The 72,089-nt window shown below is 37.4% G+C and overlaps 3 protein-coding genes and 1 pseudogene across 3 annotated transcripts; 2 read left to right on the forward strand and 2 right to left on the reverse strand.

The window, feature by feature from the left end:
* Nucleotides 1–38,855: 38,855 nt before the first annotated feature.
* Nucleotides 38,856–40,771, reverse strand: LOC149672383 (SCAN domain-containing protein 3 pseudogene; annotated as a pseudogene).
* A 150-nt stretch (nt 40,772–40,921) lies between these two features.
* LOC149672384 (uncharacterized) lies at nt 40,922–42,928 on the reverse strand. Its single transcript, XM_089840176.1, has 3 exons — nt 41,981–42,928; nt 41,235–41,902; nt 40,922–41,084 (listed from the first exon to the last, which is right to left on the reverse strand). The coding sequence occupies exons 1-3, from the start codon at nt 42,062–42,064 to the stop codon at nt 40,922–40,924; spliced, it is 915 nt and encodes a 304-aa protein (XP_089696302.1). The 5' UTR covers nt 42,065–42,928.
* Nucleotides 42,929–51,715: 8,787 nt separating this feature from the next.
* LOC149672385 (uncharacterized) lies at nt 51,716–52,668 on the forward strand. The gene is made up of 2 exons (XM_089840178.1): nt 51,716–52,018; nt 52,144–52,668. The coding sequence occupies exons 1-2, from the start codon at nt 51,716–51,718 to the stop codon at nt 52,666–52,668; spliced, it is 828 nt and encodes a 275-aa protein (XP_089696304.1).
* Nucleotides 52,669–52,746: 78 nt separating this feature from the next.
* LOC149672386 (uncharacterized) lies at nt 52,747–53,451 on the forward strand. Its single transcript, XM_089840179.1, has one exon. It carries the CDS (start codon nt 52,747–52,749, stop codon nt 53,449–53,451), a length of 705 nt encoding a protein of 234 aa, XP_089696305.1.
* Nucleotides 53,452–72,089: the final 18,638 nt, after the last annotated feature.

The raw sequence follows: 72,089 nt of genomic DNA on the forward strand, positions 1-72,089 counted from the left end.
ATATTTGCCTTTAACCTTCAATTAAATGTTGTTTCTGACAATCACGTTATCAAAATGACGTCCAAGTTATACCATGGAAGAAGAGATCACCGGGTCTTTTTGTCTTTTATATGCAGGGTGTGTTTGTTGGTTATATCATGGTACGTCTGGTCTGATCTTAAAAAAAAGCAAACCTCTTTCTGTTAGTTCGAAGCAACCTTATCAAAGACCATTTCCGAAACGTTTGCTCATTGGTGGAATACTCGGAATTTACGCGAAGTTGAACCAAAAAAATTGAAGACACGTTCTATCCAAGGAAACTTTTCAGTTGTGATTTTTAAGAATGACTAATTGTAAGGCTTTAAGCAATCGAAACCCTTTTTACCGATATGACAGATAATTTTTCAAAAATATAGAACCATTTTTGGATTGAAACTCAAATAAATTTTAAAAATACTATACTTGGTTGAGATTAAATCTACCCATGTAGCGAGATTAGTTAGGCGTTTAGCGTTTGGGGACGTTTAAGCCTAGCGCTTACAAAATAACTATTTTCTTTAGATAACATTAAAGAAAATAATAAAGTTTTATTTAAAAGAGAAAAATAAATTACATGAAGCCGAACTTTTACGAGAACCTCTCATTTCGTTTTCTAAACAAAATCTACCCTTTCGAAGGACCTTTCTTTTGGGAGGTCCTCTTCAGGGTTTTCCCAAAGAGCGATCGTATCGCTCTTTGTAAGCCACGGGCTCGTCCCCTTACTTTCGTATGGAAAACTACCATGAGTCCTCTTCTTTTACAGTTTGAGTAGGAAAGTTTTCTTTGGGGTTTTTGGGCAATTCATGGCGTTACAATACCCCCGCCTAAGGGTGCCGATATTTAGTTAAAGACATCAAAGAGGTGAAATCGAATTGAATAATACAAAACCCAAAAAATATACAATACATATTCGTTACACGTAAGGCGGTATTACACAAATATGAATGCTTGAATCAGCGGAACTTAAAACTATACAAATGTTTCTAGAGTATACAATGAAAATTTAGAACGAGAAACCACACCTAAGCCGGATAACGAGCTATGGATTTTGGGTTACGTTTGGGTTTTGTCGTAGCGATTGACTCGGGAAGGTCATTATCGCTGTCTGAACAATGTGTGCCACAGGGTGTTGGATTAAAGGTTTCTTTAAGGAACCAGCGACAGAGTTGAAGTCCCGCGACAGATAGGGCTTAATGTTTTGCACGTGGTACGTGCACTTTGGTACGAGTTTGGAGCCTTTACGTTCAGCGAGAACGTAATTGACGTCAGAAAGTTGACTCTGAATTTCAAAAGGGCCATCATACCGTTCAGATAACTTTTTGGTTACGCGAGCGGCTTTGTTTGATAACGTATGCGTCTTGACTTGAACCTGTTGGCCAATGGTGTATTCAACGTGCCTGTGAGACATATCATAATTGGTCTTTTCTTAACATGTGCCTGTTCCCTTGCGGCTAGAACATTAGTTTTTATAATTTAATTTCGTTCCACTATTTTAGTGATATGAGCGGAAGGAGTGGGTTCTGCTGTCTGACCCACCCTAGATAATATCATCTGTAACGGTAACTTCATTTCACGACCCGTGAGCATATAATAGGGGCTGTATCCGGTTGAGGACGCAGCGCCAGTGCTAATTTTGAGAGGCTCTCGTCCCATTTCTGGTGTGGACCTTCTACATAGGCTGCAATCATGGGTTTAATCGTGCGATTTTCCCGTTCTGTGGGGTTAGCTTGGGGGTGGTACGTAGTGGTGTTGCGTACTTTTACCCCCCAGTCATAGCAAACCTCTAGGAAGTAATTAGAGTCGAATTGGCTACCGTTATCAACTATTAGGTAACGAGGGACGCTATATCGAGGAGAGACTTCTTCCGTAAGACGTTTCGCGATGGAGGTCCCTGCGCGCAAAGCCAATAGTTCGACATATTTCGAGAAATTGTCGACAATGACGAGCTAAAACGTATTCCGTTTAGAACTAACGAGAAACGGTCCCATCAGGTCGCCAAAAATTACCTCCCAAGTTTCCGTAGGCTTGATTGTTTGTAGGAGGCCTGCGGGTTTCTGATTGTCGTATTTGAACTTTTGACAAATATCGCAGGAACCGACACAACGCGCGCAATCCGAGCCCATGGTATCCCAGTAAACAGTTTTGCGAAATCGCCATAGGGTACGTTGAACACCGAGGTGCCCTGCTGTGGGGTCATCATGAAGTTCACGAAGGACGCTTAAACGCAGAGAGGGAGGAATGATGGGTCGCCACGCGATTGGTTGAGCGAGTTTAGCGTCGTGTCTGCAAGGACGAGTTTCAATTAGCCTGTAAAGTATGACATCGGACACGCAATAACTGGGTGCCTTACTTTTGACTTTTCGCCCTAATTTTTAAACCGTGGGTAGGGCGCCTCTCAAGATATAGGTTTTAAACGCCAAAATGGAGGGATCCTTATCTTGGGCCTGAGCCAAGGTACGCAATTCCCTAATTGGGGAACAAAAGTCGTCTTCGGCGGATATGGCACTAACGCCAGGAGAGGATAACGCGGGTCTATCAATATGACTGCAAATTTCTTTAAAACGCATAGATTCGGTTAAGAAGTGGTCATTGGTATCAATAGGGCTGCGGGATAATGCATCCGCTACGACGTTATCCTTCCCTTTCCGATGTTCGACTTTAAAGTTGAACTTTTGCAGTTCATTAGCCATCTGGTGAGTTAAGATGAGGCGTTTTTCAATTTAGCAAGCCATTGCAGCGCGCTATTATCAGTGATTAAAGTAAAGGCAACGCAATCTAAATAATGGCGGAATTTGTTAGCGCTCCACACTACAGCCAGCAACACCCGTTCAGTCGCGTGACAGCGGGTTTCTGCATCTTTTAATTTTTGCTAGCGAACGATATTACGCGCTCTTTGTTATTCGAATCTACCTGATACAAGATGGCGCCTAAGCCTATTAGACTCGCATTCGTGCTTAAGAAAAACGGTAGTGAATAATCAGGGTAGCAAAGAATGGGCGGCTCTATCAATGTCTTTTAGACTATTGAAGCTCATCTCGCAATCTTCAGTCCATTGAAGCTTGGAGGATGTGCCGTTAAATTCGTCAGTGGTAGGGCTAAGTCGGAGAAATTTTGGATAAACTCCCGTTAACACCCAACCATGCCCAGGAATGATCTAACCTCTTTTATTATCTTAGGGCGAGGAAAGTGTTTAATCGCTTGGGTTTTGGTTTCATCGGTTTCAATACCTTTAGAACTAACTTTGAATCCTAGGTATAGCACCTGTAGCTGCATGAAAAGGCATTTTTCCTTTTCACAGGTTAAGCCCGTCTCCTTTAAGCGTGTGAGCACGTGTTCTACGTCTTTAATATGTGACGAAACGGTTACTAATCGAACCAAGAGATCATCGAGATAAATTTCGCTAGTTTTTGTAAGGGAAGCTTCAAAGATAAATTCCATGCATCTCTGAAATGTAGCTGGGGCATTAATTAACTCAAAGTGTAGGAAATTGAATTCGAAAAGGCCTTTATGCGTGACGAATGCAGTGTAGTGTTTCGCGTGTTCCTCCAGCTCAATTTGCCAAAAGCTATCCTTTAGATCTAAAACCGAAAAATATTTTGATCCCTAAAGTCGATCTAATTGCTGCCTTATAAGGGGTATTGGGTAAACATCTGGGATTGTTATTGAATTTAATTTCCGGAAGTCCCCGCAAAAGCGAAAATCTACCGGTGGTGATTCTAACCCTTCCCCTTTGTCTAATTCGGGTTCCGCTATGGAGTCGGACACTTCGCTATTTTCGACCTGTTTTGGTCTTTTCTTTTTTATTAAAAGATTTGGGGAGTAGTAAGGAGAATTGCTTTTTCTAATAATTCCCTCCACGAGCATTTTTTAAATTTGGGACTCAACTATAGCACGCTTAGGCGGGGATAAAGGTAAAGGGCGCGATTTGAATGGAACATTTGTTGTCAGTTTTATATCGTGACGAACCACGTTAGTGCGACCTGCCTTTCCAGTAAATACCTCTTCTTAATACTGCTTTCTCCTTCGATTTCTTCCTCTGTTAACGCTATCTCATTTAGCTGCGGAGGAGATGCGTCGATCAAAAGGGTTTCGTTTTGTGTAGTCAACGATCTCCTATCTGGCTTGGGGAATCGTCAACTACCCCGCAATATTTGGCGCCAAAGGTAGTTTGATACTCGACAAGGGGGAATTCCACCCCCTCATCTCTGAAAGTGAAGGTATGATTGTGGGGCCTAGCGTGTAATTAAGTATGGATGCTAAAACACAATCCCAAAAGGAGACCCGCCCCTAAGTTTTGAACAACAATAAACTTCCATTTCCAAGTTCTGTCTTGTATTTTAACAAAGAAGGTAGCTCTACCTAAGGCCTCGAACTGGGAAAGGTTACCGGCCATTAATTCTAATTCTGAAATGTGTTCGAGAACTAAATTTGGAGGCTTAATCTTTTTGAAAACGTCATTGGCCATGACCGTGACGTCCGAGCACGTGTCAATGTACGCGGTACCAGTCCAGGTGCCTAGCCTGATGGGCACCTTTGGTCGTGCGTGGCTTCGTTCATTGCATGGGACAATGGACGGCTTCCCGAGAGTTTCTAAACTCTTTTTACAAGGAGGAGTGGTTTCAGGCTCACTCGTAGTAAGCTCGCACCACGTGTTGGTTTCAGAAACATGAGTCTCTGGATTTTTCGGGTACGTAGAGGTAGGGGGATTGAAGTAATTATTGATACGTTTGGATTAGTTTTTGCATCCGTTCTTCCCTCACCCTTGGCTTCGCGGGCTTTCCGCTTCCGACATTGTTAGTAGTATAGGGCTACACTTCGTACCTCCGTAGGTGTAGAATGTAGGTGTAGAGTGTAGGTGTAGAATGTCAAGGTCACAGTGTCAATGCCCTCTCGCCACGCCCACTTGGAAAACTCGCGCGCGCCCCCTGGAAAACTCGCGCTTGCCCCCTGGAAAACTCGCGCGCGCCCCCTGGAAAACTCGCGCGCGCCCCCTCGCGGGAAAACTCGCGGGCCCCCGCGCGCCCCCTGGCGGCTGCGCCCCCTCGCGGGAAAACTCGCGCGCCCCCTGGCGGGAAAACATTGCGCGGGTATCTGGCAGTCCTGTCTACAACTGTATCTGTGACGTCATTGGCGGGAAAACACCTGTCAGTCTCTTCTACAATTGTATTTGTGACGTCATTGATAAGAGACGAGAATTTATTAAACGTACATGGCCAAGGGTTAATGATAGGCTGAAAGTTGCGCAATCCATTGTAATATTTAGTTTGACTCAAAATTTTAACCTTTTTTCAAGGAGTTTATTTGGATTATGGTATTGTTTTTAATGGTAATTAAAAGTCAGTCTCTTCTACAACTGTGACGTCATAGATAAGAGACGATAAAAACTTTAAACGTACATTGCCAAGGCTTAAATCTTCTACAATTGTAGTTGTGACGTCATTGATAAGAGACGAATGGAATCTTTGAACGTGCATTGCCAAGGGTTAAATCTTCTACAATTGTAGCTGTGACGACATTGATAAGAGATGATACGGGTGTAGAGTTACGCTTACAAAAGGAACAAAGATTTGTCAGCCCAAACGGAATCAAATACCAGTACTTAGTTTCAAAATACAATCACAGAAAAGTAAGCGTGTGTAAATACTCTCCTTTCAAATCTGGCGTATTCAAAGCAATTCACGTCTAATTTTCTATTAGAATGGTACTAAAGCCAAGGTGGAGGCCGAGGCTACCCCGTTTACAGGTCAACACCAAATGCCAGGACTCGTCCTAACGTGTCTAAACCTAACCGCTTAGATCCATTAACGGCTGAAGAAAGTCGCAGAGACCCTTGTAAATCTTTGATAGATAAACTACAGTCAGTCAGAGTTGCGGGTGAAAACTATAGCCATAAAGTGCCGTACCCCAACAACTTATTACGTAAGATGGCGAGAAGAAATTCCCCCCCACAGAATTTGACGTCATTTGAAGAATTGTATTTGTGACGTCATTGATAAGAGACGAATGGAAGCTTTAAACGTACATTGCCAAGGGTTAAATCTTCTACAATTGTGACGTCATTCAAAGAGTTGTTGAGGTAGAGTTTTATCATTGTTAAATGAAGATGTGTCAAGTTCATAGTATAACGGATAAAGTAGAGGTTTGGATCGGTAACGTCTTATCCCCGGATTTTTACTGGAAAAGGACTGATACGGGTGTAGAGTTACACTTACAAAAGGAACAAAGATTTGACAGCTCAAACGGAATCAAATACCAGTACTTAGTTTCAAAATACAATCACAGAAAAGTAAGCGTGTGTAAATACTCTCCTTTCAAATCTGGCGTATTCAAAGCAATTCACGTCTAATTTTCTATTAGAATGGTACTAAAGCCAAGGTGGAGGCCGAGGCTACCCCGTTTACAGGTCAACAGCAAATGCCAGGACTCGTCCTAACGTGTCTAAACCTAACCTACCTCCAAGTTATAACGTAGTTATCACTGATTCAAAATAAATCACCGATAGGTTAGTAGTGGTTTGAAAGCAATTACCTATACTAAACCAGACTATTTTGGTAAAGATGTCGTACTTGCAATGGTTTAATAGTAGCAAAATTTCTTCCAACATATAAATGTTTAAGGGATTTGTTTTTTCCAGCTAAATCGGCATCGAAATCTGAAAGGACTCGACTTTAATTTGAGCTGCTAGATTGTCATACCTTTTGAAATAACTAGTTTTTCAGGCATTTTCCTCCTGTCGTATGTTTATATTTATTACCAACGTTCCAATCAAGGTACTAGAACCTATTTTGTTATTCCCTATTGAAATTGAATTCATAGTTTGTTTATTTAAAAATGGATAGAGCACACATTCCACTATTTAGATATTGAGGGTGTAGAAAGTAAATTATTTTTAATTGATTTTAACATAAAGAACAAACTATTTAGCTGTGCCAAGTGATTGAAAATAGAGTCTTCAAGTTTAAAGCAATTAACAACGAGATTGAAGTTATTAATCATATGAGCATTCAGTTAGGAACTGCGCTCAAAACTATATTTCCTCGAATGTCTTTAGAGTATATATCAAAAGACCTGGTTTGTGGAGGTTTTTCAACGGTATACGCTTGTACGCGCGATTATCGTGAAGAAGTTGCGTGGGATGTTGACACCATCTACTATGAAAAACAAATTCTTAATGACAATCTCTTCTCAATTGTAAAGAAAAACAGAAAATAAATGTTTTATTGCACCTTAGTGTATTTTATTGTGGTGGGTTACGGTTAAGGTTTGAAGTGCTACTAGGATGATTATTAGAGTTAGGAGTTGTGGATGTAGAGGCCGCTTCAGATGGTAAGGGCAACCCCTGACTTCTATGTTGTGATCTTAGCCATTGACGTTGTTGCTCGTTCAAACGCAAAAGGAAGGGTATTTGTGAATCGGGGTCCTGTTGCACCTGCGCACCTTCACGCAACATCGGTCTGACCCGCGCTATCTGTAAATTTCTCCACGAGGGGTGTTTTTCGTATAATTTCTCATTTTCGGTTCTTATTATCTTATTACTTAATTTTTCTAAAATTTCCTAAAAAATATTTAATTATTAAATTCTAAGACCCAATTGGAAATCATAATATCTTTATTTCGTGCAATTTAGGAAACTATCGAAAATTGGTTTTAAAAGTTTTTCAGTTTCTTTAATCCGATGTTTAAACCTCATGTTATTATATAGTTCCATGTTATATCGATCTTCCAACGGTATTACATGTACAGTTATTATATGTGAAAAACTAACCAACAATTTTTTATTTTTTACACAAAGATGCTTTTCTCTCATCAGGTAAAGTTGTTGCGAATAGCTCCTTGTTGGTGTTTAGGTTATTGGGAGAACTAATTAACCGACTGAAAAATTAACTAGTCTTGATATACTTTTGTTGGTTATTTTGTAAATGAATAAACTTTGAGACTTTATTTGCAGGAAATAGTTTATTTTAGCAAGGTTAAAATTAAATGAACTTCTCGCGTTGGAGGTAATTTCGAGAGTGATTTTTTGAGAGGCTCACTAGCAAGAGACGCGAGACCCCATACGTCACGTGTCCGTTTTTTATCTTAGAACAGCAGAGGTTTTTTAAGCTGTTATCTTAATCGCCTATATTCTTTTTTTTACATTGATCTATTTTGTTAATTTTAGACTATACATTATTAATTTTTATGATTATTTGATTTGTTATTTACACAAGATAAAATTACAAATTTTTTTCTTTTACACAAAGTTCTAAAATACTTTTCATGGGTCCGCTTTAAAACCAAATGGCAAAGTGTCCCAACCTTTAATTACACGTTTGTTAAACGTAAATCCAAAGCTTTTTTCTAGTTTTCGACTTAAAAGAGTGGCCGACGTTTTATTTCGAATGACGTTGAAAGGAACGTCCACTTTTAGACGTTTGGATTTATTTTTTATAGAGTCCACTATAGCTTCAAAGTTTATAATTTTCTCGTTAACACGATTAAGGCAAATTCCTTTAACCTTCACGACAGATTGACCGTCCGTAGTTCTGTAACCGTAACTCTTGGGCCCATTTGAAACAAACTCTGTAATTGTAGCGTCCCCTAGTTCGTTAACCCAACATCCTAAATTGTTACCCGTGGGGGGTTTAAAATCGTTTTCCCCCGCCACAAATAAAACGCTATCCGTATCTGTGTATAATGCTCTTTTACCCAATTTATGCAAGGTCTCGAATAAGGTTAATCTTCCGTAACACGAAACGAAACAAGCCACATACGGATTTCCTTTGAAATATGTTGGTGCAAAATCATCTTTGTTTTTGTACGATAATAAGCACATTTCTTCATTAATTGGTCTTAAATCTACCAATTCCTTTGTGTCATCAGATAAGATACGTACAAGTTCTGTACACTCGTTAACAATTAGTGTTTTGGTTTTGTTTGTATTCATACCAAAACGACCCCAAAGACTGTTGAGACAAATCTTTGAAATAGCTCTCAGCGCGGGGTTATGAACTACTTCATCCATCTCGACACTAATACCTTCAGATTCGTAAATCGATTCAATATATTTTTGTTTTTGCTCGTCAGTTTTAACTGAAGACGGATAGCCGGAATTAGCTTGTTTTATCTTCAAAAAATTGTTAACATAACCGCCAAATAGTCCATCGTTAACATGTTTTTCATACTGAAATGTCTCGTCGAAATGATGTACTTCGTATATTTTGATAATTTTATAACCCATTTCTACGGCTTTGTAAATTTCAGGCGAGGGCCAAATACCCGAAATAATTCGTTCCTTGTCAGAATGTTGACACGCTTCATTATTTGATTCAAGGGCACATGACTTACACAGGGGGAAAAACAATTTTCCATTAAACCTGTATGGTAAAACTGGGATATGTAGATCAGTCGGGGGCAAGAGTTCACACGATATTATACCAAAATAGGCATTTTTTTCATAGTTAAAGTTACTATTTAAAATTTTGGGATGTCCTTTTGGGTAGATTCCGTATTTATTGACAGCGGGATAGAGTGACATGAGGTCGTAATAATAAATTTTTTCGTTTTTTGCTTCATCCGGTTTATGATATAATTTGAAGACTTCTGTCCTTCCACCGTATAAAGCCGACCTGGCTAATATTGGTGAAGGCACCTCTACAGTTTCGCAAAAGGTACTACAAGCGACATTTGTCTTTAACAACTTTTCAAACTCGCATTCCCACATTATTATATACTTTGCATTGGGGTGTAACTTTTTTATAAATTCTATTCTATCCAGACCCTTTTCGTAACAGTTTTTATTTGTATCATTTACTAAACTGTTCCATTCACTACCTTTAAAACATTTCGGACAACCGTGATACGCGCAACCATTGAACTCTAGGATAATTTCAGGATCCTTTGAGTAACCGTCAACTAAATAAGGTCCAATTCTTTTTTCTCCTTCAGGAGATAGGGCTGTCTGTATTTCTACCTTCATTTCTTTACTAACCCAAGCCAACCACTTGATTGCTTTACTACTTTGGTTGTATGACCCACGATAACCCGGACTAGGTACCACACCCAATGTATTTTTTTCTAAATATTTGTGTAAAAACACGTTAGTACAGGCCCCCGATATTGTAATAGCTCCGCAATTAAGAGGATCTAGACCCGATGCTTTTTTGTAAAGTTCTCTAAATTTTGTAATTCCTTTTTGTAAAACTACTACATCTTGTACAGCGTATTCCTCTAATTCGGTCATTATTTTGTACGTGGATTTTTTACCTTTTTCACTGTACCATAAATCAAAGGCTTGTCGGTCCTTTTCATTCATAAATTCAGGTTGAAACGCGGTCTTTTCAGGTAACGGACCTTCATAGTTTAAAGTGTCCTCTTTTAAGAAAATATAAGGAAAAAACTGTTTTTTGTAACTACCCAATTGAAAGGTTTCTGTAAAGGCTCTCAGAGGAAGGGCCACGAAGGAATAACTACAAATAAACCTAAAATTTTGACTTTTAATAAAGAGAGCTAGAATTTTAGAGCCGTCGAATATGACGTCTGGTTTTACATGGTTATTAATTAACCAATTTAATATAAAATACGAATCAAAACCTTTAAAATTGTGGGCCACTATGGTCAAATTTTCAAATTTAGGTTTACTTATTTTTATTCGTTTATTGTTCCTTGTATAAGATGTCTCATCTTCTGTTTGGGTCAGATATTTCATAAACTTATCAACACAATCAAAACCTCTAAAAATTTGATAATCGTATTCGGTATCATTAATTTGCATGGCCGAAACTAATAGAACTGGGGTATGTTTAGAATTCATATCAATAGTTTCACAGTCAAAATAACAAAATCTAGTTTCTTTAAAAGTATCATCAAGGGGTTGAACGTAACACATTTTGGGAGGGTGCTCAATTTTACATCTAGAACAAATTGTAAGACATTTATGTTTGTCATCGCGAATTTCTTTGCAACATTTTAAGCACCGTTTAATTTTTAAACAAGTGTCATTTTCTATGTGAAATTGGAAACATTCAGGCCCTTTAAAGTATCTATTACAGTTTTGACAGCGAGATATTTCAATCTGAGGGTCTTCGTGAAAGGTCTCAGAGTAACAACGCCAACATTTGGTTTTTTGATTAAAACATTTGTGTTTTTTTGCGTTCTTTGAATTAGTAAACGTTGTTAAACACATATTACAATACGACGTGGCCCCAAACATACTGGCTAAACTTTTAATGACGTGCATGTGTTGATCTATTTGTAATAGAAAAATTTTTTTCTCCGAAAACATTTCACCTTGATAAACCTTTTTGAAATTATCATTAGCACTGAAAATAACTATTTGATACTCGGGTTGCAATACTTTTTGAAACATTGCAATTTTGTCTAAACTAACGGGACCAATAGGCACATTAGCCTTGGCATGAAGCTTTAACGCTTCTTCTTTTTGCAAAGGTCTATGACCTAGTTGTATACGTCTATAACGATTAAAATCAAAAGTCAAAGTACTAAGCTTTTGTTTCTTTAAATATGTTAAATCAGCAACCATCGACCCGCAAACGATTGCTCTTGATACGCATAGTTCGTCATCGTTTATTATGGGTAAAAATGTCCTTCCTTTCTGAATATATTTGTCGAGAGCTATCATCGATCTATTTTTAACAGATCGACGACCTGATATTGGTACATTAACGTTTAAAAATATAGCATCGAGCCTGACATCACCCTCGAGAAAAAAATTTCTTCGGCTTTGACTTACTTGACTAATGGCAGTCATTAATCTTTCCGCCGTTAACTCATTTAGGGCCATAAAATTTAAATTTATAGCATTTTCCAATAAGTCAGACCTAACACAAAATCTAACGCTATTGTAACCTTGAGAAGATTCTAAAATTGTCTCTATAATGGATTGAAAGATTTTTTTCAATTGTTCATATACTTCTGTCAATTTGAGCATATGAAGGTCTTTAAAAATAATTTTATATTCAGAGGCTAAACAGTTGAACTTTCGAGAGACAGTTTGGTTAACTTTTGATAATTCGTAAAACCTTTTAGGATTAAAATAGGAAAGATCCAAAGGCTCTTCTTCGGATGATGACATGTTTTCTATTTGATCTTAGGCGCGACTCGAGACAAAACTCTTGACGTATACCTAGGAAACAAACTAAAATATCTAAAATAATATACACTACAAGTTCTAAAATAAAAAAGTATTAATTTTCTAAAAATACGTTTTAAAAATTCTTTATTGTTTAAATTTACAAATTTCTTAATCAGTTACAGGCATTTTCTTTAAAACTTTGTCTATAAGACTGACAACTTCTGGTACCTCATCAAACTTTAAATTTAATTTTTTTTCGCGCATTTCCCCCCTATATTTTGTTAATAAATAGCCCGTATCTTTAAAATTTTCCAGTTCCAACATTCCCGGGAAACATAGGGTCTGTTTTATGGTACTGCATGGTTTGCTTAAATTTTTTTAACTTCTTCTATTACGTCTATCGAAATACATATTCCATATATAATGGGTTTTTTAAAAGCGTATCTTCTAATGTCTATATATAATTTATTGTTTAATTTAACTAATTTTACACCGATATTATCGCTCTCGTTAAATTTAATTTCGATAGTTTCCCACGTTTGATTTGCCGTCTAAAGACAATAATGATACATTTGGACATGCAGTTTTAAAAACGTGGAAAATTAAAAAAAACTTACCCTGGACATCGTGATAATTTAGATAGTTTATGGTCGAGAGATATTGGTTCAAGTGATTGTACGCCGCGACTTGCGGGGTTATATACTATATCTAAAACGGTCGACGTATCACGTTAAAATAAGTACATTTTGCACTATCATAGATGTAAAAAAATCTTGTTTCCGTTTTACAAAAACAGCTGTTAGTTATAAGAGCGAAAAATATATTATAACCTTGACGTCATACGTATATTTCGAATTACCTTTGACGCCAACCTTGTTTTCGCTTTATTAAAACACCTGTTAATTATAACGAAGCAAAATATAACACGGTATAGGCTCTATATTATTCACCTTCAGGTATAACGAATCCTTGGGTCCTAGCTATTTTGATAGTATTTTATGGAACGAAGTCTATAACCAACAACTGTTAGTTATAACGGAGTAAAATATAACACGGTATAGGCGCTATATTATTCACCTTCAGGTATAACGAATCCTTGGGTCCTAGCTATTTTGATAGTATTTTATAAAACGAATAAAATACCTAAAAACACAATATACCATTTAAATTGCAATAAAATATACTAAAAGTACAATAAAACTATAATAAAACGCAGTAAAACACAATAAAGCACTCCTCTTAAACTTCACTATACCACAATAAAATACAGATAGGCAGTTGTTTAAATGGTGAAAAGATAAGGTTTTAAAATGGGCTTAAAATATTAATTACATTAAACCTACGTAAAATAATTAGAAACCCATATCATTCAAACATTTTCTTTTTATTCGGATTCTACAAATATTGTTAAACACTATCCCTCGTCTACACAATGTAGAACTTACAAGCGTTTTATTAATTAAAGAAAGTCTGCGAAATACTTATTCGCGAAATAATTATTCGCGTCATTGGATCTCATGTGATCATGAACTTCATGAAACATTAAACTGTGAGTGTTATCACACAAACACTCGGCTAACCTGCAAATCTGCATGGCCTTGAATATATAATGCGTGGCTGTGTCGTTTTCATCACTATAATTTTTCCTTATGGTTTTGTTAGTTTTATATACCATAAACATACACATATGAAGAGCTAAGTTAAGAACTCTTAAGTATTGGTTTGGACAATGAAATTCGTATCCTCCATAATAAAATGTACGAAATTTACATCCCTCCTCATTGCGAGGATGGCAACTACCTAACTGACAAATATTTGAGGTTCCATACATTTTGTTCGGTGTCAGGTGTACGTTAAATTCGTGGATACTATCCCCAGTGAATTCTTTCAATTTGAATTGATGAACCTTGTTATTTATGATACATGGAAACTGTCTAGCAAACATGTTAATTAATGACCCTGGGGGTAATTGCACTGTAGAAGTTAGTAATCTGTACATTGCCAAGTGTTTCAATCCAAAATTTATATTAGGGCCATTAGTGTATTGCCATATATAACCTTCACCATCGGTTATATTATAGACTTCATTCGGTGTGGGGTTTATTAGTAAATACCCCGTTTCGGGATCTGTAGTCCTTTCGGATTTTCCGTAATCTTTATCCCATCCGATAGCACCAAATTTTTCAATTCGTCTTAAGTTGTTTCGTCTAACGACGGCTTCTAAAGTAATGGGTGAATTCATTCTACAATCCTCACTACAGCAGATAGGTTAGGAAGGGGTGTCCGGTGTGTTGTCAGTTTCGGAGAACGCTTTTGATTCGTCCCTGATGGTGTAAAAATTAACCAAATACTCTAACTGTTTGTTATAAGAGAGTAAAATATATTTCCAATTATCTTTGACGTCAACCTTGTCTTTGCTTTATAAAAGCAACTGTTATAAGAGAGAAAAATATATTTCCAATTATCTTTGACGTCAACCTTGTCTTTGCTTTATAAAAGCAACTGTTATAAGAGAGAAAAATATATTTCCAATTATCTTTGACGTCAACCAACATTGTTTTCGCTTTATAAAAGCAACTGTTATAAGAGATAAAAATATATATCCTTTACAAAAGTAACCTTGGTTCGCTTGTTAAGGACTCTCGCTAAGGGGATTCGAACTCGTGAACAACGAGTTTAAAGGCAGATACGTTAACGAGCGAGCCAATGTTACTTGAGGGTGTATTCGGTTGATGACTATAGTACCGTGGATTTATTAATATAATATGATTCTTTCCCCCCGTGACGAAAAGTATATCTACTGAATAACCAATGTAGTTTTTGCTAACGCATTAGTCGAAAAAATCGTTTAGTTCTAGTTCTTGATAATATGTCTACTGATAAAATGAAACCTTATCCGACTGGATGTTATCAATGCGGCGGAAGCCTTATTGAGTTTCCAGATCACGCCGGACAAACGTTTTATTGCGATGGAGATCTCGATTGTCCTTTAAGACATCACACTGTTTTTGTAACAAAAAATAATCACATACACCCGATAGAAGAAAAATTTCAACCTTTGAGTCCGGATAGAGTGTGTTTAGTATGCGGTACGTATTCGTCAGCGAAGGACGCTCGTAACGCCGAATGTTCCGAAGAAGGCACAACTTGTCGGTTTACGGCTAAATCCGTTATAAAAGCGAGAGGCACCACGACCGTACACTGTAAAATTTTTTTTTTTTGGCATTTAAAAAACACCAAATGCGACACGAAAAACCGTTGCTTCAAATGCGACAAACTTTACCTGATGAGAGAAAATCATCTTTGTGTAAAAAATTAAAAATAATAATAAAATGTTGCTTAGTTTTTCACATATAAAAACTGTACATTCCCAATAGCAATCCAATATTATAACGATATTTTTCGTTTGAATCAACTAACCATTCCACGAACATCTGTCACGACAAAACGGAAACAGTAGGTGTACCATTTTTGAACATTTTTCTCCCAATGTTAGTTCAATATAAACCAACTAGTTTTTCTACCTTTGGCTGCATAGTGATAATTTATCTTTGCGTATGAATTTACGATTGTAGGTTTGTTGTTTGTACATTTTTTATTTAAATGAGAAAGTATACAGATCATATACAAACAGCATTGAGATTACTTGAATATCAAGTATTGATTAACTTAGTTTTGAAGCTGTTGTTTGTACATTTTATACAGATGAGATTACTTGAATATCAAGTATAGATTAACTTAGTTTTGAAGGAGTCTATTTTCTCAGGCATACTCCAGGAACATTTCGTGGAGGTTATAGTTGGGCATCATATCGACGTCTAAGACTTATACAAATTCTGTGGGGGGAATTTCTTCTCGCCATCTTACGTAATAAGTTGTTGGGGTACGGCCCTTTATGGCTATAGTTTTCACCCGCAACTCTGACTGACTGTAGTTTATCTATCAAAGATTTACAAGGGTCTCTGCGACTTTCTTCAGCCGTTAATGGATCTAAGCGGTTAGGTTTAGACACGTTAGGACGAGTCCTGACATTTGGTGTTGGTCTGTAAACGGGGTAGCCTCTGCCTCCACCTTTGGTTTTAGTACGATACTAATAGAAAATTAAACGTGAATTGCTTTGAATACGCCAGATTTGAAAGGAGAGTATTTACACACGCTTACTTTTCTGTGATTGTATTTTGAAACTAAGTACTGGTATTTGATTCCGTTTGGGCTGACAAATCTTTGTTCCTTTTGTAAGCGTAACTCTACACCCGTATCATCTCTTATCAATGTCGTCACAGCTACAATTGTAGAAGATTTAACCCTTGGCAATGCACGTTCAAAGATTCCATTCGTCTCTTATCAATGACGTCACAACTACAATTGTAGAAGATTTAAGCCTTGGCAATATACGTTTAAAGTTTTTATTGTCTCTTATCTATGACGTCACAGTTGTAGAAGAGACTGACTTTTAATTACCATTAAAAACAATACCATAATCAAAATAAACTCCTTGAAAAAAGGTTAAAATTTTGAGTCAAACTAAATATTACAATGGATTGCGCAACTTTCAGCCTATCATTAACCCTTGGCCATGTACGTTTAATAAATTCTCGTCTCTTATCAATGACGTCACAAATACAATTGTAGAAGAGACTGACAGGTGTTTTCCCGCCAATGACGTCACAGATACAGTTGTAGACAGGACTGCCAGATACCCGCGCAATGTTTTCCCGCCAGGGGGCGCGCGAGTTTTCCCGCGAGGGGGCGCAGCCGCCAGGGGGCGCGCGGGGGCCCGCGAGTTTTCCCGCGAGGGGGCGCGCGCGAGTTTTCCAGGGGGCGCGCGCGAGTTTCCCAAGTGGGCGTGGCGAGAGGGCATTGACACTGTGACCTTGACATTCTACACCTACACTCTACACCTACATTCTACACCTACGGAGGTACGAAGTGTAGCCCTATACTACTTGGGGGTTCATCTTCACCGCAATTATGGATCTAGACATGTCATAGATATTTTATCAAATCTTGGATTGTGCTCAACCTACAAAGAGGTTCTTCGATTTGAAAGGGCAGTGGTACGAAACCCTGGTTCCACAATAGTTGACGAAAATGCCTACTTGCAATTCGTATTTGACAACACGGATTTTAACATTCGTACACTCGATGGACATGGTACATTTCATTGCATGGGCGGGATCAAGTGTGTTACACCTTCAACTGCTGTCAGTGTTTCTACAGCAGTACCAAGAATTCTGACAGAAACCACAGACATAATGTTGAACGAGGCAGAAAAGATAACTCCCAAAGCCGACAAGCACCCAAAAGTCAAAGGCCTAACGAAAATTGAAGCGAAAGCCCAATTCACTGATGAGGAACCAAGTGCAGAAGTTGTTACTTCTAAAACTCTACTTGATTTATTTATGGGCTATCGGATCCACGCAGGAAGAAAATAACACTCCAGGCTGGAACGGATATATGCAAAGGTCGTTTTCAACAAATGAAACACCTTACCAGATATCGAAGGTCATTCCTGCAGCATTCATTACGATGGATCCAAGCAATCCAACGACCATTTACACTGCTCTAATGTTTGCTGCTAAAGAAGCGCGAATTCATGGTCAAACGTGTTGTCTCGTCACATTCGATCAGCCATTGTACATGAAATCAGTAGAGATCGTTATGGCAGCGGAAAAAGAGAGCCCACTCTCCGTGATTATTCCACGACTGGGATGATTTCATTTGCTGATGTCTTTCATGGGAGCTGTAGGAAAGATCATGGCCGATTGTGGCTTACTAGAACTATGGTCCATAATTTATTCCAAGTCCTCCGTGGAACGTATGATTACAGGACACGCTTATGCTTGGGCTCTTCGAGCACACTACCTCACCCAACTTGCACTCACATCGATCCTTTTAGAGGATATTGAAAATAGTGAAGATGAGCTTAAAGACGTTTGTGAACTATACTGAAAGGTTCTTCAAAATGATGAGTTAGTTGTGAATGTTGAAAATTCAACCTCACTTTGCCACATTCAACATCAGCTAGCGAACTTGATCACGGCGCTTAAAAAAAGCGAAACGTCTATGCTCTGGCTTCAGTATTACGAACAAGTTGCATTGATGAGAATGTTTGTGCGAGCCGAAAGAACTGGAGATTGGGAGCTTCACCTTCATTCTGTACGTCAAATGCTACCTTTTTTCATGCAGCAGCTCATTTACTATAAGCCAAGCTGCTCAAATATATCTTCATCAGATGGAAAACCTAAAAGACATCATGCCTTCTCCTGAATTCAAAACTTCACTAGAGACGGTTTCTTCACTGTTCGGCGCTCGAATCGCTTTTGGAGTGGTGTTTGGACAGAAATGACTATATAGCAAGTTTTAATGCGATCCATGAAAGTCACGGGTGGCCTTACTCAAGGAAGAGGTTTAACAGAGAGTACATTAGCAACATGGGTACAGGCCATGCCAGCTTGTATTCAAATTACTGATGCGGTTGAGGATTTAAGTGGGGTTTCAAGTAACACCTCTAAGCAACATGTCGAGCTTCGTGACAGTAGACAGTCACGTGACAAGGCTGACACCAAAAGGCTTGTGAATTGGCTAAAAGATCACGATCCATTCAAACAGTCTAAAAATCTTGTGTCTTTATTCAGTGGAGTGGTGGCTGATGAAAACTATAAACTGCCATCATGCTAAGCAGGCTGGAATGAGAGCAATGGCTTCCATTACATGTATAATCGGTTTGTGGCACGTCTATCAGTCAAATCAGCGTTCGAGTTGACAAAATTTACACCAACATGTGCGGCAGCAATACAGCATTCCTACAGGGTGTACTTACAAGTACAGCAATGGTTAGGAATTGATTTAAATCCCGAAGAATGGGTGTGGCAACGAAACTCAATTGGTGGTTTAAAACCAATTGTATCAACACTTCCACCAGCTCCAGATAATCTCTTAAAACTGGTAACTTGTGCGTGCAAAGCATCTTTCAAAAGGAAATGCGAATGCAAAAAGGCGGGACTTGTGTGCTCAGACATGTGCGCACACTGTCGGGGAAACAGTTGTGATAACGGTGATTCAATCACTTTAAATGAAGAGGATGAAGAGATGTTTAAAAGTTTTTAGGTGGAATTGTTAAATTTTATATTCTGTATATCGAAGCAAATTTTTAGTACTTAAAATTATCTGTAAATCATTTTCACAAAACTTTACTTAAATGTCCATTAAACCTTATTTTGATATGCTTTATATCGTTGTAATGTATTTTAAATTCTAAACCGATGATAAGATTAGTTGTAAGACTTTTTGTGAATTGCCAGCCATATTTTAAGATGGTTTCCTATATTTGTTTTTCGTTCATAATATTTTAGACGTCGAATTCATTAATAAATTTGCCTCTGGAAATTTATTTTCAGGAACTTCCGTTTTTAATTTTTGGATTTTTTTCCTTTTTGGCAGCCCTTTTAGAAAATGGCGAAGACGCAAGAATCCTAGAGGTGCGGACTTTTAGTGTATTTTTTTTTAAGTCAAATACTACCTGTGTGCGAAACTTCAGCTTGTACCTAAAATTGTCGGGATTTAACTCTAAAGTGCCAGTACTATTAGTTCCCACTTGACCGAAAACACGACGGAAACATTGCGTTATCACCTCTGCGGTAAAACATCTTCCGCAGAACGCGACCGAAACAGCTTTCGGCGGATTTACGATGCTGTCCAATGGGACAATCCCATTGCATGGAAAAACCCGCACTTCGGGTTTTTCCCGATGGAATTCAAATTAATTTAACTTAAAACAATTTACGACCTACGTAAAATGAACACTAGATCCAAACATTTTCTAAATTATTATTTTAGAAATAAGGATTATAAAAACAAAATAGTAATAAATCAGCAATATATGACATAATAAAATCAATTGCTAATATTTATTTATTTTTTATGTTATATTCATTATGAAAATACTTTAAGCCAGCCGTTTTACTGTACTAGAAGTGTATAACCGCCCCAAAGAGGACGAGACGTCCTCCTAACAAAACCAAACCTAACCGAACAGCAACTTTTGGAAAAGGCATATTATTTGAGAAGTCAATCAAGATAAACATCAATATTTTGGAAAAGGCTTAACAATGTTAAATGATTTATAAAATATTACTAACCTAACCTGAATTTGAAAGGTATCAAAATGAATAAAATAAAAGTTTCGATTTAAAATTTCCTCCGTATGTCTTAGGATTTCTTAAGGGTGAGCCGACAGAGTTTCGTTAAGCAGTTCAGCTATCGACTGAGGGTGGGACAGGAGGGACTTCGTATATAACTTCTTGTTTTCACGAGGATCTCTGGGACAATGACGTTTGTTGATTGACTTTGGTTTGGCGAATAGTGGACCATATTTATGACGTAGCCGGGCGGATTCATGGTAACAGTGAATAGGCAAAACTTTTATGTTTTGGGAACAAATATGGATTGGTCAGTTTAAGGGTTAAAAAAAATGTTCTTCAAGTTTCTCGGGCCAGGTACCAGGATAGTGACTCAAGGTCTTGATGCTTGGGGTCTAAATCAGCGTGACATTTCTCTGGGTTCTTGGAAAAAGTTTTCGTTTTTAGGTATTTTATTTTGCACTGTGGATACTGTGGTATAGGATAGTTCTAGAAAGTTTTGTGTCAACATTGATGGGCTAGTTCCTCATCTATTGTACGAAAGAATTTCATTTTAGTTTATTTTAAAGGGATAGGTTTAAGTTTAAAGGGCTAGTATTATCTTTATAGTGTTAATTTAAGGTATTTCGTTATTAATTTAATGATCAATGGTAAATTTAATTTGATTTTTGTGTTAAGATGGTTATATATCCCCACCTCGTCTTAAAAGTTTGTCCCCGAACTTGACATATCCATCTTACCATCACCATAATAAAAAAAAAATTTTTAGATGAAATGATTGAAAATAAAATAGGGATGAATGAGTTAATAAATGTTTATCTTCTATACTTGCTGGAGGTATTTTCCTTTAAGGAATAGAGTTCCGGTTTCACCCAGCGTCTATGAGGGGTTTGATAATGGGGGCTAGTAATATTAGAACTATTTCAATATCCTGGGTATCTTCCGATTTCTCATTAGGGGTTAAGGGGATATTTTTAAGGCATTCATTTTCTTGATGTCCATCGGTATGACAAGTTACACAATGGTAGGTGTAGGGAATATTCCAGCGTCAACTCTCAATTCCATTTCTGTATATTTCTGGGGTGTAGCAGAACTTCTGTCTTTATGGTAAGGGTCATTTTTCCGAGAATATCCAGATGATGAATTTTTGGCGACATAAATATTGCGAGGGTAATTAAAACGGTTTCTATAATTTGTATAGGAAGGTTTTAAAATGAAGAAACGATTGTCATTATCGTTGGTTTTTGTCTCATATGGTCGTTGTCTTCGAAGGATAGGGGTATGTCTAATGTTGACAAAAACTAGCGTTTGATTATTATCTAAGGATGAGGGAGGGTTCGAGTCCTTTGCAAGCAATTGAGGGTCCATGAATGAAGTACGTCTTCTGTTACGTCGACAACGTCGTAGTCTCTTCTCCTCTACTTTAATCGTGGTTACACGTTGCGGTTCCGTAATAGGGGTTTGAGTACTTGAAGACTTCATCAACTTGTTTCTATTAGAAAACCAGTCGTAGGGGTAAAAGGTAGGGGTTTTATGTATCAATTCTTCTTTGTCTTCGTCTGTTTCATCCTCCGTACGGGAATTTTCATTCATTCTCTTCACTTCGATAAAAAGGTTTTGCAATTCTTGTTTTTTTCTCTGCTTCTATATCTTCTGGCATAGTTATTTCATTTGTCACGATTGTAGTAGTAGGGGTTGCTTTAGGGGTTTGAATTAGTGATGGCGCGAATATTGATTTTGCCGAATACTGAATATTCGGCCATGCTCTCGGCCGAAGCACCGAATATTCGGGCGTGAGACATGTGCAACTCGCGCGAAACTGGTTATGAGCTGTAACCCGTTCCGCGAAATACGTACATCCCCCGCACGGACCGCAATGGGACAGGTCTCATCATGGAAGAAGAAGGGTATGGAATGGTGAGGTGAATAGGCAGACGGCTACGCGAAATGTAGGGTCACGTGGGAAAACTCTCCTCTCCTCTCGGCACTAGCTGTAACGCGATTACTGCTCTGCGCAATATTGGCGCGCAAGCAGAGAGAGGGATACACTGTTTAGATCTGCTCTCTACCGCATCTGCTACAGCGCGCCTGCGCGGAAGCTTTCAACGTTGGTGATAAACTCGGGAAGGAGGGAATGGAAAGGGGGAAGTTACGATTTTTTAACGCGCTCTCTTTCACACTATAGGACCCATCTATAGCGTCTTTAGGTTTTTGATTCATTTGCGAGTATATCGTGTCACTATATGCTTTTTTTTATTCATCACAACTTACCACTGGTAGATTATAAATATTAAAGTAAAAATTGTTATTGAAATATATAATTTTTAAGTAATTTTTCCGTTTTTTTTCCTTTATGATTGGAGATTCGTAGAATTGAATACAAAGCATTTAGGCCTAGCTGATTGAAGATACGATTCAAGGGGTAAGGTTACTTCTTGTGGTCTACTTCTTTTATTTGGGCAGTTATAAACAAAATGTCCGTATTCTTTGCAATAGTTGCAAAATTTTTTAATTAAGGGGTTTCGGGGTTCGTTTGTTCCTTGATTTCTAGGGTGTAAAACTCCCATCACTGGTTGAAGTTGCTTCACTACCTCTAAAAGTTCATCAACTGTGGTACATGTATTAAGTTCAATTGTGCTTCATATTCGGGCATTAATCCAAAAATTATATGGTCTAATCGATTTTGCTCAGAGGGGATAGAGGGTAATTCATCATAAATATTTATCATATCCTGAACATAAACTTCAGGGCTCTCATTGGGTCTTTGCCTTCTTGTTTGAATTTTTCTCTTGATTATTTTGGAATAACCATCTCCCAAATTTTTTTCTTTAAACTTATTCTCAAATTCAGTCCAGATATGAAAAAGATTAATATTTTTCCAAAACCATTTCTTTGCTTGTCCCTCGAATGCTAGGGGTATGTGGGTCAATAATTCTTTAAGTGTTACACCTGTTATCATCCCATACTCGTACGCGCTATATAGGAATTCTATAGGATTTGATTGTCCATTAAATCTTGCCGTAAATTGAGGAATTGGTAAAGCTCTATTTTTAGGGGTTGAATTTTGTAAGTTTTTTCCGCGAGGGATTTGAGTAATATCAGGAATGTTTGACGTCTCTTGTTCTTTCTCATATACAGGAAATATAGGACTTTTCAACTTTTCTTGAAAAAAGTAGTCTGATTTAGTACAGGTTCCTCTATAGGTTCGTTTCTTGGAAAAAGTTCCTCTCTCTCTGGTCTCAAGGTAACGTTAGTAGGGGGGTTGAAAAATTCTTTTATTCGCGTCGCAAAAGGGTCTTCCAAATGTTTTTCTTCACGCATAGTGGAGGGGAGGGATACTTTCTTTCCTGTTTCCATTCAGACATAAGGGGTTGATGTAAACATAGGATTTAATCTACCTTCCTCTTTTCTAGTCTTTCCGACTCTTCTAAGGCTTTCATCTCTATCAATAACCTTTTCTTCGGGGAATTTTTGCATATCTTTCATTTGGGTTCGTTTCTTATTAATTTGATGGGTCTCAGATTCCGAACTCGAACTCGCATTAGAACTCAAAGATTGGAGAGGGTAACCTCTATGGGCTTCTAATGAGTCTTTCAGGCTATCTCGTAAAGCAGCAATAGTCTCAGCTAATACTTTTTGGGATTCAACATTTTGTAGAATTAATTGTGTTAAATAATGGGTATGGATAGATTTATCATTGTTTGTACGTCGAAATAACATACCGATATTCATAATAATATTTCTCAGGAAGTTCAATATCTTATTATATAGGATCACTACCAATAACAACATTATGTTAATGGCGATATATAATACTAGATCTGACGAGTTAAGGGTAATGTCCGTCATTTTGATTGCTCGATTTTTCTCAATATTTTCTCAAAATAATATAGGGTTTTAATAATTGAACCAACTTTGACTCTCTTCAAGACATGTCAAAATCCATCATATTGATAAGATTCCGAAGGATCGTATCCTGCCGACTGCGCCAATTTATAAGCCTTTATTCATCTCCTTTCTTCATTTGTTGTTTATGGGTGTTCGACATCTTACGAGAGGGGTGAGGATGCAACAAAAACACCTACCTCTTTTCACTTATGATTCAACCTCGCTAACGCTAGACAAGATGTTAGAATGCAGTCAGTTGTGGAGAGTTATGGCCTTTTAACGGGAACGAGGGGCTCATAAAATTTCTGAATCAAAAGTGACCGCGTTTGATGGTATGTGTCAATTGAGAGTCAAAATAAATTCTAATCCAATTTTTAATATTCAACATAATATTCAATCTTATTCATAAATTTTCACACACTTTTATAGGGGTCAAAATAAAAAAAAATTAAACAAAAATCAAAAGGGAGGTTTGCAATTTATAACCTCTATGGAATGTCTCCTTTAAGTTTCAAATTTAAATTTTTAGGGGTGTTTGGGTTAAAATCGTGCAGTTATGCAATAAAGACAATAATGTTCAAAAATAGAAAATTAAGATTTTAAAAATGAACCAATCCGTTAACCATAATCTAAGTTCTTTAATCATAGTTTCAAGTTAGTTTATCAAAATAGTTTCAAGTTTTTAATTTCTTACGGCAAGTTGCTCCTCTTCCATATTTTTCTCAAGGGTTAAGGGTTCTTTTTTCTTCTTTCTCGTGTTAAGAGATAATTATGATTTTTTTCTTTTCTCGCGATTTAAGGGTTAATTATTATTTTTTTTTCTTTTAATATTTCGAGCACTCGCGCTCCTTCTCTTCGTCAACTTAGGGGTTAAAAAAATATCTCCGAGTTTCTTTTCCGAAAAATTAGGGATTCAAATTAATGAAAAATAAAGGTATCAAAATTAATAAAAAATATCTCCGATTCTCTTCCAAAAATTAGGGATTCAAATTGACGAGAAATAAAGGTAACTAAATGAATAAAAAATCCAGGAGGGACTTCTTATATACAGGGTGTTTCTGATAAGTCTGCCATAAATCAAGGGGCGTGTTCTTTGGGTCAAACTGAGTGGAAAGTGTCAAAGAACATGGGGTGTACAAGAATTTGCAACGAAGATATGGCCCCCCAAACATTGGCCCCTAAAACAAGAAAATATTCGAAAATGTAGACTAAAACAAATTCAGCCTTATCAACTTGTTTAGAAATAATGAGACAATTTCAATAGTTTCCCTCTAACATCGTTATTGAACTTTCACCTGGCGGAAGTGTATTAAATGAGTAGAAGTATGCCTACTCTAGTAAAGTAAATTCAAAATATCATGGTACCTTTCGGTTGGTATTACTTTTATTCTTAACAAGTTAACATGGACGTTACAGGTATTGTTCAAAATGTCCACCAACGGCGTTAAGACAAACATGAACCCGTCTTTCGAAAGATTCTTGGACATGTTGGAAGATTCCTGGCATGTTCCTGATTGTTTGACAACCTTCAATTATTCGTCTTCGCAAGTCTTCCTCATCACGGACTTCATTCTTGTACACGATGTCTTTGAGATGACCCCAAAGATAGAAATCGCACGGATTTAAATCCGGAGATCTGGCTGGCCACGCAACTGGTCCTCCACACCCAATCCACCTCAAATTAAACGTAGCATTAAGATGTTCTCTAACTGCACGGCTGAAATGTGGGGGTGCCCCGTCGTGCATAAACCACATGTCACGAAGTAATGCTAACGGTATGTCCTCGAGTAGTTCAGGTAAAGTGTCTCTTAAGAACGTGAGATATGCTTCACCATTTAGTCTGGGTGGAAGAAAATGCGGACCTAGTAAATGATTACCGACAATGCCGCACCATACGTTTAAAGAAAATTGCTGTTGGTGACTTCTAACACTAGTTGCGTGTGGGTTTAATTGGCGCCATTCGTGGTGGTTGTGATAGTTCAGAATTCCATCCCGGGAAAAATGTGCCTCGTCGGTTACTAAAAGGACCCGTGGAAATTGATTGTCCTCTACTCTGGCCAAAAACCACTCGCAAAAGTCGATGCGTCTTGGATAATCTGCCGGGTTAAGAGCTTGCACCTTTTGAATATGATACGGGTGAAACTGATGTCCGCGGAGAATTCGCCAGACCAAAACGTGATTAACATGTAATTGTCGTCCAACTTGTCTGGTACTTGTCGAGGGGTCCTCATCGAACATGGCAAGGACGTCTTCCTCGATTTCCTCCATGTCTTCTGGAATGTCTCGCTCTCGAACGTTGCTGGGTTGTACTTGTCCGATGTCCCTCAAGAGCCTGTCAACAGCCTCGAACGTACGACGATTTGGTATGCGTCGTTGCGGAAATTGTTCCTTGTATCGCCGCTGTGCTTCCACTGAATTGCCCTGCGCCAGTCCATACATGAGATGCATGTCTGCATATTCTGCTTTGGTATACGCCATACTGTACTACCACACGTTCGTTCGAAGTGATACTGTGACGTTATCAACAACATCGCGTTACTTTATAGCAAACCACCGTTTAGTTTTTACGTTTGCGTCATGACTGTCAGCATTGTTTTTTATTCACAAACGTAAACAATTAACGGTGGTTTGCTAAAAAGTCTTTGGGGTCATCTCAAAGATTTTTTTGACATCGTGTACAAGAATGAAGTCCGTGAATAAAAAACAATGCTGACAGTCATGACGCAAACGTAAAAACTAAACGGTGGTTTGCTATAAAGTAACGCGATGTTGTTGATAACGTCACAGTATCACTTCGAACGAACGTGTGGTAGTACAGTATAGCGCATACCAATGCAGAATATGCAGACATGCATCTCATGTATGGACTGGCGCAGGGCAATTCAGTGGACGCACAGCGGCGATACCAGGAACAATTTCCGCAACGACGCATACCAAATCGTCGTACGTTCGAGGCTGTTGACAGGCGCTTGAGGGACATCGGACAAGTACAACCCAACAACGTTCGAGAGCGAGACATTCCAGAAGACATGGAGGAAATCGAGGAAGACGTCCTTGCCATGTTCGATGAGGACCCCTCGACAAGTACCAGACAAGTTGGACGACAATTACATGTTAATCACGTTTTGGTCTGGCGAATTCTCCGCGGACATCAGTTTCACCCGTATCATATTCAAAAGGTGCAAGCTCTTAACCCGGCAGATTATCCAAGACGCATCGACTTTTGCGAGTGGTTTTTGGCCAGAGTAGAGGACAATCAATTTCCACGGGTCCTTTTAGTAACCGACGAGGCACATTTTTCCCGGGATGGAATTCTGAACTATCACAACCACCACGAATGGCGCCAATTAAACCCACACGCAACTAGTGTTAGAAGTCACCAACAGCAATTTTCTTTAAACGTATGGTGCGGCATTGTCGGTAATCATTTACTAGGTCCGCATTTTCTTCCACCCAGACTAAATGGTGAAGCATATCTCACGTTCTTAAGAGACACTTTACCTGAACTACTCGAGGACATACCGTTAGCATTACTTCGTGACATGTGGTTTATGCACGACGGGGCACCCCCACATTTCAGCCGTGCAGTTAGAGAACATCTTAATGCTACGTTTAATTTGAGGTGGATTGGGTGTGGAGGACCAGTTGCGTGGCCAGCCAGATCTCCGGATTTAAATCCGTGCGATTTCTATCTTTGGGGTCATCTCAAAGACATCGTGTACAAGAATGAAGTCCGTGATGAGGAAGACTTGCGAAGACGAATTATTGAAGTATGTCAAACAATCAGGAACATGCCAGGAATCTTCCAACATGTCCAAGAATCTTTCGAAAGACGGGTTCATGTTTGTCTTAACGCCTTTGGTGGACATTTTGAACAATACCTGTAACGTCCATGTTAACTTGTTAAGAATAAAAGTAATACCAACCGAAAGGTACCATGATACTTTGAATTTACTTTACTAGAAAGGGCAAACTTCTACTCATTTAATACACTTCTGCCAGGTGAAAGTTCAATAACGATGTTAGAGGGAAACTATTGAAATTGTCTCATATTTCTAAACAAGTTGATAAGGCTGAAATTGTTTTAGTCTACATTTTCGAATATTTTCTTGTTTTAGGGGCCAATGTTTGGGGGGCCATATCTTCGTTGCAAATTCTTGTACACCCCATGTTCTTTGACACTTTCCACTCAGTTTGACCCAAAGAACACGCCCCTTGATTTATGGCAGACTTATCAGAAACACCCTGTATAACTTCTAGTTTCTCGCAAGGCTTTCTGGGACAATGACGTTTGTTGATTGACTTCGGTTTGGCGAATAGTGGACCATATTTATTACGTAGCCGGGTGGATTCATGTTATCAACGAATAGGCAAAACTTTTAAATCTGGGACCCAATACGGATTGGTCAGTTTAAGGGTTAAAAAAAATGTTCTAGAAGTTTCTCGGGCCAGGTACCAGGATAGTGACTCAAGGTCTTGTTGCTTGGGGTCTAAATCAGCGTGACATTTCTCTGGGTTCTTGGAAAGTATTTTAGTTGCTAGGTATTTCATTTTGCACTATGGATATAGGGGTATAGGATCGTTCTAGAAAGTTCTGTGTCAACATTGAGGGGCTAGTTCCTTTTCTTTTGTACGAAAGAATTTCTTTTCAGTTTTTTAAAGGGATAGGTTTAAGTTTAAAGGGCTAGTAATATCTTTATAATGTTAATTTAAGGCATTTCATTATTAATTTAAAGATTTATCAAAAATTTTATTTGATTTTTGGGTTAAGATGGTTACATATATTCAAGCCATTACGTATGACCTCGAAAGGAAAGTGGTTTTTATTGAAAAGACACCCTAAAGATACTAGGGTTAATCCGTACAACCCGTGCACTTTGCGCCTCTGGCAAGCGAATATGGACATTCAGTTTGTTCTTGATCCTTACGCTCTGGTTATTTATATCGTGTCTTATCAGGAACCGATACCATAACTTGGAATCCATAATTGGGCCATTTTGTGAGGTAATGATTGGGGTAAAGGGGAGTTGGGCTTAATTAACGCTTCGAAAACGTCAGTTATGACGTCATGAGAAGCGTATATGCAGTAAATCACGTGGTAAATGAGCCTAACAATGGGGAAATCTTTATATGAAATCACGTGGTAAATGAGCCTAACAATGGGGAAATATTTATTCGAAATCACGTGGTACATGAGCCTGACAATGGGGAAATCTTTATACGAAATCACGTGGTACATGAGCCTAACAATGGGGAAATATTTATACGAAATCACGTGGTACATGACCCCAGCTAGTCCATTTTAATGTCTCTCAGCCAGCACCCGTAACCCCTTCATGCTTAGATGAGTTTTTACTCCTTCGTAGGCGTGCGGATCTTTGGCACCCATCCCGTTTCTCCCTCTTCTCCACCCGTATGGAAAACGGGCTTCAATGGAGGCTCCTGCATGGTAGTCTTCCCTTCCCCACGCGTCTCGTTCACCTCCATAATGACTACGTCACTCCTTCCTGCCCATTGTGCCCTGCGCTTGGCACCTTAGACCACATCTACCTCACATGTCCTCTTTTTGAAGCGGTAAGCTCGCATGTCCTTAGATGGATTTCCTCTGCGCGAGCCCATCATCACGACATGGCCGACACCTGCCTTCTGGGGGGCTATTCCGTAAGCGTCGAAAGGGTCATCTCGATCGACTACTATTTCGATATGGACATTTATATCGATATTTTGTTAGAATGGTATTCTATAGTAACTTTTGTAGACATCGACATCGTTATCAAAAATCGAAAGCGATGTAGATGTCGATCTCACCTGGCTAATGCATGTTGAGAAACTCATCGATACCACTTTTAGCCTATCAGAGCCCCCTTCGGCAAAGACTTTACACTCTAGAACAACATTATTTAGTCTTTGGAGGCTGACAAGAAAGGTTTGAAAATAAAATGGCCTTAAATTTAGCTCGAATCGAACTACTGAATTTAGCCTTAAACTTGGATAGAAAGAGAAACTTGCGTCGGCAAAGGTTTATTAGGGACCGGTCTAAAGCATTCGAACTTTCCGATAACAAACTTTAGGCGACTTTTCCGGCTTGAGAAACTAATAGTAATAGAACTAATAGAAGAGTTACGTAGGCCTTTGTCGGGCCGAAGAAATGCTAAATTGCCTGTTGATTGTCAAGTGAGTATATTTCATATTTGTTTCAATAATTTAACATATTTTAACTTTGCTATTTTATTTAACGTTTTAACACCTTTTCTAATATGTGTAGGTATTAATTGCACTTAGGTTTTTTTCTGTTGGATCGTACCAAATGTGCATCGGCCCAGACATTTATTTAGAAGTTAGCCAACCAACTGTGTCGAAAGTCCTTAAGAATGTAACAAAAACCATTCTGGATGTTTTATCAGAGAAGTGGGTAAGGTTTCCCACAACTGAAGTTCAAAGGGTCGCCAATAAAGTAAGGTTATTGTAATATTAATTTTCGATGTTAGTCAGTGAGCCTAAATATTAAAGTTTTCAGAATTATAGGTTCATGGAAAAGACAAATTTTCCAGGTGTAATTAGAGCGATTGATTGTACTCACATAGCGATTGCTCCCCCCGCAAAAATAAACGGTGGAAATCGTGAATACCTTTATGTAAATCGTAAAGGCTACCACTCAATAAATGTGCAATTGGTTAGATAAAAATATTGTGTAACACTCCTCACTGAATTTTTTAGTCTTAAACCTTTCAATATTTGCCAAAAAACTTATAATAGTTTCTTGCTGACTAGCAGACACACGCGTTCTACGTGCGTTATCCATTTTCTAAGAGTGGAAGTGGGTTTTCTTGCGGTTTATATTCTCAATATGAACAGCGTGAGTTTGTTTTGACGTCTGCTTATATCATACATTCTCTAATTGGTAGAGTTGCTCACGTGGTCCTACCCATTTTAAAGCAGAAATACGTCAGCGATTGACATTTTTTCTCGATTTCGATATGCGAGAACTCCGCTATCGATTTCGACAAAACTGTCTTAGATAATTCTGTTCTTCTATATTGGTCGATACGACAACGGTCGACAGCGAATTCCAAATTTAAATCGAAACAAATTACAGAATAGCCCCCCAGTAGTTAACCCACCGAAATATGGAGAGTTAATTAGGTCATTTAAGTGTGCCGCCAGCCTTCTAGCGCGCTAGACCCGCGCGTGTATACTCGCGTGTGTCTAGAGTGGGGGAACACCGGTTTTTTATCCGGGGGGGTTTCTTTGAGTTCGTTTATTGGTCGAGGGTGGGGGTCGCCAATTGATTAGGTCTTTTTTAACTGGTTAAGGGGCGTGAACTTCTTTAGTCGTGACGTAATTGCCAGATAGAGTTTCTCTGATAAGAGAGTGATAAGAGGTTATTCGCCTTGAAGAGAGCAGTGACTTCTAATGGAGAATGAGGAGCATCGAAAATATTCCCCGGAATGTCCGCTTGTTAAAGGGTTTTCAACATGTAACATACCTATAAATTGTTCTAACGACGAGTCTGGGAGAGATGTGTCAGTAACGGAGAAATACGTTTCAAGTACAAACAAATCCAAGACTAAAGAATATTGTAATAATAGATGTTGTATATTGAGGGTTTTACAGGTTGGAATCAAATATTCTTTTATAGCTGGAACATATATTATTCTACTTCCTATAACTGTACCTGTAGGAATTATTTTGGGAATGTTGACGATGAACCCAGTAGTTGCTCTTTTTGGTCTCTATCCTTTACTTTTACCATATTCACTATTTCCTGACATATATATAAACAAACGAAAATGTCAATGGTGTAAAAAACAAATCAAATTTTGAAATAAAATGTTAAAAACAATGTACTGATTACATCATGATTAAATTCTGCGATAATGAATCCAAAAATTTGGAAATAATTTAAAAATTTTCCCTCTATATGGTTAAACGGTTTTTTAGGACGTGTCTGTACTGGTCTTTAGTCGTGACGTAATCGCTAGATAAGAGTTTGTCTGATAAGAGAGCGCTCTCTCTCTTTATCTCGGTTATTCGACGAACGCCTTGAAGAGAGCAGTGACTTCCGAGGGAGATCTTACAAAATGCGTTATATAGTGACGTATCAACGATTCAAAGGGCGCGACGATTTCCAATATATGGTCGCGTATCTTTTAGATCAATGCGCTATGTATACAATATGTTTCGAACACCGAGTATCTGAGAGTGGGAAAATCGCTCGTGTTACGAAGAAATCTCCGATGTCTAAAGATAGAGAGCCTCAAGTAAAAGATATCGAGTACCAGAATCAGACGGAAATTTTGAAACGATTCATATTACCTAGAAGTACCATTATTTTGGAGGAATTAGATGACAGGCTGTTATTTACCCGATTGGGTCACGGTATAAATCAACCAAGAGCCAAAGCCCCGGAAACGGATTCACCGGCGCCATTGTGTTTAGAAGAAAAAGCCGAATTTTACGGAAATGACTTTATAAAATACATACAGGAACAAATGAGTAAATTCGGTACTCCCGATAGTTTTTATCATGAACATTTACCCGTTTTATTTCCAAGTATATGTTAATGTAATCTTCTTTAAAAGGTAGGAAGCGATTAAGGTTGCTCTCGGTGTAGTGGTTAGCGCGTTTGTTCGCCAATCAATAGATCGCGAGATCGAACCCCGCTCTAACCATCACATCGAGTTCAACCTTTTATTTCTAAATAAAATTGGATAACGTGTAAATCCTCATTCATTTTTAAATAAAATATCAATTATGTCGGTCAATTCTTTTTTCGTTACTCTGTTAAGTGATAAAACTGATGAATATCCCGATAATTCACAATCGTCTTTCACGGTCAAATTAGGTAAACCAATTATTCTTTCAAACGAATGGGAAATTGGTTTATCGGAAATATTAACACCGAAAATTTCAACCGTAATAGACAATACCTGTAACTCTTTCGAAATACAGGTACCTGAACGATATTTAACGAATGATGGCTGGGACGTTAGAAGAGTGGAGTTAATACCGCAAAAGTACGAAGGTTCGAAAGATAAAAATGGAAACGCCGTATTTTTTTCAATGCAGAATAAACTGGTGCGTGACTTAACCGTTCAGCTTGAAAAACAGAATTTTCCCGTGAAAATACAGGTTATAGATATGTCAGTCCCGACTGGGCCTCCTATCAAGAGAGTTAAATTATCAGTCGATGCCGGTCACCAGGCCAGGCTAGCTCCTGGCCCTCTGGCTCAGGTTTTAGGATTCGAAACGGACGAGTACATTACTGGGGAATACATTTGTCCCATTCCATTGTCTCAACAAGCTAGAAATATTACGATAAACTACACCAATAATTATATCGAGATAAAATTGAAAAAAACTTTAAAACTTCAAAATCGTATGGTAACGGTAAAGATTCCTGAGGGACCCTATAGCGTCGACGCCCTATTGGAAGCTATGAATAGAGCGATACCCGAAGCTCATCAATCTCGGTTTAATTTCTCATTAAACGATAACGGTACCGTTCGAATAACGACTGATAAGGAGTGCACCGTGCTTTTTAGAGGCGTTCGTAACAAATTAGGTTCTATGTTAGGATTCGGTGACCAAACTAATCGTCTATTAGGGTCTGCAAACGCCAACTTCAAACCGGATTTAGTCAGTCAATATTTATACGTTTACACTGATCTGATATACCCCCAGTTTATAGGCTCTGGTTTCAAACCTCTTCTACGCGTCATTCCCACTAAAAACGATACGTCGGAGAAAATTATCACATACGATACTATAGACTATTATCCTATAAGATCCAACGAAATTGAAACTATCAAAATTGATATTAGAGACGAAGCCGACGCTCCTATATCCTTTATATCGGATCGCATCATTATCAAAATTCACTTTAGACGACATGTCTCGACCTAATAGGTACGTGTCCTATTATCAGGATCAGTTCCTTGGATCTCCACCAGGTGTATTAGTGCAGAAAGGATTTGGTTTGGGAGGCATTTTTAGAGCTTTGATGAGAATGTTAACTCCTCTAGCGAAACCGATAGCTAAGAGCGTGGGTAAAGAAGCTTTAGGACTTGGTGGAAGGTTTATTCAAGATTTAAGCGCTGGAGAAGAACCCAAGAGAGCGTTCAAAAGGAATCTAAAAATAGCCGGCTCAAATTTAATTCATAAAGCGGGTGATAGTCTGGCTAATTCTCAGTACGGGTCTGGTATTCGACGGAAACGTCAGAAGATACGCAAGAAGAAAAGTAGATCAAAGGCCGATTTTTTATCATAAAACAAGATGGCCCAATTCGAAGGGATGATGGGGGAATTAGACCTATTCGCGACACCCCCTTTGAACGCTAATATTATAACTAGTAGCGACGAAAGTTATCAACCTTTAAGTTCCGTAACGGATAGTGGACCTTTGGAATTTTTTGTCCCTGGCACGAGCGAACATTATATCGACCTTTCTAAAACTAGGTTAAGGCTGAAGGTCAGGGTGCTTCATTTGGACGGCACCGAAGTACCAGCCGCTGAAACCAAAGTAGCTCCGGTTAATCTTTTACACGCCGCCCTCTTTTCCCAAATAGACGTCTTTTTAGGAAACACGAGCGTTCAGTCCCCTAACCAAGGAGCCCCTTATATCGCTTATCTCGAGAATTTATTAAATTACGGTATAGATGCTAAAGAAAGCCAACTAAATCTAGGGTTGTATTATAAGGATAATCCGATCGATCCCGATTCCGCCTGGGTGGCAGCCAATAAAAATCTTACTACCAATGGGATATTAAGAAGAGCCGAGAGAGCCAAGGTATCGAGTACGATAGATTTATACGCCCCGTTACACGTTGATATTTGTCGCTTAAATCGTTTCCTATTGAATAATGTAGACGTTAGATTTAGGCTTATTCGATCCAAACCAGAGTTTTGCGTAATATCGAAAGAAGCCGCTGATAAGAAATATAAAGTGGTTATCGATAATGCCTCATTGTACGTTAAAAGACTAAAAATAAATCCCGAAATAATGTTAGCCCACGCTACGGTATTAGAGCAAACCAGCGCCATCTATCCTTTGAATCAAACAGTCGTGAAAACCTTTTCAATTCCAGCTGGAATGAACGACGTTAATCGAGAAAACGTCTTCTTAGGTAAAATACCTCAAAGAGTAATCATAGGTCTAGTTCGAACCTCGGCCTTTAATGGTAATCATTCTTTAAACCCCTTTAATTTTGAAACCTTTGATCTTAATTACCTATCCGTCAACGTCGGTACCGATATCTATCCTTCGGAAGCCTTTACGCCTGATTACGAAAACAATCTATACACTCGAGAGTACATGTCGTTATTCACCTCTCTAAACACATACAGAAAAAACAAGGGAAATTTTATCACGTACGAAGAGTACAAAAAAGGTTACGCTTTGTATTGCCTAGATTTAAGCCCGGATGAAAATGCGGGGGCTAGTCATCTTTCTTTGCCCCGACAAGGAAATCTACGTATCAATATGAAATTTAAAAACAATTTACCACACAATGTCACGTGCATAATTTATTCCGAATTTGAAAATTCTATCATGATAACTAGGGATCGCTCGGTGTTATTTAATCCCGAGTAAAAAGGCTCTATATAACCTCTGATTTAAGAAGCATTCTCTCATAACCGGTTAGAGATGAATCAAGTACACTACCTATCGGAGAAGCAAAACATTTACGTTGGAAGCGGAATTCTTCCCGTCTTCAATGTCAAACGACTCGATACTAAAACCGAAGCGTCTTTCGACAGTTGTATTTGGAATAGTATATGGACTTTCGAAGCGGATATTGACGCTTTCTTTAACGGAATAACGGGACGATTTCTGACTTGGTTAGTTGACGGTACTCAGAGAGTTAAGCTAGAATGCTTCGTATGTCAGAGAGGAAAAATAGTTGATATTCGTCAATATATTAGAGGATCGAATAATAGATATAATATTCTATTCTCAACATCGAAAGGATTTTCATTAAATAAAGACAGTTGGTTAAGGTTAAAGAACTTGAAAAATGTTATTGGTAGCGAATTAAAGCGAAAAGAAGAGGCCAGAGAAATAATGAAGAAAATTATCTTGGACAGTTTGACCAATATTTTATTTAATTTCACTGATTCGTGCGAAAATATCAGCTGTCACAACGAAATCGCCCACGATATCACTTGTTTACCCACGGATACTAATTGGAGCGAGAGAGTGGAGAAAAACCTAATTAGAGCTATTCCGTTGCTTAACTACGAAAGAATTCTAGAATCCTTTGTCGAGGAATACGGAGATTACGAAGACGACGTCTCAATTTTATTTAACGATATTCTCGGAAACTTTGTCGGTCTAAAAACTGAACTAATGTACGGTTAAAATAAATGTCACTCTTATCTCGCGTGTATTGGGTCATGGATTACTCTAAGGCGTCTGAAAATATTCCGAGAGGATTTGAAATCGTTGGAATGCGTTACCTCGGAGAAGAGCAAAATGAATTTAATATCGAAATTACTCGATAAACGGTGCCAAGGGACCAGGAGATATTCGCCAGAGAACAACCACTACCGAAGCTAATGTCCTAAATGATCCAGTGTTTAATGACGTATCTATTTAAAATATATTCTTGGAAATTTTGTCGGTCTAAAAACAATGTATTGTTAATTTTTAAGTAACCGAATAAAATATAAACTACTCTTATTGTTGCGTTTCCTATACCTACGTTATATATCAATTTTTTTTCCTTATTTAGAAAATATTCCAGAAAATTGTATCTCTCCCTCTTATATAATACCCTACAACTACGTTATATTATCAGATATCATTTTCGATCTTGTTTAGAAAAAATGTCTCTCTCAAACGCGTACTACGACCCCGAAAATCCCTCCTCTTTTTCCGGATTGGATAAATTAATGAAAGGAGTTCCTCAGTCTTCGAGGAAAGAAGTTGAGAGTTTTCTATTAAAACAACCCACATATACTATTCATCGTTATCGTCGATTAAAGTTTCCTCGCAACAAAATTACAGTGACATCTATGGATGAGACTCATCAGGCTGATTTAATAGTTTTAGATAAACTTTCCAGATACAACAAGGGTATGAAATATTTGTTAAGTAATATAGATGTTTTGAGTAAATACGCCTACGTTATACCTATTAAAAACAAGACTTCCGCGGAAGTTATAAGAGCTTTCAAAATAATACATAAAGATGTTGTACCCACGAATATAAATACGGACGCAGGCTCTGAATTTTTAGCTAAACCAGTTCAGCAATATTTTAAAGAGAAAGGTATTCATCACTACGTAGCTTACGGGAATAAAAAAATTGCGATCTGCGAGAGATTTAACAGAACGGTTCAAGAGAAAATACACAAATTCATGACTAGCGCTGATACTCGTAGCTATCTGGGTGCGTTACCAAAAATAGTTAAGGCTTACAATCACTCGATACACCGCTCAACTGGTATCGCGCCAGTCAATGTTAACCTACAAAATGAGCATAAGGTGTGGTACCGTCTTTTCGGTACCATTAAACCCGGGACAAAACCAAAGCTAAAAGAAGGTGATTTAGTAAGGTTGAGTAAATTTGAAAAAACCTTTTCAAAGGGATATAAAGGCTACTTTACAAAAGAGATCTTTATTATTGATAAGGTTTTGTACCGTAATCCTCCAGTATACGTTGTTAAAGACAAAAATAACGAAATAATTAAAGGAACGTTTTACGAATACGAACTATCTAAAGTGATATGAATACGTTACAAATAAATCAAATATTATCATGCGATCAGAGGACAAAACCCTACTATCTAGGTACTTTTCCTAGAGACATGCTTCCCAGGAAACCTAGAAAGAAGAAATTTTGTTTTGTTCTGAACACGGAGAGAGCCGAGGATCCTGGGCTTCATTGGGTAGCCATTTACGTTGAAAATGGCGAAGGTAATTTTTTCTGCAGTTACGGGCAGAGCCCGGATACGTATAAAATTAACCTGGCCAAATACGCGTCCAGATGGATCTATAACGATAAATTAATTCAAGATATGTTCTCCCTTTGTTGCGGACCTCATTGTATATTCTTTCTTATTCAAAGATGTCTAGGAAATTCGTTTCATAGAGTTCTGAAAATGTATGAAAATAAAACGGAAATTAACGACGCCTTATCTTTATGGAATATTTGCCTGCACTTGTTAAGACATAAATATGAAAAATGTAATCAATAAAATAAAGTTGTAATGTTTAATAATCAGATACACTTGTATTGAATGCGAGAATAAAAATATTTATTATTCGATTATAATTTTTTATATAAATTGTAATTATCATGCTTTTATATAAATTGTAATTATCATGCTTTTATATATAATCAGATACAAGCTTTTTTATATACTCAAATACATGCTTTTATATAATCAGATACGTGTTTTTCAATATAATGAGTTAGATGCTTTTAATGTAATAATCATTATTAAGGTTATTTTTTTGCCTTTCTATAAGTTACCCATTCGATCTTAGATTCGGGCTTTTGAAGCTCTTTCAAACTAGCTTCGCGATCTTTTTTTATTTTGGCTTGTGTAGGGCAGCGCTTCTCAAACTTTTTAACAATGCGGACCGTTTTTTTTTTCAACTATGTATGACGGACCAGACATATTTTTTCTTTGGTATAAATTGCAATTTTCCAAGTTTAATGAATGAAAAAATGGTAAAGACAGTAGTTTATTTATGACGTGTGAAAACCAATATTAGGTGGTTACAACTTAATGGGAGGGATGAGCGTGCTTATTTTTAACTATTTTTTCTAATCGTGGCTCAATTGTCGAAAGTGCCACGCGAAATGGATGATGAACGTTCATATTATTCCTATATTTGGTTTTAACAACGCTCATTGTTGAAAATCCCACTTCACAAAGGTAAGTTGTGAGAAACGGAAGAAGTTTTTTATGGCAATGTCTGAAAGCTTGGGATATTCCGGATTCACTTTTATCCAAAATGATGCGAGTGACATATTTTCAAAGCTTGCTCTCAAACCTTCGTCAGCTGAGAGTTCCAACAATTTATTTTCTAAAATTATGGGCAAGTCTTCTTTTATTGGAAGGAATGGATTTCGCACCCATGCATTTTCTTTCCGTGTATCTTCTTCTGGTGGAAAATAGCACTCGAAACGTTCTTCCAAATTAGACAAGTGTTCGGTAATGGTATTTTTCAGAGAAGCAATAATAATCTCTTCTCTTGCACCGTCAATGAATGTTGCTAAGTTGTGAAACATGTCATAACAATTTCTTGATACTCGACTTTTCCAGGCGCTAAGTTTTCTTTTCTGTCCATCAATCTTGTCTGCGACGTTGAAACAAGAAATCATCCTTCCTTGCATCGAGGTGTTAAGATCATTAAAGATAGCAAAGATGTCACTCAAATAAGGAAGCTTAGCCATCCAATTAACATTCAAGAGAAGTTGAACCCAATTCGGTTTCCTGCTTTGAAAGAACTCCACTAGTTCGTTACGAAGCTCAAATACCCTTGAAAAGACTTTTCCTCTCGACAACCAGCGTACTTCCGCGTGTAACAGCAAATGCTTGTGTTCCGCTCCCATTTCATCGCACAATAAAGCAAACAGTCGCGAGTTCAAGGCATTCGCCTTTACGTAGTTAACCATTTTCACGACTTCACTGAGTACGACATTGAGTTCTGTGGACATTTTCTTCGTGGCCAGATTTTCCCGGTGAATGAAACAGTGTGTGGACCTACATTCAGGTGCAAGCCTTTTAATCTGGGTAACTACTCCGGAATGTCGTCCTGTCATTGCAGCAGCCCCGTCAGTACATACACCTACACAAAATTTAAAGTCCATCCCACAGGTATTGACCACGTAATCTCTCACAGCTTTGAATATTTCTGCACTAGTGGTGTTTTTTGGTAGCGACACCGAAAAGAAAAACTCTTCCTTCAGGTCGTGATTATGTTCATATCGAACATACACCAGAAGAATTGCCTCATTCGCAACATCTGTTGATTCGTCAAGTTGGAAAGCGAAATACTTCGCTGCTTTTATTTGTTCAATTAGCTGGTCTTCCATGTCACGAGCGAGGTCTTGAACTCGGCGAGCAATAGTGTCGTTTGAAAGTGGTACTTGTGCTACCTTCTTTGCTGCCTGTTCGCCCAGCATTTCTAAACAAACGTCGTTAATACAGCCAGATACAAGCGCTTCACCAACCGTGTATGGCTTTTTAGCTTTAGCAATGCGAAGAGCAACTTTGTATGAAGCTCGTAAAGCAGCAACATTCACGTGTGATACGTTAAATATCTGTTTTTGCTGAACCATTAAATTAGTATGCAATCGTTGAAAATATTCAATAGGTTTGGAACTCAATTCTGGATGTTTGGAGATCAAGTGTCTTTTTAGTTTCGATGGCGTCAGGGCGTCGTTTGATAAAATGACACTACATACGACGCATTGCGGTTTCGGAATTCCGTCGTCGATGAATTCTGTGAAACCGTATTCAATGTATGAGGAGTCATACTGACGTTTGAACGTCGAGCGAAATCGTTTCGATGTGGACGGTACTTGACTTAAGTTCAAATCGCTATCATTGTCATCCGAGTCAGAAGCACTGTCATGCTGCGTAGATATTTTTTTGCGAATCACAAATGAGACCAGGGGGCCTCTTTTCGCCATCCCTTACCAAAAGCTGTGAACTATTTTCCAACAACAAAATAGGTGTTCAATTTTATTTGAAATTATATTTTTTTAACAGAATGGGTACTTACGGTATAAAAATTAGTACAGATATAACGGAAAACGCTTAAATTTCAAATATTGAATAAGTTAAATATGGTAAAATAATGAGATCTTATCAAAAAGATATTTCTCGGGCACGCCTGTCATTAGTCTGCACTTGGTGACACCTAGCGGGGTTCTTCCGAAAAAAACCGCGGCCAATTCAACTTTAACCAAAGGGATTAGGTCAAAAAGGGTAGAGGGAAGGTAACTATAATGGAACATCCCGATCTCAAACTCTCGCGCACCTAACTAGGCGCACGTGATTCGTTAAGATGAAAATTCAAAAAGGTAAATACGACCTTGGTCTTTTTTATCTTTACTAAGGAGGGACTAGAAACAGAAAAACGGCCGTTTATACCAGGGAAAGGCAGATTCTGCCGGCGCTTGCCTGCGGACCGGCAGCCGCATGTCCGCGGACCGGTGCCGGTCCACGGACCACAGTTTGAGAAGCGCTGGTGTAGGGTACGGTTTTGGTTTCGTAGATGGAATTTTCGCGAGTCTTTTTTTCGGCGAAGTCTCATCGTTAGGGTTAAGTTTCCGGAACTTTGAACCAGAAGCGCCCTTCGTTGATAAGGCCTGTTGAGACGTCACGGGCTGATTCGGTACCATGGGTGTTAAAACTGGCATACTCGGCGTTTGAGACGTCCCGGACTGTTTCGGTACCACGGGTCCCATGGGTGTTAAAATTGGCATACTGGTCGTTCGAGAGAGAGACGCTGGCGTAGTAAACGACATCGCCGGTGTTTGACCCATTGCTGTACTACTCATTATAGGCTGTGGGGTAGTCAGACTCGAGGAGATATTAAAAGGGATACTTTGGGGAGGGGTAGCGACATTAGTAGGGACATTTTGGGAGGGGGTAGAGATATTAATAGGTATATTCTGGATAGGGGTTGGCCACGATGGAGGAATCCAAGACGAGGATGAAGGACTTAGAGGCTGTATCTTGCTTGACACTCCGGGTGCTGGAAAAGACGAACTCGTTGTAGGTGGCAAGATAGTAACGCTTGGTGGCTCCGCTAAACTCTTTAAAGATAAATATTTTTGAAGAGTTAAAAGGTACTCCTTCAATTTTTTCTCGGCAGAACCAGGCTTTCTCAGTACCTCTTTAATGGCGTTGTCTAAACTGTTAACTTCCTTTTGATTGTCCGTCAGTAAAGCCGCTGGTACTAAAACGCACTTTTTCATTATCTAGTAAAGACCGAAGCTATTGTCGGTATTAACATTGAAAGCAACGCCGGCCAGAATCCTCCTACCTGTTTAATTAACACCTGTCGCCTCTTTTTGTCGTTTAAACCTCTCTTGGATAAATACCTTATAACGTTTTTGTAACGTTGAAGTCTTTTCTTTTTATGTCGATTCAATGGAATACCTCCGTTCTTCAAATTATAACAAATACCGCTTATACAATCCAATTGGGGTCGCGTACACTTTGATATTAAAAGTTTTCTTTGTTTCACACCGCTTTTACGCAAGAGATTTAAAAAGGGTAATTGATTCCTAACCGACACGGGTAAAGGCATGTCTCGAAATGAGGTTAAATAAATTGAGATTTATATTTTATGGATTATTATTTTCTAACGTAGATTACCATCGGTCCTTCATTAGGGAATATATTGGACCTAAGTCTTAAACTATTATCGGTACTTTGTTTTAGATCTATTAAGATATAAGAATACGCTTTTTCGGTACACTCTTCGTACGCTTCCGTTAGGCGTTTGGTGTCTGTAGGAAAAAGCTGACGACTTAAATAGCGAACCTGGTTATTATCCCTAGGATTTTTAAACATAACGATATAAGAACAGTTCAATGATATATTTCTAGAATATTTACCTGGGTTAAAGACATTTTGAGACAGCAGCACGATGCTTAAAGATAAATGATGACTCCCGACACAAAAAAGATTACTTATAAACTCCTGTTTGGTACAGGTGTTAGCTAGATCGTCTAGGATTAAAAGATTATTTATTCGTTTATCAAAAAAATCAGGATCATTAGGAATTAGTCCTTCGTGGAATTCAATAGGTAAAAAGAGTTTCAGTTCATCAAAAATGTCCTGATAAACGCTATAGCAATAGACTATTCTATCAGGAGGTTTGTCCATGATAATGTCTTTATATTTGAGTAAATTTATTACCCACGTTGTTTTCCCCGAGCTGCTTGGACCAGCCAGTAAAATGGTCATCGGTGTTTCTAAGCGGAGGCGATATTCTAACCCGTTCTCCATTTTTAAAACGTTCTCTAATATCGTCTATGAATTCGTAGTTGACTCGATCTTCGTACGGTATCACTCTCACTTTAACAAGGTGGGAAAACGTGACCCGATGTTTAGTGGTCCGTTTTCTCATTTGACGTGGCAGACGGGTCTTGATGATTTAAATATCTTTAACATATAAGCCCAAAAACTAGATAAGGAAGGTACTTGCCATTGGAACTTTACATTTTAGAAGAATAACATCAATTTTTAGGGTACCCTCAAGTATAAGATTACGCTTAGACTGCGCCACCTTTTCAATACTAGCTAGTAACCGATCAGAAGTTAATTCATTTATAGCCATGAATCTTAAATTGATAGGGTTCTCTAAAGCGTCAGAGCTCAGGGCGAATCTTATTAAATTATATTCTTCAGCATTTCGCGTAACATGAGTTATGAGAGAATTCAAAATTTGGGAAAGTTGATCGTGAATATTTATTAATTTAAGTTCTTCTAAGTTGCGGAATTTAACGTTATATTCGGTTGTAACGCATCTATATTTCCTAGATTCACGGTTTGATGTTTTATCTATCGTATAATATAGCTCTGGTCGAAATTTAGTAGCTAAATCGACTGGCTTAACCTCATCGTCTGACCCTGAAGTGTCCGACGATGAAGTGTCCGACATTTTTTAGCGGGAAAAAACTTCAAATCTATATTTCTTTCCGAAAGCAAATGAATACCAATTTTCCCAGAAATTTAATGATCCAATGATAAATATTTAGTACTCACCAATCTTAAAAACTAGTTGATAGTATCGTTATTTCGACACGAATGAATTTCATCCGTTAATGCCGTGCTTTTATATATTTTAACCGTTAGAACTCACCTTCTATTTAGATCTTGGAACAATGTTACGATTAATATCTTCCCCGATAAAACCGTTTTCGAAGAGATGATTATAGAACCGTATGGGAAAAGGAAAAGGCATGGGCGTTACTAACCAATAATAAAACCCAGGCCTTTTCCTTCTCCTCAATGGAACCTTTTCTGGTTACGAGGCTCGAACCGTAAAAATGAATCCATTGTTAAGATATTTAAATAGCACCATGTTGGAGTGATTAACTGTTAGAACGCATCTTCTATTGTAGGTCTTGGAACAGTGTTACGGTTAATGTCTTCCCCGATAAAACCGTGTTCGAAGGGATAATTATTTGAGGGACTATGCCAATCAGTAGTTTGTTCGCAATCGTCAGCATCTTTTAATGAGAATAATGGTTGTAAAATGCAGTTGGAACACCAGCTTTTATTATAGTTCCAGATATAATTGCGTAGCACGTCTTTACTATTAACCTGATAGTGATCAGTTACTTGTTCATATTTAGCGTTTAAACAATCGTTTAAACTATGATGAAAATAGCAAGCGGGACATATTCGTCTATAATTTTGCGGGCAACCACAATAGCATATTTTTACGTAATATTGGTAATGTAAATGATTTTGTTCATTTGATAAGATAAATGGTGGCGTTTCTATCCGGTTGCGATGCACTAGTTCAAATTCTTCGAACGTTAAGGGACTGAATTCGTCGAACACTATTTCTCTCTCTATAGACGATTTTGATATACTTATATCCAAATCTTCGAAAGTTCCAGGTGCTCGATGTTTATCTACTTCGGCGGCTTTAAAAAAGACTGATTCTATGTGTCCCCAAAAGGTTTTCGGTATGAAATTTTTTACATCGTTAAAATTAAAATATCTTTCATTATGAAACTTATATTTAAAAACATGCATTAAATTATTTATAGCTATATCTTGTAAAGATGTTACTTTAACGTCTTCTATTTTTTGTTTTTTTCTCGGGGATTCTATTATATTTTCTTCTTCCATTTCGGTCTCTTACTTTGATTCGCTGTATAAAATAACTATTTCCCTTTTACTAAATTTTCCAGTCCATTTGAAAAGTACAAAGTACTCACCTTTTTATAGAAATGTGTTATCGCAAATTGTTAGTAAAGTATTTTTTCGGTACGAATGAATCTCGTCCTTTAAGTCTGATCTTTTATACTAAATGAGCGTTTTCTTTTCTAGCTTTAAGTCAAAGATATCTATCCTTTAATGTAAGGGTATGAATAGCTCTTTCTGATTACACTTAAGCGGAGTCATATTACTTATTATCGTTACTATGTGTATGGATTCAATAATATTAATTTTTTTAAACCTTCAACCACATCTGCTTCTCTTTAGTTTTATCCAACTAGTTCGAGTGAAACCTTGGGTCAAGATTAAACTTAGTTATAAACAATTCATAAAATTTTCCCATTGCCGATGAACGCCTTTATTTTTTCATCATTATATCTGTACATATACAGTGATATTAAATTTCATCTTTTAAAGTCTTCAACCACATCTGTTTTATTTTATCCAACTTGTTCATTTATAACCATAGGGCTAAATTTTGTTAATTTATAACTAACTTGTCCTATCGCCGACAAAGACCTTTATTTACGTTATTATATATGATGAATAGGGATTCTCTTCAACACAGCGCTGTTAATACCATTAAACGTATTCGCGACATCTTGTTTAGTCAATTTTCTGATCTTTCTAGCGCAATGACCGAGTAGCGGATAGTATGTAGGCGTAAATAAAATCGTCTCGAGTGAAATTCGAGACGTTAACAGATTTTGAATCGTTGATACGTCACTATATAACGCATACTGTGTAAGAAGATCTCCATTAGAAATCAATGCTCTCTTCAAGGCGAATAAGCGAGATAAAGAGAGCATTCTCTTATCAGACAAAACTCTGTCTAGCAATTACGTCACGACTAAAGACAAGTATAGACACGTCCTAAAAATCTCTTCAACACAGCGCTGTCAATACCATGAAACGTATTCGCGACATCTTGTTCAGTCAATTTTCTGATAGTAATATCTTTCTAGCGCAATGACCGAGTAGCGGATAACATGTAGGCGTAAAGAAAACCGTCTCCAGTGAAATTCGAGACGTTAACAGATGTCTAACATACGTCGCATAAGCTAACACCCTCTTATCTAAATCTGGCCATTACGTCACGACTAAAGAAGTTCACGCCCTTTAACCAGTTAAAAAAGACCTAATCAATTGGCGACCCCCACCCTCGACCAATAAACGAACTCAAAGAAACCCCCCCGGATAAAAAACCGGTGTTCCCCCACTCTAGACACACGCGAGTATACACGCGCGGGTCTAGCGCGCTAGAAGGCTGGCGGTACACTTAAATGACCTAATTAACTCTCCATATTTCGGTGGGTTTACTACTCCCCCCTGGTCCGCGGTCGAGGTCATGATGTACGTATCTTGGCTTTTCCTCCTATTACGGCACATTTTCTATGAACTTTGTAGCAAAATCCCGAACCTAGTGTTTGAACCCAATGAGTTTGACTCCCTTGTACGAAACTTAACCCGAAAGCACCTCAGAATTATTGTCAGCCATATCGTTACATTACATTCGCGCTCCTCCGATTCTCAAAATTTTCTCCACATTCACGGCTTGACGCACCGTTTTAAACTACCAGTGCCTTTTCCCCTTAACCATTCCAATTAAATTATTCTCATGTCTAAATTATTGAATTTCTTGTAAATTGACATAATAAACGATAGTTCTGTAAAAATAAAACTTCTCTCTCTCTCACTCACTCTCATTCACTTTCAATCACTCACTCACTCTCTCTCACTCAAGCGTTTCGCTAAATGTAAAACCATTCCCTTTACTTAGAATGAAAACGTCAGCTTGAACAAAAAGCTATTTAAGCTGACTTGAAATATACCGAGAAAGCCGCCAGCAATCCCGAGGATGGAAGTCATGTTGTGGAAGTTCTCAAACCATTGTTTTTATTGTTTATTGGTTTTCAAATATTTTAGGTTTCAATTTTAATTATCAAACAAAATTATTTGTGTATTTTTCAAGTAATTAAAAATTCAATTAACCATCCATTGGGTTTTATGCTATCTGAAAACGGGAGCAGTTCCCTATGAGCGGGTTTTATAATAGCGGTCTTCATAACAGCAGTTCCCTAAATAGCGGTTCCCGAAATGGCAGTTTACCCGTTACAGCAGTTCTCTAAAGAGCGGAAGAACAGATATTATAACTTGGTTAGTATTAGTTCAGATCAGGTTAGGTTTTGTTTTGTTTGGTTAGACTTGGGTTGGTAATATTTTGGAAATAGTGTAACAATATTACGCCTTTTCCAAAAAATTACTGTTTACAATTATCTCCTTTGAAATTAAATAACCTTTCTCGAATTATAATATGCCTTTTCCAAAACATTACATCATTCGTTAACATATTTTCCAGATCATGTTTAAGTTAAAGCTACACTTTTGCAACGTTAACAGCAATAGGGTTGATAATTGATTCTTTACTGAAATTAAATTCAGAGGACTTCATCATACATTAATATATCATCAACTGTACATTCAAGTAATTATTTTTATATTTACATGACATTTCACTTTAAAATGCTTGTTCCACTAGATTTAGAACAATACTAATAATATGATAATCAGTGGCAAGTGACGCTTGTTACTGCGTCTAAACTTGTGTTCAATTGATTTCAACTATGCCAATGTGCAAATTGCAAGTAATTTTAGTTGTAAGAATAGAACTAAAATTAAATATTGAATAGATGTAGGATTTGGATCATATGATTTTATTTTTAGAATTTCATACAGCCAAATTAGATGGAAATTTACGAAGTGAATATACGTCTAACGTAGTACATGAAACACACAATAGGGTGCAATGTCAGAACACTTTCCTGGCTTATCGTCCTGATAGAAAAAACCTTAACTTTAATCCATTCCGCATTTTCTAAACAAATATTCCGGAAATAATTGCATATAAATAGAGATGGCCGATACCAGGCTTAACTCGATACCGATCGATACCGGTACAAACATGAACCGATACCGATCGATAACGATATGGTATCGGTTCATCCCTACAGGCGTGTACTAAGAAAGATTTTCGCTTATTAGTTGTTAGATAAACTGAATTCAGGTACTTTTTATATAAATAAGAACTCGTCACGATTGTAATTCATAAAAATGAGACCACGCCGCCCCCACCGACTCCTCTTCCCCCTCGAGCTCTATCTTCACCTGGGACTCCGCCACCACCTCCGCCTCGGTAGGCACGGGAATCTGGAACCCCGTCGAACCCGTTGGCTCGGGCATCTGGGTATCTGGCGCCCCATCCGCCGCAACTCACGGGCCCGCCGGCTCCACCCCTCTTTGTCTTCGTGGGCCTGTTTATTAATAACAAAATTAAAGAGTATGTATAGCATTTGAAAATTTACATCGTTTGGCAATGAATCAAGTACTATACCATGTCGACCCCAGCAATCACGTGCTAGGTGGCCGTAGCGTTGGCAGTGGATGCATCGGCGTTTTTTGCCGATGCCGCCGCTACGGCCACGATTTTCGCCGCGCCCGACTGTCCCTGCTCCACGGCCCAGCGGCCCCTTCCGGGCCCACGCCCTCTTCCTCGCCCCGTTTCAAGGTTGGTGAGTTCCCAATTAAAATTGACATTCACGGTGCAATTTGCACCGGTGACTGTGAAATATCGATCCATTTAAAACTAAATTTGGAAATAAATTAAGGCTTTTGAAATGAGATTTCGTGTGGAAGAAAAAGTTTTTTGCGAAAAATTATATGTTATAATTTTGGTGTGAAACACAACAAAAGTATGTAAAAACCTCGATTAATTAACCAAATAGGAGATGTAAAAACCTCGATTAATTAACCAAAGTTGTTTCATTAACTGTGATTAAAGTTACACACGAAAAAGATTTCAATGTAATTTGTCAGTACACCACGTCTGAAGAGGGTATTAGACGAGTTTAAAAACCTGGTATAATTGACCAAATTTGGTTTTATGAACTATGGCTAGTGCCAAATGACTTAAAACCTTTTCCATGTGAAACACTAAATACAGTTTATAAAAAAACTTAGGTTTATTAAAGCATAGCGCGGCTCCAGGGATCCCCTACAAGTTGACCTTCCTTACGAACTCCAGTTTTGTCTTGTATGTATAAATCGCGCCCACTAGCCTTTGCCAAGCCAATCCCGGAGTTTAGGAGGAAAGTCCCATTGTAGGGAATCAACTGGAGCCGCGCTATTCTTTAAGCAATATTTTTATGTCCTCTTCAGACAAGGATTGAAAAAAAGTATAATAAACCAAAGTTTGTTTCATAGACTGTGGTTAGCGCAAAATTACATTGAAATTTTTTCCTGTGAAACAAAAACCACAAGTTCTCGCTTGTTTGTAAACGGTACGCCTAGGGAACGCAAACCCCAATATGCCTCATCTCTCAGCTTTACGCTTCGACTTTTTCCATTTCTCGCGCACATGTAAACGAGTCTTTAATGTATACATATTACAGCGTGGTAGCGATAAAAAAGTGTGTATGCAGATGAATTACAGCTTAATATTTAGGATGAGTACAAGTTTGGAGTCCAAAATAAACCTCTCCAAGTCGAGACGCAATTAAGAGGCTATTTTTAAATATTTAAATAAATATAATTGATATTTATTAATTTAATCGTCATTAATTTACCTTAATTCTAGTTAAATCGTTTTAAGAAACTTTTCCTAAAATCATTTTAAACATAGCTATTGTTGACGTTTGAACTCAAGCGTAAGCCTCTTTAACAATTTTTGGAAATTTAGGGTATATAAGGCGACTGATTCACAATAACTGATAAGAAAACCCGCAATGACCCTGCAAAGCATCTGAAACGCGCCTGCAATGATCCTGCAAAGTATCTGAAACGCGACTGTAATGACCCTGCAAAGTATCTGAAACGCGACTCTAATGACCCTGCAAAGTATCTGAAATGCAACTGCAATGACCCTGCGAAGTATCTGAAACGCATCTGCAATTATCCTACAAAGTATCTAAATCGCGCCTGCAATTATCCTACAAAAAATCTGAAGCGCGCCTGCGATGACCCTACAAAAAATCTGAAACGCACCTGCAATTATCGTACAAACTTACCTCGTTCTGACTGTAACATGCATATAAAAAATCTGAAAGGTACCTGTAATGAGCCTTCAAACAACCTGATTTCATACGGGAATTACTGTTTTCCCTCTGTTTTCTAGCTGTAAGATAGCTATTTTATGACTGTAGAGTAGCTTAATTAGGTATGTATATCTGCTCTACTGAGTTTTCTAGCGACAGGTATTTTTTTTCTGCCAAACTTCTAAAATGTTCTGCAGTGCTGTCTGGATTGCATCTAAATTTTGTCTGAAGTTGAACCTTTTTCAGGTTTATATCAGTATTATTCCAGAATATTCCAGTACATTTGCAATATATTGCAGTTCGAACAAAATCTACTTAAATGCAAAATGCAGCCGTAAATATTTGTACGGGAGGTTCTGATGAATTAGGATAATCTAGCAAAAAATGGGCATACATTAAATTAGGATAATAACATCCATTCTACATGAAGCTGGTTAAGTTGAACTATAAATCAGCTTACAATCACTTACAAGTCAGGTTCTAACTCACCGCTATTCATTGATGATTTTGGTTTAGTTGAAGGTGTTGAGGTTGCTTGGGGGTTTTGAAACCCTTCACGTGCACGTTTTGTACTTTTAGGAGTTAAGAACTCCTGCTGTTGCTGCCTTGACCGTCTAAGTCTCCTTTGATAACGTTTAACAGTTGGAATATTTCGGGAGTTTCTTCCAGGCTTTGGCTTGGTACCCATTCTGCGTTGGTTGTGTCTAGGGGTGTGCGAATACCACTTTTTGGGTATCGAACCGGTTATCGAATACCAAATAATTTTCCTTATCAAATACCGAATCGAATAGTTTATTTCAAATCGAATACCGAATAGTTGGGCCTTGGTAATTTTTTTCCTTCCCGATTAATCGCGAATAGTTAACCCTAATATTCGCGAATGCTAGGCCAACTATTCGCGGTTAATCGGGTAGTAACACTAATATTCGCCAATAGTCAATACAAAGCAAGGAGAAGAACATTTAGAAGCTCCTAAATTTCAAAATACCTCTCCTCATCGGTGGTCAAGTATTTCTTAAAATTTTCCTATGCACTTGCTGGTAGTTTTTGATGGTAGACAAATAAAATTGGGATGATAATTTTTAAATAAGGTGGGTCTCTCTAGTGCCAAGGACCTAAATTTATGGTAGTCGAACTTTAACCGAATAGTCAGTTCGGTATTCGATATTCGAATCGAATAGTGAAAATGGGCTTATCGAATACCGAATCGAATTATTCGGTTCGGTATTCGATCGAATTATTCGATTGAAACGGTTAACCGCATACCTCTAGTTGTGTCATATAGTTTTGCTGGTGCACCTAGAAACCAAATTTTAATTATAATAATCGTAATAGTTACAATTCCTAAAATATCAACATACCTGAGTGAAAATGCCATGAACAAACTCTGCTGTTTCCATCACTAACCAATAGACCACTTCGACGTAATTTTGGGGCAAAAAAGGGGGGACGATTTGCGCATGCTCAGTTTCGTTCGGGGATCAAGAAGACGCCATATTGTTTTTTTTTTTGCCATAGGGTTTACATTATGATGTGACTAGTGTTTTTAGAAATTGGATTTTCTAATATTTAACGATGGTTTGCTGTTCTTTCGTCGGTTGTAAAAGCAAATATGGATCTCCAAATATTAAATTTAATCGAATTCCCAAAGCACGATGCAAGTTGTGGGGAAGAATTATCAATAGAAAAGATTTCATCCCGACAAGACATTCCCGCGTTTGTAGTCTTCATTTTGTGTCTGGGTATCCTGGGTGGGAACCTTCTGATCAAGATTGGATTCCCACACTTAATATTCCGAAAAACCAAAGTATTTCACCCCGCAAAGTGAAATTGGCTCATTTGAGACGTAAAAGAGTGGAAGTTAGAAGCCAAAAAACGGTAATTATCTCTTAAAGTTAGGATTAGGGAAGCGGTGGATTAAGCCTTGGTTCTTTTTCAAATGCCATATCACATGAGAGTTATTACGATACGAAGTTAGTGAACTAATAGATATTATATTATAGGAGGAGGCGTACCAAACATTTGCTCAGAATATTACTGAGAAGCGCCTGATTAATCTCTCGCTTAAATTCCACGATTATGCGAGTTCAGGTATAAGCGTTGGAGAGACCTCATTTATAACTCCCAGTTCTCATCTATCGTTAATGCCTAATGATATCGAGCCTTGCAAGGAATCAGAAGAATCAGCTGTAGGCCTAGTAAATCATATAAGAGAGATGACGGAACATAATCCAAGCCAGGGCACGCAGACTGATTATGAATGCCGAAATTATAATGATGAAATTATGAAAAACCGGTATAGTCAAGGCACCCAAACGGATTATTTTGAATATGAACATGAAAATAGTACTTTAAGAAATGAAATTTCAAATCTGAAGAAACAATTAAAAGAAAAAACTTGGGGAGCTGACAAAATTAAAGACAACGATGAAATGACAAGGTTTTATGTTGGATTGCCTACCTACACTGTCTTCTTGTGGCTATTCAGTTTTCTGGAGGAGAAAGCTGAAAAAATGATTTATTGGTGAGGTGGAAAAAAAGAAGGGATCATTCCTAGCAAGAAACGAAATTTTAAGCTTTCTTTGATTGATCAGTATTTCGCGGTAATGGTGCGTCTCAAAGTTGGTTTGTTTGTTCAAGATATAGCGGATCGCTTTGATATATCAGCTTCCACCTTTTCTGATATGTTTGCTACGTGGATAAAACTCATGGACATCGAGCTTGCGGCAGCGTTTCCGTTTCCATCAAAGACTCTTATTGAAAAGTATATGAACCAGTGTTTCATGAACTACCCGAACACGAGAATTATAATTGATTGCACTGAAATATTTCTGGAACGCGCAACATCTTTGACTGCACAAAATTTAACCTTTTCGAATTATAAAAATCATAACACTTTGAAATTTTTAGTCGGAATTACCCCTGGAGGTGTCATTTCATTTGTTTCTGAAGGCTGGGGTGGAAGAGTTTCAGATAAAGTAATTACTAAAGATTCAAATTTAATCTTACTATTAGATGAGGGTGATAATGTGATGGCAGACAAAGGGTTTCTTATAGCAGATCTATTACATGAGAAAAAATGTGCCTTGAATATACCCCCGTTTTTGAAGGACAGATCCCAATTTACAGAAAAGGAAATTATTGATACTAGACGAATAGCTGAAGTTAGAATTAATGTTGAACGCCCTATAGGAAGAGTAAAAAAAATTCACATATTTGACGGTATAATGCCAATCACACTGGCTAAGGAAGCTAATAGTATATTTTCCGTGTGTTGTTACATAACCAACATTTACGAGCCTCTTTCTTAAAGGTAAATTTAATTTGTAACAAATTTGATTCAATTTGGTGACAAAAATTGTTTTTAACGTATCACACACAATCAAGAATGGAGAAATATATTTTGAAAAAAAAATTAATTTAATTTTGGTAAAAGTTTCGTGTTCAAAAAATTTTCATCAAATAAAATCCTTTCACAAAATAATCCACCATTTGGAGCCTCCGTGAATACTACAAAATCCGCCCAAGACAGCTTCTTTACAGCCATCTCCCCTTGCACTTGACTATAATAATTACATTTCCTATCTAGTTGTATCTTTCCATTAACTCTATCTTTTTTAAGACAGAAACTTGGAAAACTGTCCACAATCGATTGAATACTCATACTCGTTATGTCAGTTCCTTTAATCGAACAGGGGCATTTAATCTCTAATACGCCTTTCGTTGCCTCAGATGGGTCAGAAATAATTCCATCTCCGCTGGCTCCTATGAAAGCATAGTCCAACAACAAAGTGAGGCCACTGGGTTCTACCACAACCTTAAATTTGTCTTCATAGGCTTTCCTAGCGACTGCTTCCAAATTCCTTCCCCTCAAAATGGCTGGTGGCAATCTACTGTATCTAAAAGGTGCATTCACGAAGTTGCCAATATTTAAAGACCCCGTTAGTACAAATATTTGTTAATACATACTTGTCTAATTTGCATGGATTTAAAATAGAGTCCACTAAAGAAACTGGAAATTTTTTCTCTTGGCATCGTAGAGCTTGACCAAACATGGAACTTGTTATTCTTCCTGATTTCAATTCTTTCCAAAGCTGATTAGAACTTTGATCCTTGGTTTGAGACTCTATAAAAGAGGCAATTTCTTGCGTCGTAGTTTGACTATTTACAAATGCGTCCCGATTGGATTCTTCAACGTCTTGATATATCAAAGCTGTTTCAAATTCAAATAGAAAATTAAAATTGGTGCGCAAACCAAAAGTTAATTAACCCAATTAGTCGATATAAAAATATGCTTACTAGGCTTGTAAATCAAGTTTGTAGATACGGTCATCATTGATTCTTCCTCCACGTTAATGATAGCTGAAGAATCAATTTCAAAGTTAATACTAGGGGGGTCAGACGCAAGAACGTCATCTTCATCATCTGTAAAGTCCCAAAAATGTACGGCTCCAGTATTTGGGTATATTTTCTTTATCTCCTTGATTGCAGTTTTGATTATCTTTACATCAGTATTCCTATGATCAGGATGTCTTCGATCGTATTTAGCGTATTCCTTAACCTCCTCTTCTTTTTCAGTAGTGGGAATCAGTTTTTTCGAATATAACTTTGGTCGATTGAATGGAATATCCGTAAGTGGTTTGGCTGGCAATTTTCTGGTTTTAGGTCTTTTCCATTTGCACAGTTCTGAGGTGCAGGCGACTACATAATCTTCATCATTAAGATCAGCATACTGATCCAGAAATAGCAGTAAGGCACCAATGTGGCTACAAGCACCTGATATCCTGATACAAATTTTATTAGAATTGGCACGCTTTTAACGTGAATCATTGACCTTACCCGATAGGACATTCGCAGGCTCCACCACATATAAACCTGTCAAGTGAATCCAAAACTACAACTACTCTATAACTTTCAATCTTCATCGATGGATAGCAACGTGATTTGATATAAAGAAACTGGTTGTAAACCTTGAAAAATATGACTTTAAAGTTTGACAATGGTTTCACATGAAAATACTTTCACTTGCTTACAATACTTGTTTCGATGCCCCCGATTATATCGTTTGCTGCATCATGAGCAAGTGCTTTATTAAAACCTTTCATATGTTTATTGCCGACGTTGTCAATGATATTTTTTTGTTTAACAAGGTATTGAAAAACTTCTAACCCAATAATTTTTGGTATTGTGGTGGGATGAGGGTTAAGCTTCCAATTTTGGACTTCATCAAGTTGCGGAGCATTTTGGCCACAAATATGTAAAGCAGAAATGGGTATAGGAATATTTAAAATACCTTAAAACCTCTTAGATAAATAAAAATCAGCTAAATCGGAGCTTACGTTAATCATTAACGTAGGCTCCGGCTAAATACATGTAACTTGTCTTGAAACCATTTATGACATTGCGTATTCAAAGTCAAGTGTCCCTTTTTTGTCTTTTAGCAGCTAGAGGAGTTGATGTGATTAGCGGTTTGCATATGCAAAGTGACTTAAGGCAATTTTCGCAAATGTTTTCTAGCTGATCATCCTGCTGGATATCTTTAGAAATCACTGCCAATGCTTAAGCCAAGGCTTAATTTATTTTCACTTTCAGTTCTTCTATTTGCACTAATTTCGCGTAAACTTTTATCTAATTCGAAAATATAATCCTTTTTCCTCCACTTACATTTAAAATTCACACCGTAATTGCTACATAAAACTTTTAGTTGTTTGATTGTATACTTCTCTAAATTCGACCCATAGATTAACCAATCCATGATGTTGGACGTTGTCTGCTAGTGATCCCCGGGTACAAGGGCGCATGCGCAAAAATTAGCTCGAAAACGCTTATTCTTCGCTAAGCCTTTGCCTTATAATCCATTGCTGCTGCCTAAATAGCGTGAGTACCTCACATTTTTCCCCCTGCTTTTTGATTACGATTGGGATCCTATAAAAACTAATGTCTCGAAACTCTCTCGTGCTATTTTTATGGGTTTTCTTCGAAATTTTATTATCGATACACCCATTTACACAGCAATGTCTATGCCTCCGTTTCATTTTTGCAAAATTTGCCCCCAAAGTAAAAGATAAAATTTCCTAGATGGCGCCACCGTAAAAGTTAAAACCCTCCCACTTTTTCCCCCTATGACGTTACCGGACACTCCGTCGAAATTACTCTATAGACAATCCCCTCTCTCTGCGATATATGATGAAGGAATTTCACCACCTATTGAGGAATTTTTGGAGCCGTTATTAAGGAACCGATTATTCTTTAGAAAATCATTCACTGCTTAAATCTTTGGAATTCCCCCTTGTCAAAATTGAATTATTTTTTTTTTCTTTGATGGGCCTAAAATTTACTTGTTAGATAGCCACATTAGCAATTACCATTATTGAACCATGTTTCAGTCGGATGACCCAAATCAACTAATTGTAGTTAAATAAATTGTAGTCAAAGTTCGATTGTTTGAAAATACATTTTAATCAAATCATAATAGACTTATGAGGAAACTGATCAGTTGAAAAATTACTTACAATGAAAAATAATAAATATTTTTAAATCGTGTTCAATTGACAAAAAAATAATAATTAACAAAAACTCATTTCTTGTTTCTGACCTTTTTTAAATCCCTAAGTTTTTCCTCACAAAAAATTAAGTCAATAAAACTTGGATGACTTTCATCCATTGTGTTCAAACAATCATCAGGGTTCCAATTAATGCTCGGACTTATATTAAATGTTATACTCTTAATTGGATCATCTGACACCAGCGATTTGCACTGATTCAACTTTGTGTCAGGAGTATTTAGAGTCTCCGAACCAGATAATTGCTCAAAAGTCAAATCATAATGAATGCTATGATCGACTTGTTAAATTTTTGGTGGATGGTTGTGTAAAACACCATAATCACCGGGGGATTCCTGCTTTGCACTTGAAGTGAAAGGAGGTATTGCGCAGTTATCTTGCATAACAGTAAGAGCTCCATCATATCCATGGAAATGTTAAATCATTTCCAGCGGAGCTCTGTCAAAGTCACGAGAAGCAACTCTATTCAAGTCAGGAGAAGTAGCAACAGATTTGAGGTGTTCCGATAGGAAATCCCACATCAACTTTGATCTATAAGAAAATTACCCCTATCTTGTTTTTCATATTAAAAATATTGTAAGTTCACCTACTTTGACTTGAACCGATTCATAATTAACCAGATGTGTTAACTTGTGTAGTACTTCTTGAAACAGTAAGAAACTAAAATTGAAAAGAAAATTTTTAATTGAAAATCTGATAAATTAAAATTAAACACTAAAAGCCAAAGTAACTTTTTGCACAAGGCTACAATTTTTATTTTCTACAAACCACAAAGAAAAAATCCTAATTTTAAACTATATGAATTTAAATAAATATTTTCCAATAAACTAACATCTAAATTTGGATACAAATTACTTAAGAATTAAGATTCGAGTAATGTTTGACAACAACTTACCAAGCATTAGTTTTGGTCGGATGTATTTGCACGAACAGGGTTGTTCCTTCGACTTTTGGAAAGATACTTTTTTTCACTGTAAGTACCAAGTAAAGTACCACCCTGCGCCAAGCTCCTCGAAGAAATGAATGATATGACGAAGAACTAAAAAAAAACATATCGATTTCTGAGTAACGTGGAGAGGCGAGGGCCGCGAGAATCGGGGAATGGAGAAAGGAAATTTTGCCTGCGTGCTCTACCAAGCAGGGGTATCGTAGAAGGGATAAGACACATTAACTAGAAAAAGCATTACAGTTCCTTTGCTTTAGGAAAATTTTAATTTAATAAAATATATAATTGGCGACTTAATGAAATTTAAAAGATATAAAATGGAAACTACATTTATATTTTAAATTTAAATCGAAGAGTGCGTTAAAGATAAATGATTCCATATTTTATTAACTAATTACACTCAAAGCTATGAGCTGCTGCTAATGTTTTTTTGTTTTTTTAGGTTTCAATGGAAATTGGGTCAGTGGACCGCGGCAAGGATGCAATTTATCAGGTTTCAGTATGTGTTTAAGCAGGGAAGGAAATAAGGTTTACTTAGGAGATGACGGAAGGGGTGTTGGGGTCATGTCACCTCCGGCGGACACGGGGCAGTCGGCACCTATAGGGTAGGAGCGCCGACATGTGTCTTATTCCTCAAAAAACCAATGAAAGTATTTCTTGCATCTATAATTGCTTAAATTTTAAATATTAATAACATACCAATCCCTATTGTATTTAAACTAATTCGTAACTTAAAACTGGATTTCTACTCTTAGGAAACCTGAAAACCATAAAAACATTCTCATACAACTTTATTGAATTTATTTTTGATAATTAAGGTCTTTTCACTACACCAATCGCCAAACAAAGCACTATTAAATTAATTATTAAGTTATATATAAATTTCGCGTAACACGACGTTTGACATTATCAAAAATATTAGACAGTTATCGAGACTAAAATTCAATCAATAATCGCAAAGAATTCAATTTTAACGCAATTATCTTTAATTCCATGCAACTGTTACACTGAAGCAGTGGTTAACTTTAGGCCAGGTCAGACAGGCTAAAAAAGGGCTTGAATTAGAACGACAGTGGGAACATCACTGGTATCCGTATCAGAGTAGATCGGGAACCAAGCGACGAGAACAATAAGCCCAAATTTTTAGTCGAGAAAATGAGCGTTAAGCTCTCGCTAATGACTAATTTATACGTGAAATGAACGCAATTTCCGGTAATCTTGGAATACGGCATTACTATGCTCAAAAGCCAGGGAATGAGTTTAAAATGCGCAATTATGGATTTGGGATCAAATTTATTTGGAACTGGCGTGGCGTACGTTACTCTATCACGAGTGACTTCCTTGGCCGGTCTCCATCTCTTGCAATTAGACCCGAATAAAATTATGGCAGATGGACGAGCCATCGTGGAGTATAACAGGCTGTGTCAAAAACACAGACGTGATCTGCCACTTATAGAAATAGCGGAGTTGGAACTAAAGAGATGTAGAAAAACGCCGACGTCAACGAGTGATTTAGAAGGTGAAGGAGAGCGATCTGGTGAAACGAAAAAGAAAAACCAAACAAAAAAATATCAGACTTGGTCTTCAGAGTATAGACATTTGTCCCTTGAAAGGATTTGAAAATGGAGATGGAGTAATGTGCTAGGCAAATAGCGTTTCGCAATTGCTCTTACTGATTCCGGAATTAAGAAACATAACTAAAGGTCCTAAAGTGTCATTGACCGATAAGCCTATTTTGACTTGCCTTCGTAACACTATTCAGCATGTTGAAAATTCAAATACGAGTTCCTTTGACGACGGTTGCGATTTGCGAACGGCTGTTGGTCTGCCTTTTACCCACAACCAACAAGAAGATACTAGTGAATTCTTGTGGGTTCTGTTGCCGAAACTAAGCGAAGAAATATAAAATACAAAACTCTCTTCAAGAATTATTATGTCAAAGATCGCTTGCTCTTTTCCGACATTCAGTAGAATATTTCAAATACTCAATATTGATCACTCAACACGTTAGTACAGGAAAAATAGGTTTTAACCCTGAACAAATTGAAACAAAGCTGAAAATTTCAGATCTTATAGATTTTTGGGCGCTCTTTAACGTGGTGTGGTCTCCCACACTCTCCCATTGGAGAAAACGTTTAATAACTCCGGTTCTACTTAACCGATGAACACGTAATTAGGCTTCAATTGTAGATCGCCTTCCAACACATTTTTCATCTCTTAAGATATTTTGTCCAACAACTAACCGGAAGTTCACAATCTGACCCTGATGATTAGCCTCATATAAAAAATGGGGATTTAAAAGCATTTATCTTTTCTATTTACAGAATACGTTTCAAAAATTAAACATAAAGTTCCTATTACTGACAAATTTTGTTTTTTTCTGACAAGAGCTATAATGTATAGTACGGGAGAAGGTAAAACAGACTTTTTACCATCATAAAACTTAATGTTTTAATATATACCATTGTTCGCCCACACTTGTCAATACGGCTAAAGTTGAGTTAAAGCGTGTGAAACAAAGTTGACATAACCAAGTGTATACTTTAAATGAAGATTATGGAATTGAGCTTTTGAATTAGCTTCTCTTCCACCAACAAGTGTGGAAGCAAAGCAACATTCAAATAGAGTTTATCAGCAAGTTCAAACGTGGCTTGGAAGCAGCCTAAATTGGGTTGGAGACAGGTAGGATCTGAACTCAAACCAATCGTAACCACTCTACAACCTACAACAGCTGAGCTTCGGCAGATGATCCCACGTAAATGTAAGGAAGTCTGTGATTTGAAATGTGAATGCGGTAAAACTGGTCCAGTATGTTCTTCAATTTGTAGACAATGCAAGGGAGTATCTTGTTCAAATGAACATAGAGATTTTGAGGCTCAACCTCAAGTAAAGGAGTATGATTAAACTTAAGCTTAACCAATATTGATAAATATACCAATATACAAGTTGGTAAACCAAAATAAACCTCTTCAATACGAGACGGAATTAATAATATCAGAAGTATATAATACTTCTCTTCGAGAGAAGTGTACCACAAAGCGGGGTAAGTGTAACGTCACTCTTCCCAACATCGGAACATTTAGAGCAAGGTTACTAAAACGAATCACATACGCGATAAATAGTTCCCTCATCATTACTCTATTAGGGTTTAAGTATTTGGCAAGACGCACTTGTGCATTTTTGTCTCACGTCAAGACGAGGTTTGAGGGATGATTGCTGGGGATTTAGTGCCAAACAATTACGGTGCGATGCCCATTTGTAGTTTGATCAGTGGGAAAGCAAACTAAAAGGGTGACCCTGGGAAGAATGACGTTACATAACTAAAGCATTAAGAGGACACAGAGTGTCATCCTTCTTCTATTATCCCCTTCTGATAATATCAAGAAAATATAATTGATATTAATTACTTTAGTCGTCAGTAGTTTAACGTAATTCTACTGAAGTCCTTTTAAAAAACGTTATTCCTAAAATAATTTTAAACATAGCTATTGTTGACGTTTGAATTCTAGCGTATGCCTCTTTAACAATTTTTGGAAATTTAGGGTATATAAGGCGATTGATTCACAATAAATGATAAGAAATCCGCAATTGCATGAACCTTTGGTTGAAGCTCTGCAATTGGGAGGCTAGACGTTTCTCGTAACCCTAGCCGATCGCCACACACTTCTTGATACTAACGTTGGGAGTAGAAACAAAACGTTTGCTCCGATTTGCCAACTGCGGACGCGGTGACCGACACGCAGACAGACACCTCCCCCCCACACACAGACGTCCAGTATAATACCTCTCCGTGACGTCATCGTCACTTAAAGAGGTAAAAATATAGTGGGAATAATATATTTTAGGTTTAAAACCCTCTTTGCATTTATTTCACTTGAAACCGTTTCGAAATACTCAAAAATTAGATTAGCCTTACCTTTCCGGCTGGATTGTGAACTTCCGGTTAGTTGTAGGACAACATATCTTGAATATGAATTCTGTGTTTGAAAGTAATCTACAATTGAAGTCTAATAACTTGTTAATCGGGTTAGTAGAACCAGAGTTATTAAACTTTTTCTCGATTTTGGAAATGTATTCTGAATATATAAACCATAAAATGCTTTAAATTCCCATTTTTATATGAGGCTAATCTTCAGAGTCAGATTGTGAACTTCCAGTTAGTTGTAGGACAAAATATCTTAAGAGATGAATAATGTGTTGGAAGGCGATCTACAATTGAAGCCTAATTACGTGTTCATCGGTTAAGTAGAACCGGAGTTATTAAACGTTTTCTCGATTTTGTCCGCCATTTTCCAATATGGCGGAAATTCCTCCAATGGGAGAGTGTGGGAGACCACACCACGTTAAAGAGCGCCCAAAAGTCTATTAGATCTCAAATTTTCAGCTTTGTTTCAATTTGTTCAGGGTTCCCTCTATTTTTGGGCTAAAATGACTGTACTACGTACTCCCTTCAAAATAATTTCTGTTAATATTACACTTGAAGTTTATTAAAACGGCTAGCTTAAAAGTATTTTTATGATGAATGTAACATAAAAAAATAAAAATCTATAAGCAATTAATTTCTTTTATTATATCATATTTTGATGATTTATTACTACTTTGTTCTTAAAATCCTTAGTTTTAAAATAATAATGTAGAGAATGTTTGGATCTAGTGTTCATTTTACGTAGGCCTTAAATTGCTTTAAGTTAATTTAATTTTTGCTAGCAAAGATAAAATCATTGCGTTCCCCCCATTTTATTTATTTAAATTCCATCGGGAAAAACCCAATTTGCGGTTTTTTTGGTATAATGCGATTGGGTTCGGTTGATTGGGATTCGGCGCAATGCTACTGAAGCGCTAATTGCGAATACTAGGCTTAACTATTTTTGATAAATCGGTTTGTTAAACAATTACCGAGGCCTAACTTGGAATGAACTATTCGATTCGGTATTTGACAAGGACAATTTTTTTGGCATTCGGTAAGCGGTTCAATACCCAAAAAGTGGTTTTCAAACACCCCTAATGCATTAAAGGGAGTAACAACCTTTTTCTCTCCGTCTCCTCTGATCTCCATGACGATGATAAACATTTCCACACAGATTCGCAGCCTCTTTTGGCGCTTCCCCTCACAGTAAATCAGATATTTTTATAGCATCAATGGCCTCTTTAAGATTCCAAGTAGTAAATCTACGTATTCGTGATTAGAGAGATATTATTGTTGCGCCCATATTGGAACTTGACAGCAAATATTGACGCCACGTTTAGAATTTAGTAAGGAAATCGTTTTCAACATTTATCTTATATTTATTTCCGAGAAAACCATAAAAAGTTATGGAATTGGTGAAATTTGAAAACAATATTCCATTAGAAAGGGGATCAACAGTGGCCTGGGCTTTAAGTTGCTCTTTAAGCATAATTTCAGTCGAGTAAAAGGAAGAAACGTATGTCCCTGTGAAAGTCTTGGTAAACCCTGCAGTGAAACAGACACGTGCGGGGAAGTCAGTAAAAAAAATTTGTGTGAACAAAGAGAATTCAGTAAGCTACATTACAAGGTTAGATCTACAAAAGTATATGAACCTCTACTAGAAGAGGAGGAAATTCTCAATAAAGATTATTCGAGTAAGGATGAAATAGTCCAAAACAGTGATAGTGAGTGATGTCCATGAAACATTAGACTCACTTGTTTTGGATGAATTGTCCATAAAGCCAAAGCTTTTGTACGATCGCAACATTGAAATATTTTTTGGTCAAACCAGTTCTGCTTCTGCAAGTGGAATAAATTATGCTTTAGCGACTCATTTCTCATGTTTTGTCTTTCATGGAAAGGAGCAAATATCCATATGAAAACTGCATTTTGTTTTACACTCTTTAAACCAAAGGTGGGATTTAGCACCTTTTTTTCTTAATTTTGACGGGTCCAAAAAAAAACACCATTTATATGGTTTAATAACACCTATCTGAATGGAAGATGCTCTCGAGAAGTCTGATTAGAAGGTTAATTTAAGTCGTCTGGTGTTTAAGAGAAAATAAGGCTGAGTCACGCAATAAACGTGCATACCATTATTTTATTTAAATGGTATTGTCTTCGTGTACAGTTCCTTCAATGTCACTCTCACTTTTTTGCTCAACGCCCATGGACTTGAGTTTTCCAATAAATTCTTCATTTAAATCATCTGGTCCAGATGTGGTAATTTCTTCAAATGCGAAGACTGCATGTTTCCTTTTTTGTTCTGGTTCTGTGTCTAGCTGTTGGCACCGTTTGTTCGATCTTTTATTTGAGGTTGTCTGACATTCGCACATTTCTTATTGATAATGGAGGTAACCATTGAACGGATTATTACAACACCCTTTTTGTGGTTAAACACAGGGCCGGATTAAGGGGGGGCAAGGAGGCACTGACCCCCGGACGCAAGATTTGTTGGGGTAAACTATTCCCTCTTAGCAACATTTCCTTTTTTTCGACTTAAGTGGGCGCACATTATCTTGGCCCCCGGGTGCAAAATTGCTTACATTTTATTGAAGTGGAGAATGAAATAGCCAAAAACCATTTCTATTTAATTTAAACTAATAGGAGAGCATGAAAAGGAACATATAAAACCAACCAAGATTTATTAATAATTCAGAAACATGTGTTGTGGATTGCTGAGACTAGTAGAGGTTGGAGTCGCAGTCGAGGTTTCGGTCGTAACCGTGGTTTGGAGTCGCAGTTGAGTGTGGTGTGGCAGTATTTAGTACAGTCATTTTAGCCCAAAAATAGAGGGAGCCCGGAACAAATTGAAACAAAGCTGAAAATTTGAGATCTAATAGACTTTTGGGCGCTCTTTAACGTGGTGTGGTCTCCCACACTCTCCCATTGGTGGAATTTCCGCCATATTGGAAAATGGAGGACAAAATCGAGAAAACGTTTAATAACTCCGGTTTTACTTAACCGATTAACACGTACTAAGGCTTCAATTGTAGATTACCTTCCAACACATAATTCATCTCTTAAGTTCTTTGGCTATCGCGAGAATCTGCCTAAGCCACGGAAAAAACCTCTTTACAGTTGTTTCTTTGCTGTGGACGATTGGTTAGGCATAAATATAATTAAATAGATAATAAGCTAATAAGTCGTATACCAACAGCTTTCTAATTTCAAAGCTGATAATTGTGGGTTTAGGAAAAGTAGTCTAATTCTTTAAAAACACAACAAGTGGTACAGACAGCGTCTCGCAGTTGCTCATAAATAGGGTGCTTAATTTTAACTTGCTATTTTGTGAGTTAAAATTAAAGAAAACAAAAGAGAATCATATATGAACTTCTAAATTTGTTATCCGTAAAAATAATAACTTGTAAAATTATGAAAAGCTTCGCTTTGGACCTGCTACACGTAAAATGTTCTGAGACCCGATCCCACGGGAACGGGAAACGCGAATAACACTCAAACCGGAGCTTCGGGCTCCTCTCGCACCACCAATAACCAAACAACGACCATAGGCGCCACCAAAACCACCTCCTCCAAAGACGAGTTAAGTCTCGTTAACGGAATTAGAACCAGTACCAGAAGAGCAGCCACCAGGAAAATAAACCAAATTAAGGACCTCATGAAAGACGCCAGCACCTCCGTAGAAGACTATGAAGATGCGCTTGCAACTCATCTAGACAAGAAAGAAAATTTAAACCAAACAGACGCCAGACTAGAAGCCTTAATCGAAGACGCAACCGAAATAGAGCAAGAAACCCTTTCCGCCATAACCTATCGAGAAGAAATATATGCCATAAGACTAAAGGCAACGCGCATTATTCAAAGACTTCATGACCAAATGTCATCCTCATCGAGTTCCTCACTCTGATCGGGGCAAATGCTGATTTCTGCGGTGAACATCCAGCAAAATCCAAACACAACAACCGCTAGCCAGAACCAGCCACCATTAGCCACCGCTGCGAATACCACGAGCGGCACCTCAATTCAAGCCATCCCAACGAGTGAAGCCGCTACAAACGTCCCCGCGAACGTCCACCTTCCAACAAGCACGGTCATTCCTCCCAGCAAGATGGCGGTTCCAGTCAGCCCAACGGGTCAAGCTGCCGCAAACTCCTTCGTGAATCTACCATCTAGCGCTATCCTTCCACTCGCGTATACGGGCTGCCCGAAATTCGTCTACCAGCGATACCCATTGTGAAATTTAATGGTGACTACGCAAAATGGACCGACTTTAGGGGAAGATTCCACGCAACCATTGACTGTACACTGTTAGAAAAATGAGTCCAGTGACTGTCCAAATTTGCACAAAGTAATCCAAATTTGGATGGGAAATTATGTAAGGGTCCAAAAATGGTAGCTTTAATCCAAAAATGCATGCCTCCGATTCTTGGTGCGAAACCCATCCATATCTCAACATAAACATCCTAGAGGGGTTAAGGTATATAAACGGGTTTAGGTAAAAAGGGGGAGCGAAATGATGTTTGAGTATCACCTACATAAATATTTACCTATTTCTCATCAATCATTTCTCTTTATTGATAAGCAATTGCAGAAGTTAAAACAGAGAGATAAAAATCCACTCTCCCTACAATATTTCAGAGAGTCACGCTTGAAACATCTTTTGGTTATTTACCTCAAAACGACTTCTTTATTCCGTTTATATTAACTAACTATATCAATACTCGTCATACATTAACTTTGGAAAGAGCTTCATGTCTTAATTACTCGCTTTATATAAACTATGAAATGTATCCAGTGACCCAATCTTCCTTACTCGTCCTATATAAACTTTGACTACAGATTTTTTGGTTAAGATAGGTTTTTCTCAAATATTTTATTAAAATTATTTGATATTATTTATTTTTATCGAGAGTTACTTATCATACTTTTAGTTGTATCGTTTTAAGAGAGGTTTTCCCTATTATCATTTGAACCTTGCTATTATTGACGTTTGACTACTAGAATATGCATCTTTCTCGAGTGTCTAAATGACCAGAAATTGGTGTAGTTAGATTGGGGATTAAAGAAAAGAGAATAGTGGTCAGTGTACCTGCGGTTGAATAATTTTCCAATATTCCACAATTCAGTTAACTACGAATACGGTCCGGAAATTGAGAACACTTTTGTTCAGATTAGGAAACTGCGAAAGCAATCCCTTGGGGTGTAACAACAGACAAACACACACACTCAGACAGATGAATATGTCGACAACAAAACTTCTCCATAGCATACATCACTCGGTGAAGTATAGAATCTAGCATCCATATTGGCTTCATATGAGCCCAATATTGTTCGAAATTTGTCCAATGTAGGTTAGGTAATACATCAATATGGGCTCGATATTGGTCCAATATCGCTTATAAATTTGTCCAATATTGTCTTGAATTTAGTCCAATATTGGTTGGATATTAGTCCAATATTGGTTTGATATTAATCCAATATTGGCTTGATATTAGTCCAAAATTGCCCACTTGCGTAAAAATTGGATAACATCCTGACCATTTCTGGGTAATAATTGATCCCTTAATAGATGATTCTGGATACAATTTTGGATGAGACTCCAAATTTGGCTTATCATTTGACCGTCCCTTTTTGGACACAAGTTTCGTTATCCAAAAATAGACGAAAAACTGTGCTGTCTCAGAGTCAGCCGTTTGGATCCATTTACAACCAATTTTGGACAACATTTTTAACAGTGTACCACCGCGAGCGTCTCACGTTTTTGGAGGGGAAATTCTGAAACCGCCACTAGAGGGCCAACCGTTGGTGTGTAATCAAGAATATTCACTTTCGCCGAGTGAAGAATTTGGTTAGCTCAGTACTTCTACTCTCATCTCACTTCTGATATTATACATTATCTGGAGTTTGATGAAATAGTGGCTCTTCATTTAAGTCTTTAAAAATATCCCACTACAAATGTTTTATCATTCGGTTTTTATAGCTTGGAAGAAATAAACCGATACACATATTTTTAGCCATATCGTAGTATACGATAGGTTCTTAGTTTGACCCGAGCCGTCCGTAGTAGTAGTAGTAGTAGTAGTAGTAGTAGTGGCCGGGGTTGTCGCTTCGTTATCGTCAGATTTTAGCTTAAAAGGAACTTTATATTACCACAACCCACCCATAGGGGCTACTGGGCTCGGTTAGAGATTTAATTTTAATTAAAATTTTTTCAGGTCAGACCCGGGAATCGAACCCAGGTCGCTAGCGTAGTAGACAAATATTCTACCACTGAGCTATAGAGACTTGATAGAAACCCCGAGTTTTTTATTATTTATTTTTATCTCTAAAATTTCGGGGTGATGTGGGGTGGGGTACCTCTTAATTTGTGGGGTCGGATACTTTTGAATTTATATCTGTGGGGTCGGATACTTATGAATTTGTATGTTTGGGGTTTTTATATTTATTTTCTTTTTATGTATGTGATAATTAAATAGAAAACTATTTTCCCCGTTTCCTACCGCGCTCCTCATGTGTTTCGTTCTCGTTCGGTAGCTATCGTCATCAATGTTATGCTTGACTGGAACGTTTTGGCGGTTAATTCAAATGTGGGTTTAGATAGAGCTAACATAGTGTTAAATGAGCGTTATGCGTTAGATCATTTTAGTATTGCTAAAGGTAATTCGAGGGGATAATCACTAAAATGCGTAATTACTATAACTAAACTTTCTCTTTCAAAAGTTTCTGGGCATAAGTCCTTGTTAGAAATTTATAAGATGCGATAAGTGTGCATCGGCATAAGTCTATGTTGTAAACTCATCGAGGGGATTATCACTAAAAACTATCTGTTCTTCGATTCGCCGGAATATTAGAATTACAGCATAAGTAAATTTATACGGTCATAATTTAATCACTGTTTAGAGTACGGAATCGAGGGGCTATTCACTCTGATTTTATGCACGGTAAATCATTTAAGCATTGAAAAAGATAGCGCTATTCACTCATTAGGGTAAGGTATAGAGGGGTTATCCACTCATTAGGGTAGGGTATAGAGGGGCTATTCACTCGTACGATATGGCTACTATTACGAGCCCTTAGGCCGTCTTGTTTATTCCACGCACATATATAGTAAGTGCTTTTACGAACATGATACATTAAGATTGCACCACAAAACCATACATTAGCAAATGTATACACGAATATTAGGATTTGGCTTGTGAAACAAATCAAATTCACGATAAAAAACGTAATGATTATATTGCAACGTTGTGTTTTGTAACTATAGAAACGTAACCACACCAAAACCTTTCACGTGAGAGAAACATTTTGTAAATAAAAGAATACCACAAAGCAACTCCTATATCCACGATTGAAAATCTTAGAATCTCGATTAGGTACAACATAAATTGCACAACCTCAAATTAGGTTTGGAACAAAATGATGAGAAAGTTCATACATAGGTATCAGGAAATTAGTAAAGTTTGCCCTGAAACAGTAAAAGATAAGTGTTGAAACTTAATTGCATAAAGCACAGATATTAATATTTGGAGTTTGATAGACATGATATTAAACTATCTATTATCTGAAAAAAGCCTTTGTTTTTTTGACCAAAATTTTAAATCTTGTAATATTTGTTGGACATTTAAAGCGTGGGTGTAACATTGGCCATATAATTTAATCCTCCTTATTGAAATAAGGATTAATATGTATTCTGATATCAATGGGAGAACGAAACGGATCCTCTTTTATCGATTAGGTCTAATAAAATAATACCAAAACTTCACAGCTAGAGAACCTATTTATGTTTGATTTCCAAATAAGAAATTATAGCTCACTAAGCTCAAGCTTTCGTAATTTCAAATATTTAAATCTAACAAAACCTATTGTTACTCGAAATTATATAGAACTATTCCCGAATACCCCATTTTCCTGGAAGAACTGCAATTGATAGCAATATAAAGTGCAAATCATGCTTGAAAATATTCTGTACCAATGGAGTTTTGTTAAAAAAGATATGCCATTTTAAATAAAATGTTTATAATCATGTTTTTAAAACCGAAAATTCTAGTATTTGTTACTTTTGGCAATAGTTTGACACCACATTCAACATTTGAAAGTTTAGCATTAACAAAGATAATAACGACTCCAATATTTGAATTGCATTATATTCGCTCCTAAGTTAGCCTTTCTACTCGATCAATGTTTTACCATCATCATTTGTGAGCGATAAAAAAACAGCTGATACATTTTAGATTGAATTAATACTAGGTCTTTTAGTTTATGGTAATTTTTAATAATTTATGCTTATTTATTTAAATTTAATGTTTCAAAATTGTGACCATCGCCAATTATTTCAGAGTATCGATGTGACTCTCTGTGTTGGTTTGAGTTTGCTTAATTTAACACACTAAATTGGGTCGAAATGTAATTTTTACTAGAGGTCAGATAGTAAAATTTATTAACTATTACTTTTGTGGGTAATTGACGCTAAAGTTCACCCTACACGCTGAAACATTTGTGCAATAAACGTGGGCTCCGTTGTTTCAGTTACAAAGTATAAAAAACCTTATCCAGACTAACATTTTTGCAAAGTTCAAATTTAATACAAAAATGTGTTTTAATAAAATGGAACATCATTTGTGGTAAATTGTGGCGCAGTTTTGCGTAAAAAGAGTATAAATATATATTGAATGAGTTTTTATTGCTGAAAACTTATATTTAAACAATTGAACCATATTTCAGCGTTTAGCATCAGCAATTAATTATGAGGGTGTTACTTACAAAGCGGGCTATTTATTTACAGTTATCGTAGTGCCAGAATAATTTACTCTTCTTTTAATTATTTTAAATTATAGAAATTAACAAAACCTGGCACTTGTGTGGTGGAATTCAGCTCTGAGTACTTGGACCATTATTACGCGTATATTGTTCGAGACAACCGTAATTTTGACATTATTCTACCGGGAGAAAACAGATTATTATGCCCTTACAGCTTAGAATTGATGGAAAATACTACTATATTGAACCACAAAATAGCTAACAGAGTTTAAATACCACGGTTCTAGATGACCTCTCTGTCTCGGGTGTGAAAAATCTTGCCCTGTCAAAGATTTTTGGAGCCATTTGGTATATGTTTTCAACAAGAAAGTAGAGACAATACAAATTTACAATGACAAATTTAAAGATTGGTTAGATGATGACATAAATAAAGACCTTCCGCCTTCATTGTTAAAAACTATTCTTGGTTTTTAAAGAGAAGAGTTCAAAAGAAACGCTTTGTAAGTAATATTGTGTTTCTAGTTTATTTTTTGGTAATGCATGTAATTTATTTAGGTCTAGCAGTAGTGCTGTTATGTGGTCCCAATCGGATTCGTCTGAACCCATTTTATTTGAAACAACCGAAGTGGCGGAAAGTATTGAATCAGCTTCGACTTCAAGGCAAATGCCGCTAGTGTACAAGGTGCCGGATCTTCCGCCACCAGTATTGAAATTAATTCATGGAAAAGACAATGCCGTGCTTCGAAAAATTTCCATCAACAATTGTAAACACGCTGAGGATATGCTACAATATGGTGCATATGTTTTCATGAATTTTTATAGTAAGATTATTACTAATAATAAATTCTAGGAGAGACGTAGCTCTCTTAGATAAGACTACATACTGCCTCTAATGTATAAGGAAGGTTTTTGGATTGGATGTAACTTTTTGTATTGAGTGTAATATTTTTAAAAAAATTCCACGGAACTACAATCCGGGTCCATAATATGTGGTTAAATTTCAAAGAGAGTCATTTAATTGTTTATTTTATAAAAAATAAAGTTGCTAAGGGTGGTTTTCGTTTACATAGCGCTGCTAACATCCGAAGAGTTCCAGACGATCCTTAAAGAAGCAGAGGCGGTCATTAACTCTAGACCTCTGACTTTTAGCTACAACGATGCTGAGGAACCATCACCATTGTGTCCCAGCAACTTTCTCGTTGGCGGGCGACTTTCGGCTATACTGTCAAGAGTCCATGATCCACCCGAAACTATATCTTCGACGAAGCAAGATCTCACAAGGAGAATGAAGTACCGCCAATATCTGCTGGACAACTTTTGGAATCCATGGTGAAACGAGTATTTATTTGAGCTACGATCCATCCATCAGTACCGAAATTCACCTGAAGGTCATAAAAAATTCAAAAGAGGTGATCTTGTTCTGCTACATAGCGATAAAACACCGAGGACCTTTTGGAAAACTGCCCTTATCGAAGAAGTGTTCCGCGGCCGAGACAACAAAAATCGAGCTTGCCGTATACATCTTGGGAATGGACAATATATGAGAAGACCAATTCAATTGTTATATTTATTAGAAGTTCAGTAATTGTAGTTTGGATGAGTTCTAAAACTCATCGGCGGGGAATTTCTTAAATCTAAAAAATGAAATAATGCAAAAAATAACCTAAACGTAAATTGATCGCTACTCGGGCATAAAAAATATAGATTAAGTTTTTATCTTCTACATATAAACTGTAAACGCTACTATAGAAAGGAAGTTACCAGTTCTAAGTTGTC

This window comes from Phalangium opilio, unplaced genomic scaffold (assembly GCF_054372755.1).
Source record: "Phalangium opilio isolate 3A_F unplaced genomic scaffold, DU_Popi_V2 ptg000053l_1, whole genome shotgun sequence".
In the NCBI taxonomy this organism is placed as follows: domain Eukaryota; kingdom Metazoa; phylum Arthropoda; class Arachnida; order Opiliones; family Phalangiidae; genus Phalangium; species Phalangium opilio.

Bases quoted from the DNA above. Each gene is read 5' to 3' on its own strand.
- LOC149672384 (XM_089840176.1), bottom strand. From the start codon at position 42,064: ATGAAAAAGTGCGTTTTAGTACCAGCGGCTTTACTGACGGACAATCAA. The intron at 41,903-41,980 runs GTACTGAGAAAG...TTATCTTTAAAG, and splicing joins TAGACAACGCCATTAAAGAG to AGTTTAGCGGAGCCACCAAG. The intron at 41,085-41,234 runs GTATAAACGGCC...GTTCCATTATAG, and splicing joins GCAGAATCTGCCTTTCCCTG to TTACCTTCCCTCTACCCTTT.
- LOC149672385 (XM_089840178.1), top strand. From the start codon at position 51,716: ATGGTTTGCTGTTCTTTCGTCGGTTGTAAAAGCAAATATGGATCTCCA. The intron at 52,019-52,143 runs GTAATTATCTCT...ATTATATTATAG, and splicing joins AAGTTAGAAGCCAAAAAACG to GAGGAGGCGTACCAAACATT.
- LOC149672386 (XM_089840179.1), top strand. From the start codon at position 52,747: ATGGTGCGTCTCAAAGTTGGTTTGTTTGTTCAAGATATAGCGGATCGC.